A 71,829-nucleotide genomic window follows, 5' to 3' on the forward strand; every position below is an offset into this window, starting at 1 on the left:
GACCCAAAGGAGGAGCTCTAAGGGACTCTCCCTCAAAACAGCAAGCAAGACGGAAAGGAAACGGCACCCTTTCCCGGTGACAGCTACAAGGGAACAACTGTATATCCCACTCGAGTTAGCATAAAACCTCCTACCAAAAGCCTAATGACCAATAGCCTGGGACGTCATGACGTCCACCCAAAAAATCCCAAATGCTAAAAGACAAGAGAGCCATTGTAAGAGAGAGGTCAGGCATTAGGACAAGGAAGGTATACGATGATGGGGTGCTGCAGTTACCAGGCCAGGAGCTGAAAACAACCGTGATTAACATGCTAAGGGCTCCAATAGGAAAAGCTGGCAAAGATAAGAATAGACGGATATATAAACAGAAGGTTGAACCTAAGGAGAGAAGTGCAAAAAGCACGCACCGCGCCGGGTGTAGTGGCGCACTCCTTTAATCCCAGCACTTGGAAGGCGATTGCCGTGAGTTCGAGGCCAGCCTGGTCTCCAAAGTGAGTCCAGGACAGCCAAGGCTAACACAGAGAGACCCTGTCTCAAAAACAAACAAACAAGCAAGCAAGCAAAAAACAACAACAACAAAAAGAAGCAAGCACGTAAGAATATCCACTAGGGCTGGAGAGAAGGCTCAGAGGTTAAGAGCACCAGCTGTTCTCCCAAAGGTCCTGTGTTCAATTCCCAGCAAGTACATGGTGGCTCACAACCATCCATAATGTGATCTGATGCCCTCTTCTGTTGGGTGGGCAGAACATCAAATAAACCTTTTTAAAAGAAAGGTTTGGGGCTGGAGAGATGGTTCAGTGGTTAAGAGCACCACCTGCTCTTCCAAAGGTCCTGAGTTCAGTTCCCAGCAACCACATGGTGGCTCACAACCATCTATAATGTAACCTGGTGCCCTCTTGTGGCCTGCAGGTAAACAAGCAGACAACATTGTATACATAATAATAAAATAAACCTTAAAAAAAAAAAGGTTTATAAAGAAAAGAAAGAAAAAAGAATACCCATTGTTGAGCTGAACCTTAAGTTGGGATGGCCAAGAGAAGAAATGGCCTGAAGTGGTTGATAGTTAAAAAATTCCCAAACTAAAGTGTAAAGTGGAACCGGGATAGCTAAGAACTGTGGAGGAACTCATCAAAGTTCATGTGTAATGACAATACTAAAAGATGAAAAGAAATATTTGAAATAATGCCTAACAATGTTCTAAAGCTAATATATACACCGAATTACAGATTCAGGAAGTTTCTGAAACTGGCTCCCAGAATGCTGGGATTACAGGCATGCACCACTATGTCCAGCCCAGCATGGACTTTTCCACAACAAATTATACTTTAAAAGTGAAGAGAAATACCCAGGCACGGTGGCACAGGGGGATTTAAAGGCAGACCGAAAATTAACGGTGGTTACGGCCTAGTGATGCCTTTTTGAGGCAGGTTTGTGGCCGGTCTTTGCTATTTTGTGGGTTCTTCTTTTTCCTACTCTGTGTGCCCCTGGTTTCACCTCCTAACTAGATTAGAAGAGAAATAAGGATGTGTGTGGGGGGGAACCCCTGAATCTGATTTCTTACCTTTTTGTTTCTTCTTTGACCACAGCTACTTAGAAACCGCAAACAACCTCCCTAAATGACCACCAACCACCAACCCGCCTCTCGGAGGTCCTCCCATTTATATACCCTCTGGAAAGTTCCCAGAATTCCAAATGTCACTCAATCGTGGAAATTATCTGCATCTGACAAGGCCACACTTCTGCTAGAGCATGAGCAAATCACAGTCAGCTGCTGCAGATAATCTGTAGCAGCCCCACATCCGGGATCAAAACGAAAGTACATTCTTAGATATCTGTGGAGTTTTTTTTTTTTTAATTTTATTTTCAAGACAGAGTCTCTCTGTGTAGCCTTGGCTGTCCCGGAGTCGCTTTGTAGACCAGGGCTGGCCTCGAACTCACAGCGATCTGCCTGTCTCTGCCTTCCAAGTGCTGCGATTAAAGGTGTGCGCCACGACGCCCAGCATATCTGTGTTTTTTAAAGAAACCTAAATTCCAGAATTCTTTCAAATGTTACTACACAGGTTCTTTGGGGATGGAGCTAATGGCTGATAAATCCTGGTGAACAAACCGTTATGTCCTTGCAATCGCAAAATTCATTTGTCTCAACAGGCCTGGTTAGCCTAACGGTTATCTAAGGCATTTTGGTGGCAGCATCCCCTTAGCTCAACTCTGCACTGTGTGATTTCACATCTCCCAAGCAGATCTGTCAGTAAGTCCTTTATAGCATCAATAGTATTAGAGTTTCTTCTTCATCACTACCTCATATTTAAAAGGACAAAAAAGGAAAAGGAAATGCCATTAAACCTCTCAAGCATTCAGCTGGAAGCCAGACATGACATGTTCGTGGCAGAGTCTCGCTATGTCAGTCCTTGTGCTGACAAGTAACCGGGGTGGACTGAGTGTCCGCCGTGTCAAAAATAGTTCGCTATCTGTAGCTTACTGCTTCCACACCCACCTCAAGCTTCATGGATCAAAGTGCTGAATTGTTGTTGATGAAAGTCTACTACCCGAACCTTGAACCATGTGTGTGAGGGGGGGGAGGGGGGTGGCCGGCGGGGGTAGGAGGATGGGGGTGGGGGTGGGGTGGGGGTGGGGTTGTGAGATTGAACCTTTAAAACTAATTGGCGACAAAAGCATTTGAGTGAAGGCAAAGATGCATAAAGAATGCAGGGAGGGTTAAAGGCACGGCCTGAAGGTGTAGCAATTACTTAGCGTGTGCGAGGCCCTAACTTCAATCCCCAGCACCACACACAAAAACACTCTTCTTAGCAAAATCTTTTATTTGGTTTGTGTTTAAAATGTAATGTAAAAAAAAAATTTATAAGCTGGAATATTTGGTGATACGGGAGCAAGAAGGAACCGAGTCAAAGAGCAACATCCGTTTTAAATAAATCGAAAAGCCCAATTTTAAACACGCCACCGTCTTGTAAATTAAACACATCCCATCGTATCTCAGTTGCCAAAGATTTGGAAAGCCTCGGGCTGAGGAGGGGTCTACTAAGCTCAGCTGCTTCGGCGAGGGCTCTCACCTGTGAGGGAAGCACAAAATAGTTTTCTGAATTTCTCAATCTACTTTTTCATTTTTTAGTAAACCTTAATTTGCAGAATCACTTTAGAAACACTGAGACGTTGAGCAGATAGTGCCGAGCTCCCTGGCACCCTGTGCCCTGTTTCTCTGCCGGTTAACATCGGGTGTTACTGTGACAACCAACATCAGCGCATCATTAGCAGAGTGGACTTGGTTCGGCGTCCTTACATTTTTACCAAACTGTCTTTTCTGCTCCGGGATCCTGCCCAAGCCTGAACTCCATTGAGTTGTTACATCCTCTTGTTCCTGTCACCTGATAGTGTACCAGACTTCCTTGTTTGTTTACTTGTGTTTTAAGTTACTTTATGTTTATGACTGTTTTGCCTGTGTGCCTGCCTCTCTGTGGGCATGTGTGCCTAGTGCCCATAGATGCCAGAAGAGAGCACTGAGTTCCCGGGGACTGGAGTTACAGACGGTGTGAAGCGTCATGCGGTGCTGGGATTAGAACTTGTGACCTCTCGCTAGCCTTGTGGATTTGTTTTGTTTGGAGACTGGGCGTCATGTAGCTCAGGCTGGCCTCCAGTTCTGTCTGCAACTGAGGCTGGCCTTGGACTGATGCTCCTCCCTCTCCTTTCCCCCTTCCCAGGTGTTGGTATGTGCCTGTTTTATGCAGTCCCAGGAATCGAACTCGGGGCTTTGTGCATCCTTGGCAAGAATGCTACTAACTCGGCTTCACCTTCAATACTGTGTTCAGTTTTATTCCCAGTGACGAACGTAGAATATCCACGTTGACCACCGGATGTCAGAACCATTGAAGAGATTTTTTACTTCAAACCAGCTCCAAGAGTCAGTGAGCTAATTTCTAAGAGATTAAAATCTAAGGTTCAGTTGTCCCGACCTGTTAGCATATATATGTGGTCACATGGTTTGTTCACCTTGTTGAGACTGAAAACTTTATGGGGGAAAAAAAAAAGAGCTGTGTCTGGCTGTGAACAAAACATGTCCTGGAAGGAGTCGGTGTCTGCAGAGAGACTGGTGCACAGATAGGAATTTTAGTTCTGTGGGGAGATTGGAATTTTGTAGGTTCAGAGGTGAATTATTTTATCTTGGGCAAAAGTTAGCTTCTGGAACAACCATTTCGTACCCTATTCTGTGTCTGAACTAATATCTGCGATAATAAATTTAAAAAAAAAAACCTTTAGAAGCTACTGACTTAGCAGAACAGCAGTTTCCACCAATTCAGGAACTAAGAACATCATCAGATAACATGTTGGGCCTTTAAAACATCTCCCCATCCCATTTACCCACATGTCTGGTGAACCCACCAATGCATTTTAAAGTTGCCTATTATGCTTTGTGACTTTCCTTATCCTATAAAACTATAAGACTGCTTCCAGGTTGGAACATGGAATTTGGGGCAACTTAAATCTGTGTTCCTAGGCTGTGGTTACTCATAGTGGCCCCAGAAGAAACTCCCTTATTCCTTTGAGGCTGAGAACCGTGGATTTTTTTTTGTTTGTTTGTTTTGGTTTGTTTTGGTTTTTGGTTTTTTGAGACAGGGTTTCTCTGTGTAATGGCCCTGGCTGTCCTGGACTCACTTTGTAGACCAGGCTGGCCTCAAATTCACAGAGGACCACCAGCTTCTGCCTCTCTGAGTGCTGGGACTAAAGACATCCACCACCATGCCTGGCAAGAGCTGTGGTTTTTATGTGGACAATTTATTTATTTATTTACATATATATATATATTTTTTTTTAAACTTAATTTTATGTTCATTGGTATCTTGCTTGCGTTCATCTGTGTGAGGATCAGTCATCTGTGTCAGAGCCTCTGGAACGTGGGTTACCGACACCTGTGAGCTGCCGTGTGGGTGCTGGGAATTGAACTGGTCCTCTGGAAGAGCGGCCAGTGCTCTTTTTTTTTTTTTTTTTTAAAGACGTATTTATTTATTATGTATACAGTGCTCTGTCTGCATGTACACCCGCTGGGCAGAAGAGGGCACCAGATCTCATTATAGATGGCTGTGAGCCACCATGTGGTTGCTGGGAAATTGAACTCAGGACCTTCGGAAGAGCAGCCAGTGCTCTTAAAGACTGAGCTAGGTTGGCCCCAGCCCAGCAATGTCCCATTTCTTCGCTCCTGGCCTTTATTCTTTGATAAGTCCCCATGCTTATCAAGCATCAGCCCAGTGTCCACCTATGGCAGGCTAAGGACACAAAACCACATTTAAAAAGGCTGTCGTCAGGCAGGCGTGGTGGCACATGCCTGTAATCCCAGCACTCAGGGAGGCAGAGGCAGGTGGACCTCTCAGTTTGAGGCCAGTCCAGGACAGCCAAGGCTACACAGAGAAAACCTGTCTCAAAAACAAAACAAAAATCTCTTGTTTCGTTATTTTCCTACTTACATTGTATGTTCCAGTCAAATTGGCCCTAAGCTCATAAAGATGGAAAAATTTTCATATATATATATATATATATATATATATATATATATATATATATATATATGAAAAAAATCCATGTATATGGAATATATATGTGTGTAATTGCTTGATTAGAAGCTGCCTTTTATTTTTATTCACCCTAATCAATGTCCAGCTTGAGGCTGGCCTGTGAAGTACAGCAATCCACCTAGTCCTGTTCCCTCCATCTGGCTAGCTCTGTTAGGGCAAGCCCAGGAGGGCGGCTATTGAGGTCAGAGTGTTTTTTAGCTCGACCTCATCCTCAGGGTTGCCTTGGGTTGCCCTTTCCCTCTCTGAGAGAGGATTCTGCTGCTCTGTGGGGAGCAGCTCTTCACACTCTTTCCTGAGGGATTCTCAGAACTGATGCTTCTTTCTCCCCTGGGGCTTAGAGGAAATAGCAGCTGAGCTGCTGCTGGCCAGGTAATTATTGTCTTGAGTCACCTGCCTCCATCCACACCTGTCACCAGCCCGCCTCACATCCTGCCACAGTCAATTCTACGCACTTCTAGTGAGCTAATGGCGAATTTCTTTAGAACCCAAACCCACAGCTTCCAAGCAATTGTCACTCACTCCTCTCACAAAGGTGACCTTCCTATGGCATTCGGTGTTAAGGCTTTCATTAAACACCGTGTCCTACTTAGGGGCATCTTTTGAGAATAAAAGCTACAAGGACAGGAAACTAGTTCATTTTTGTCCCCGGCAACACCTGGCTGATGTTTTACACAACACTAAATATTTAGTGTATTATTTGCTAAGCAGATGAACAGTTTTATGCATCTTTCAGGAATTATTTAGGAGATGCTGAAGAGAGAGCTCAGCACCATGTGGTGGGTCATAACCACCTCCAACTCCAGCAGCGAGTGATCCAACTCCTTCTTCTGTCCTCCAAAGGCCCCAGGTACACATGTGGTACACACACACACACACACACACACACACACACACACACACGGCAAGACGTTCACATACATTAAAAAAATATTTTTTTAAAAAATGGGATGGGGTAGGGGCCCGAGAGTTTCTCAGGCTTAAGAGCGCTTGCTCTTCCAGAGAACAGAGCTTTCCCAGAACCCACATCCAACTCCAGGAAACCAGGCGCCCTCTTCTGGCTTTGTAGGGACCTGCATACATGTGCAGCACACACACACACACACACACACACACACACACACACACGTACACTTTAGAAATACTTAGCTATTTCTATTAACCTATGAAGAGTTATTCATTTCAGACGAGTAGGATATTATCTCCTTTTCACACTGGAGGTATCCTATAGATAAATGATAAATCCAGTGTTAATTTCTGCCTACCTGCATCTTCAGTAGCTAAGCCTCAGAAAAATTAGTTGGGAAGAGACTTGGCTGAATTACAGATGAAGAAATGTCATGCGGCATTTCCCAGTATTGTCAGCTTCACTCTCTACCCCTCTCAAAGGACATTTCCTTCAGCAAGACCTTTTGGTTCATATTTGTTCTTGTGTCTTGTTTCAGAGTATTTATATACTTACTCTAAATTGAGATCTTTTAATCCGGCACCCAGTTACTTATTTAAAATGTCCAATTGCCTTTGTGTTTGTTGCAGACGTCTGCATTAGGTACCACCACATATAACTTTTATTGTTAAGTGTAGTAAGGTGCTGAATGAACAGGGCAGGTGGGGCTACATATGGAGAGGAGAAAGTTTCTAGGGGGCTGGAGAGATGGCTCGACAGATAAGAGCACCCAAGTTCAAGAGCACCTGCGGCTGTTAAAAAGGACTCAAGGTTGGTTCCCAGCATGCAGTTTAGGCAGCTTCATGCATATTTATATGCACACACATGCGCATATCATTTAAAATAATTTTTTTAAATTATTGAGACTTTATCAACACTAACCTCATTAGGTGGACGGTTTTAGTAATTTTATCAAGAAACATATTCACAGGTGGCTGATTATGTAAATGTTTGCTGGACAAGGCTGGATTTCCTAAGGAGGCCATATAAATTTCAGGCTAGCACAATGACCGAGGGACATCTGTACTCTGGGGCACATCTGACACTTTACTTGTCAAACCTCATCTTACTTAGTAAATAGATTTTTATACCAAAAAGAAACCAAAATATTACAGGCCATGTCATTTATGCTTTTTTGGTTTTTTTTTTTTTCTTTCTTTTTCTTTTTTCCTTTTTTTTGTTTTTTGGGTTTTGTTGTTTGTTTGTTTTGGGGTTTTTTGTTTTGTTTTTCAAGACATGGTTTCTCTGTGGAGCCTTGGCTGTTGTGGACTCACTTTGTAGGCCAGGCTGGCTTCAAACTCACAGAGGTCTGCCTGCCTCTGCCTCCTAAGTGCTGGGATTCAAGATGTGTGCCACCACGCCCAGCTCATTCTTGCTTTATAACATTGTATTTTTTTAAAGATGTATTTATTATTTAGACAATAATCTGCCCGCATGTGTGACTGCCCCCACAAGAAGGCACCAGATCTCATTACAGATGGTTATGAGCCACCATGTGGTTACTGGGAATTGAACTCAGGACCTTTGGAAGAGCAGGCAGTGCTCTTAAACTCTGAGCCATCTCTCCAGCCCAACACTCTATGTATTCTAAAATTCTCATCTCAAAATGTTTACCTGTAGCCAGGTGTGGTGTAGAGGTAGGCAAACACTCTACCACTGAGCTAAAGCCCCAACTGTGAGCCCTGACTAGCCTAGCAATTACTCTGTTAGAACGGCCGGGTTAGATGGCAACCCTTCCTGTCTCCTGAGTTTGAGGTTACAGGATGTACCACTGTGCCCAACTGCAACTTCCTTGTTTACTGTACCCTGTAGCTGATAAGTGGTTAATTGCTTCCCTGATAGACCAAAACCAAGTACATTGTTATAATGGGACAGCACGGAGACTTAAGGAACTGCAGTGACTGAGTCATCATTCCAAACAAGGAGTAACTTACCTGGCCCCTAATTGTTTCCCAAGCCCCACGCTGACTCACCGTGCAGCTCCTTAGAAAGCGTTCATGGCTCTCCTCTTGTTAATGTCTCTCTTGATTTGGCACAGAGAGCAAACAGGGCAGAAGATGGTGGCCATGTAGTCTTCACAGATAGATCCCTGTGGAAGACACGTAAGACACGTGAATGTGCAGCCTGTTGCTGTGTGGGCTTGTAGGCATTCTAGAGAGAGCCAGAAGGCTCGGTTCAGGTTATTTCTTTTTATGTTGTATTTCGTGTGTGTGTGTGTGTGTGTGTGTGTGTGTGTGTGTGTGTGTGTGTGTGTACGTACGTACGTACGTACGTACATACATACGTACGTACACGCATGCGCGCAGATGTCAGAGGGAAACCTACAGGAGCATTTCTCTCCCTCCACCCTATGGGTCCTGGGAATTGAACTCAGGCTTTCCAGTTTATCAGAAAGTGCTTTTTTTTTTCTTTTTTTGAGACAGGGTTTCTCTGTGTAGCCCTGGCTGTCCTGGAACTCACAGTGATCCACGTGCCTCTGTCTCCTGAGTGCTGGGATTAAATATGTGCGCTACCACCCCCAGCTTTTATCTGCTCAGCCCTGGACTCAGTTTAGCTGGATACCTTCAGGAAAAACGTTAGCTGACGTTTCCCACATGGCCCTTGCCTCTTCCTTCCAGTACTTTGTAATTCTGAGAATGAAAGATTCAATCAAACTACCAAGCCCATGATAACAATAAGGCGACGTCGGAAGTCCGATCTCACAGCCAGGAAGGTACTAGTTCAAAGCAATCACGTCAGAATGAAAAACATGGCACAGGCAGGCGTGGTGGCGGCGCACGCCTTTCATCCCAGCACTCGGGAGGCAGAGGCAGGCGGATCTCTCTGAGTTCGAGGCCAGCCTGGTCTACAAAGCGGAGTCCAGGTCAGCCAAGGTTACACAGACAAACCGTATCTTGAAGAACCAAAAGAAAGAAAAGAAAAAAAAAAGAAAACCAGACGGGCCAGTGACTCACGGGAATGCCATATCGGGTCCGGTAGAGAGTCCTCATTGCTGTACTTGTCCCACACAAACAGCACTCATTCATGTCAGTTGCCACCTGGCATCCGAGACACGGGGTGCAAAAGAACCCACAGAGGCCTGAAAATACGAAAACAGATACGACTTACTCTAGTCTGCCCCCTATCGGCTGCAGCAGGAGCAGTCACGCTATGAGGCCTTTCCCCTCTCTGTGGCCCAGACCCATCTTGATGGTTTGGGTGGACTTCAGTGCAACCGCCCACTTCCATCACATCAAGAGTGACTGCGCGAGGGGAAAGACCTGGCTCTTCTGGCAATAGTGCCACTCATGTACAAATGACTGAAACCTACCTACCCATGTTCCAGGTAAAACCCCTCGGTAGTATCAGGGTCCCCAGCTGAAGTCCAAGAGGGAGGTAATAGGAAAGAATGTCCAGTACCAGCCTAGGATGCCCAGGTCACTTCAGAGTGGCACCTAGAAGGCCCTAAGCAGGAAACTGCTCGAGCTGAATTGTAAAGCATGGTGAAAAAAAATTTTTTAAACGGACAAAAGGGAATAAAGCCTGTCTGTGACAGTTTGTCATATCCATATACTGTGGCCAAGGTCCTGGGGTGGGATGGGATGAAGCTAGGGGTGGCACAGGCGCACGTGTGTGTGTGTGTGTGTGTGTGTGTGTGTGTGTGTGTTGATGACAAACTAGGGGGTGTTTATGTATGCCATCAAGGCTAAGAAGAACCACCAAGTATTTTGTAGGAGGAGATCTGCATTTAAGAAGATCTGCCATAAACCAAGTGGTTGTGGGTCTTTAATCCCAGCACCGGAGAGGCAGAGGCAGATGGATCTCTGAGATCCAGGCCAGCCTGGTCTACAGAGAAAGTTAGTTCCAGACCAGCCTGGTCTACCGAGAAAGTTGGTTCCAGGACAGCCAGGGCTACACAGAGAAACCCTGTCTTGAAACAAACAAACAAAAAAGAAAAAGAAAGAAAACAGAAAAATTGCCATAAAACAATGAAGCCTGCATTTGCACCTAGCCTGCCCCTCCTTCCCCGCCTTTTTTTTTAAAAGATTTATTTTATTTATTATGTACACAGTGCTCTGTCTACATGTACACCTGCATGCCAGAAGAGGACATTAGATCACACAATAGATGGTTGTGAGCCACCATGTGGTTGCTGGGAATTGAACTCAGGACCTCTGGAAGAGCAGTCGGTGCTCTTAACCTCTGAGCCATCTCTCCAGCCCCACTGCCCCTCCCCTTTAAAACTACGTTTTATTCAGTGTGTGCATGTATATGCACGTGAAGGTCAGAGGATAATTTTCAAGAGTTGGTCGTCTTTCCACTGTGTGGGTCCTGGGAAGTCAAACTTGAGGCTACGAGGCTAGGCCACAGGCACTCTTCCCACTGACCCATTTAAAAAAAAAAAAAAAAAATATATATATATATCTCCAAGCATGTACATTCAAATAATTGAGTAGTAACTTGGGGCTGAGTGAGTGAACGTTAATGTTCAGGAAACTTAACTATTATAGTCTTTATTATCACTTTGATTTTCAGATGTCAAAATAATGTCATGCGACACATTCGGCAATCACCCCTGTTGCCTCATAAGTCATAGAAAGCTGATGAACAAACTCGCATGGAATTCTTTTCGTCTATTGCTCTCCATGACGTTATTAGCTTCATTCAGTTCCAAGTTCCATTCTACTGTAAGTCAGAGCTTGTGTATTTCCTTACCACTCCTAGGAACCGGCTTCAAAGCAAACCTTTTGTTCCTGATTTGCTAAGAACAAAGCCCCTGGGCCCCTTTTCTACCCCACCTCGCTTTCTTCCAAGTTCACTTGGAGAGAAATCTTACTGCATGGAGGGGAACTTAACCGTTGAGATTAAAGTAGTTCGCTGAGGGTGTCCTACAACTGAATATGATGTAACTATAAAACAAGATTTAATATGCATGTAACCCCGAGAAGAAATCATGTTGCTGTTGCTTCACAAGGACTTACATGCAGGGAAAACACCAATGTTCATATAATAAATATAAATAAATTTACCAAAAAAAAAAAACAACATATTGCAGTACTGTGGTAGCACACGCCTTTAATATCCAGAGGCAGAGACAGGCGGTTCTCTGTGAGTTCAAGGCTAGCCTGGTCTACAGAAACGAGTTCCAGGATAGCCAGGGCTAACACAGAAGAAACCCTGTCTTGAAAAGCAAAACAAAACAGGTTGAGGTCAAAATGTTTCATTTATCCGTTTATGATTATTAGGCCAGGCTCATTCCGTTTTAGAATCATTTGAGGCTTTCAATGTTACCTTAACTCTAGGATTCACTTTGCAGACCGGGCTGACCTCGAACTCACAGTGATCCACCTGCCTCTGCCTCCCAAGTGCTGGGATTAAAGGCGTGCACCACCATGTCTGGCTTTAGGATTTATTTTAGAGGTAACTTTTTTTTTTCTTTTCTTTTTCCTTCTTTATCTTTTTTTTTTGTGGGGGAAGGCTGGAGAAGAATTGGTAGATTGATGCTGATTGTACCAATCCCAGATTCCTGGGGGCTTGTAATAAGTTAGCAGTTTTCAACACAGTAAGGGAGGAATGGGGACATTGGATCAGTTACAAGGACACCTTCCCCGCACTTACAGACTCCGCAGTCGTTGAAGCAATCACACAGGCTGGTCTGCCAGTTGGAATCTTGGGGAGCACGAACAAATCCAGGTTGAGTCACAATGACTGTTGGTCCCTGAGCCATCTTCAGTGAGAGGTCTTTAAAAGCCCTGGCCTGAAAAAGACAATGTTGGCATTTGCGACCCTAGAACTGCTCTGGGAAGCTGCTGCCTTCTGCTGGAACTAACCGCTGCTTTCCACTGGCCAGGAGCATCTGCCGCCTGGCGGAAACCAGCTTGTTGATCTTTAAGCATTTCAGTCTCCACCTCCAAAGGGACAGAGGCCTCAGGGGAAAGGAATTCACTGAACTGGTAAGGTGAACAGGTATCTCTCATGGGTGGAAGAAAAGAAACAGGGTTGATGGCGTGCTATTTTTAGACAGGTACCTGCCGTCTAGGAGGTGGGAAACAAACAGCGGGCCTGTGACAGGGAACCATAGAAAACAGAACAGCCTAGGCTTAGTGTGCACATACACACACACAACACACACACACACACACACACACACACACACACACACACACACACACACACACAAGCTGCTCCTTCACTTCCCTTTGTCAGTGCTGCTTGTCCCTGACCTGTGACAGGGACTAGCAAGTCCTTCTAATTGCCTCACCGGTTTTCTTTCTTTCTTTCTTTCTTTTCCTTTTTGGTTTTTCAAGACAGGGTTTCTCTGTGTAGCCTTGGCTGTCCTGGACTCACTTTGTAGACCAGGCTGGCCTCAAACTCACAGCGATCCGCCTGCCTCTGCCTCCCGAGTGCTGGGATTAAAGGCGTGCGCCACCACGCCCGGCACCTCAACCAGTTTTCTATTGTGTTTTTATTGTTGGTGTTTATTTATTTTCCCGAGTTGGGAGCTCACCATGTAGCCCAGGCTAGCTTCAAGCTCACCATGTAGCCCAGGCTAGGTTCAAGCTCATGAACCTCCTGCTTCAAGCCTTCTTGGTGCTGGAGATACAGGTTTGTGTCATCGTCCCCAGCTCTCCTGGGGGTTCAGGAATGTGACTTAGATTTGGAATGGCAATATCTTTGCTAAGGCCCTCACCCTAAAGCCACATGGTCACCAATGAGCCACTTAACCGCGTCACTTAATTTTTCATTTATTCAACTGTAAAGTCAAAGTGGTTCCTGGCTTGCCCACCTCACACATACATTGAGAGCACTATGTATAGTTTGCAGACAAGTTTAACGGACAGCTGTTTAAAATTAATACAAACACAAAGGACAGTATTGGGCAAGGACATTCCTTTGCATGGTTTGCACACACACACACACACACACACACTCACACTTGTTGGCAATACTGTCAGCGAGCTCATTAAGGGTTCTGCACTGCATCAGGCATAGCTTAACCTGCATTATCCATTTCCTCAGCTCTGCCACTGGGAATTATGGTTTCTACTGAGTTAAGAAAATAGGGACGGTGAGGGAGGGCCTAAGCAAACTGTGAAATTCAAATCCTTTTCTGGTCTCTCTGCCGAGGAGCCCTGTTCTCACACCCTGCCCTCTTCACACAGGACTGCCACTGCTCTTGGAAAACAGGAAACCCCCTTTCTTTTCTTTTTTCTTTCTTTCTTTTTTTTTTTAAGATTTATTTTATTATTATGTATACAGTGTTGTCTGCTTGTTTACCTGCAGGCCACAAGAGGGCGCCATATCACATTACAGATGGTTATGAGCCACCATGTGGTTGCTGGGACTTGAACTCAGGACCTTTAGACGAGCAGGCGGTGCTCTTAACCACTGAGCCATCTCTCCAGCCCCCCTTTCTTATAAAAAAAAAATAGTGTGTGTGTTTGTTGTACATACAGTGTGTATGCAGACATTTGTGGAGGCCAGCTGCGGGCACCAGGTGTCCTTCTCCAAGCCCCCATTTCCCTTGATACAGCATCTGTCACCTGACCAGCAAGCCCCAGCCATCCACGTGCTCACCCCACCTAGTGCTGGGTTGACAGGTGTGTGCAGCCACACCTGGCTTTCTACTCAGGTGCCGGGGCTCAAACTCCCGGTCCTCCTGCTTGTGCACCAGGCACACTTACCCGTGGAGTCGCCTCCTCAGCCTCCTTCCTTTTTCCCACTTCCTTCAGTATCAAGTTCAGGGTTAGGGTCATGATATGTATTTTAACTCTCTTGCTGAATTAAGCGCTAATGGCACTAGGGCGTTTCTAGCTAGGAATCTGGTACATATTTTATTTTATTTATTTATTTATTTATTTTTTTGGTTTTTCGAGACAGGGTTTCTCTGTGTAGCCTTGGCCATCCTGGACTCACTTTGTAGACCAGGCTGGCCTCGAACTCACAGCGATCCGCCTGCCTCTGCCTCCCGAGTGCTGGGATTAAAGGCGTGCGCCACCACGCCCGGCATCTGGTACATATTTTAAAAACCGCATAAAGGCTGGGTGTGGTGGTGAACACCTTTAGTTTCATCCCTTGGGAGGTAGAGGCAGGTGGATGGATCTCTGTTAAGTTTCAGGCCAGCCTGGTCTGCATAGTGAGCTCCATGACAGTCAGGGCCACACGAAGAAACTATCTCCTAAACAGAAAGAGCACTTTTAAAGACGGGCTCTGTCTTTTCATAAGAGTTAGTAGGTTTTTATTTCTTCAGTTACCTTTGTTTTGTTCTCTCTAGACATCACCACTTGCAGCACCTGCTAGTTTAGTGGTCTCTTTGAATGAAAAAAAAAAAAAGAGAGCAGCAGGTCATCCCAAGAATGACCTTACATGATGGATGTGTTCACATGACCAGGCATGTTCCTGGGTGCTTTAAATATGCCTACATCTGCGCACACTTCAGTAGAGCTAATTATAAATGAACCAGGCCCCTGAATCCCAGTAAACAGCATGCGAACAATGTTTGGTTATTATAGCAGAAGATAAAACTGGTTTAATTTTTAAAAGAGACAGGCTGGGTCCTCCTTTAATTCCTGGTTCCTTCTATCCAATTACCCGGCAAGAAGAGGCAGATCCACCTGTGAGTTCTAGGCTAGCTGGGGCTATACTGAGACCCTATCTATAAGAAGGGGGCGGGGGCTTGGAGCAGAGAAAGGGACAAAGAAAAAGAGGCTTAAAGGGTTCTTTGAAATGTTTGTATCTGTTGACTATCATCAGGATCAGTAAATATCTCTAAGTATTTCTCTTCCCGTTACTTAGTGTAGCATGCAAATATTGAATAGTTTTTTTTAAAAAAATTTATTTATTATTATACAGTGCTCTGCCTGACTGTACACCTGCAGGCGAGAAGAGGGCATCAGATCACATTATAGATGGTTGTGAGCCACCATGTGGTTGCTGGGAATTGAACTCAGGACCGCTGGAAGACAGTCAGTGCTCTTAACCTCTGAGCCATCTCTCCAGCCCCTTGAATAGTTTTTTAAAAATAGTAAAGAAAGTATAGGAGAGAGGGTGCAAAATTAGGCACTGAGAATGTTTTTTTTTTAATCCAAAGCAAGAGAGATTCAAAAGCCCCAAGATTAGAAAAATGATGAAAAGACAGTTTACTTACAAAAGAAATGGAAAAGGAAAAAAAAAAGCTTAAATATATAAAATGATGTTCAAAATCCCCCAAGAGTGAGGAAGACGTGCGCTCTCTCTCTCTCTCTCTCTCTCTCTCTCTCTCTCTCTCTCTCTCTCTCTCTCTCTCTCTAGGCAAAACTGAAAACTGGAGGGCCTGAGTGTTGGTGGGTGAGTGGTGTGGCATTAGTGAGGCTCTGGTGCTGACCCTTAGCACTAAAGCTTGGTCACAGCAGTGAGCATTGAGCAGCCTGCTACAGACCTGCTGGAGGGCAAGCGCCTCCGTGAGAACAGCTGTGGTATTCAGGAAACACTGCTGAGTAATAAGACTGTGACTCGCTTGACTTGGAAAGTGAGGCCCCCAGGAGGCTTATGAACTCACTAGCGGAGGACCCAAGATGAGCAAAACTTCCAAGGAGGCAGCTCAAGGGAGCCAACACAGGATGAGCATTAAGGCCACACTCTTAGCCTAGCCTGAACAACGCAGTAAGATTCTGTCTAAAAATCATCAGGGCAGGGGGGCCAGGACTCAGGAAGCCACGTGGCAAGCAGGTTTACGAGCATACATAGATACATATCGATAGATGTGATATAAAGATACGTTCTGATTAGGTCTAAAGAAAAGGTACACTGAGTACCCAAATCTTGATGACCAAGTGCCATTGTTCAATAAAAAGTGCAGGTTGAACCTGGGACTGTGGTGCCAGGAAGAGAACAAGCTTCAAGTAAAGATCTTATCAAATGGGCCATTTCTGAGGTAGGGGGAATAGGGGAGACTTCTGAGGAAACTTGATGGCCAAATTTAGGACAGTTTGAGCAAAAAGTAATGTTATTATTAGACTATAATTGATAAGGTAAAGTATCTGTAGCTCTCTCTGCTATCTGTAATATAGCTATGTAATACTTTTTGAGGGGGGTTGTTCTTTCAAGACAGGGTTTCTCTGTGTAGCCTTGGCTGTCTTAGACTCATTTCATAGACCAGGCTGGCCTCAAACTTACAGAGATCCACCTGCCTCTGCCTCCCGAGTGCTGGGATTAAAAAAGGTGTGCGCCAACACCTCCCGGCTACATGATACTATTATAGGTAAATTTTTAAAAAACTAAATCGGAGAGAAAGGAATGGTACTTTCATTGTTGGAAAGTTCCAGTTAGTGAGTGTAGAAGGAAGAACAGACATACAAGCCCGCCATTTGGCATACATCATAGTAACAACTGTAGGCAAGACTGGTGGGTGGAGTCTGATATCATTAGAGATGTTTTTCATTTTTACCTATGGTTCCTGGCTTACTATTCTCTCTCCAGAACAAGTCTTAGAGACTGGAATTTCACTTGCCCAAAGTCTAAGGAACTAATCTTTCCCACCTTTCTGTCTTGGAGTTGGCCATTAAGACAGCTTCCTGTCTCTTCTCTCAGACAGCCATCCACATGCGTCTACTGTGGGATCTGGCCCACGAGGAAGGATCCGGCCAGGTAAGCTGATGCTCTCCCACCTAGTCAATGAGGCACTGGCGACATCCCCACAAACGCCACCAGAAAGGCAGAGCTCCAAGAGGGCTGGGAATGGGGCTCCATTGGTAGAGTGCTTGCTCAGCACACAAGGAGCCCTGGGTCCCAGCACTGCAGAATACCAGGCATGGTGGCACATGCCAGCAATCCCAGGATCAGGTGATAGCGGCAGGAGGATCCTGTTCAGAGCCATCAGGTATGTAGTGAGTTCGAGGACAGCCTGGGCCACACGATATCCTATTTCTTTCTTTCTTCCTTCCTTCCTTCCTTTCTTTCTTTCTTTCTTTCTTTTTTTTTTAAAGATTTATTTATTATTATGAATACAGTGCTCTGTCTGCATGTACACCCTCAGGCCAGAAGAGGGCATAAGATCACATTATAGATGGTTTTGAGCCACCATGTGGTTGCTGGGAATTGAACTCAGGACCTCTGGAAAAGCAGTCAGTGTTCTTAACCTCTGAGCCATCTCTCCAGCCCAATATCCTGTTTCTTAACAACAGTAAAAAGTCTACTTGAATCTGGAGTGTGGGGTGTACACACATGATCCAGGGTGAGGCTTCGGAAGAGGAGCCAGGAAACGGAGAGGCTTGACTGCCATTTAGCGGTGACATATATTCATTTGGTATGGATAAAGCTCACTGGGACAGCAGCTTTACTGACTGGGAAAGTTAAATGAGCTTCCTCCTCTTGCTTTCAGTTCATTAAAAAAAAAAAGCCTCACTAATTGTAGAGGGCTCACAGCTGGCCTGTGTATTTGTGACTCTGAACTAGCTTTCTTGCTAACAACAGCTTTTACTGATGCCACGTTGCAGCTTCAAGCCGGTGAGGAGGCTATATATTACGATCTTAACCTAGGATTTTTGCCTTTGGGGTGTCTTCATCCAAAAGCATTCTGTCTCTGTCTCTGTCTCTGTGTCTCTCTCTCTGTGTATGTGGGTGTGTGTGTGTGTGTGTGTGTGTGTGTGTGTGTGTGTGTGTGATGTGAGAGAGAGAGAGACAGACAGGGACAGAGAGACAGAATGTTTAGGGTTAGCCTGGGTAACTGGCCAGTGGCCACATCAGGGAAGAAAAAAGTCTCCTGAACAATGCCTCTCGTCCTGTCCCCTGATAATTAACCACAAAGCTAGCTATTCCGGGAAAGGGACTAACATCACGTCATAAGGCACGCTCATCTAAACTGCTTGGATTTGTGGAACCCAGAAGTCCAGTGGCCCATGAATATCAACATCTGGTTGGCCAGAAAAGCAGTTCATCTGAAATGTGTAACTGTCATGGTATACAGCCCCAGAAAAATCTCTCAGTAAGTCTTGCCCCTGCAGCTCCTAAGCAATAGTTTTCTTTTCTTTCCTTTTTCTTTTTCTTTCCTTTTCTTTTTTTTTCTTTCTTTCTTTCTTTTCTTTTCTTTTTTTTTGAAGTAGAGTCTCCTATAGCTTAAGCTACCATCAAACTGTTTGTAGCCATGGACAATCTTGACCGTTGGGTCCTCTCGCCCTGCGCCCCACGCTGGAGCTTGAATCCAGGGCCCCCTGCAGTGCTGGGAAGTGCTATGTCACCAGAGCTCCGCAGGAGGTCTTATTTACTTACTTATTTAGACCGGACTGTCCATCTTCCAACTCCTTCGTATGTCTTAAAGAATGCATCAGCTGCTCCCTCAATTTATTTAATCAGTTCCAGGAAAAGAAATTAGAGACATCGCAGTAATTCAGTTCTGCTTGCTGACCCTTTTCACAATTAACAGGAGCAGGTGTGTTTGAGCAGTGTTTACTGCAGCAAGACTTGGACACTGGAGCGGGGCACCTGGTACCCGGAAAGGGGGTTCACTAACTCCAGTGAGGAAGTTCTCCCCTCCCCCTCCGCTGGGGGTGCGCTCCCTACCCTTGTAGGGGGGCGCATTTCAGGGCCAGCTGCTGATAGTTTGTTTCACTTTTATCTTTCTAATTCATTATTGTTATGATAGCGGTGAGGAAACTGTTAGTGCCCGGGGGAGACAGATCTGTGCTAGACCGCTTCCTTAGCTCGTGAGAGGCCCTGGGCTGGACCCACCGCGGTAGCAACAGCAGCAAAAAAAAAAAAAAAAAAAAAAAAAAAAAAAAGAACTAACATTTATTTCATTATCATGAAATCTTCAGGTAGCTTTTTTTTCCCCTCGAGAGACAAACAAATCTAAAGGGATTAAGGTGTCCTGAAGAGCTCACGGTTCCCTCCTGGGCTCTATCTAGTCTTAGCTGCTCCTGGGCATTTGATAAATAACAGCAGAGTGAATGAGAGAGCAGCCTTTCCGTCATCTCTCTCAGAGGGGAATTAATAATCCTGTAGCTCATTTCTACATTGTGATTTTTCAGTGGAAGAGTGGGCATCTGACGAGTTCTGAGAGGGAAACCTCGGGCGCGTGGTGACGTAATTACCCTTTTACTGGCGACCGTCGCTCAGCGTATTCCAGATGTATATGCACTTAAACTGGGTTTCCTAGATGTTACAGCCCCGCAAGACCTGTGCACGGGCCGAGTGCTTCCGAAGCCCACGGTAATCTGTGTCTGTGGCAAAGACCTGCACCCAAAACATTCAGCTCCTCAATGCCAGATCATCAGTAAAAAGGTTTTCTTTTCTCTACCAGAGCCCTAAACAGTCAGTCTAAGTGTGTCACTAGACAAGGTGGTGGTGCTGGATCCTAGCACTTGGGAGGTGGAGGCAGGAGAAAAAAATATACTGTAATAATAAGCATAACACAAACGCATATTTTTTTTTCATTTGCTTAACCCAGGGGAAATCTGAATACATATAAAATGTGCCATACACACAAAGAAATCATTTCCAGTCCCTTTGGTATTGTAAGGTTCCCCCCCCACCCTTATTTCTAATATAGACTAAAATCAAATTACAAATAAAATAATGAATTAAAATGCTGCATGTTGGGCATCTTAGTGAGGCTGCAATGGTCGTCGCCACTGTGTGAGCTTTGCCATGCCGTCCGAGGACAAGAAGAAGAAAGATGCCAAAAAGTCGGCCAAAAAAAGAAAAAGGGGGGAAAAAAAAAAGGACAAAGACAAAGGACAAAGTTTGGGACAAGCTCAATAATCTAGTCCTGTTTGACAAAGCCACATAGGACAAACTCTGTAAGGAAGTTCCCTACTATGTAAACTTATTACTCCAGCTGTGGTCTCGGAGAGACTGAAGATTCGCCATTCCTTGGCCAGGGCAGCCCTTCAGGAGCTACTTAGTAAAGGACTCATCAAGCTGGTTTCAAAGCACAAAGCACAAGTAATTTACACAAGAAACATAAAGGTGGAGATGCCCCAGCTGCTGGTGAAGATGCAGGAGCAGGTTAAGTCAGCTGTACATTTGGAAAAATAAAACTTTTTTAAATTAAAAAAAAAAAAAAGCTGCATGGTTCTTTCAGTATGGATTTCTTTTTGTCGCTTCGCATTCTATCTCTGTGGTACTGGAGGTTGAACCTAAAGCATCCTGCGTGTTAGGCAGTGCTCCATCCCGGCTCCAGGCTTACTTACCTAACTTCCTCTTTTCAATGTGGGAAACTATGGGGACCATGGTGTTTCCAAAACCGGAGCCAAGCGGGGCGGATTTGAATACCAATAGAAGCTCTGGGCCATGAAGGTTGTCCACAGCTGTGGGGATGGCTTCTCTGCCCAGCACAGTCTAGAAGCATGGTCTTAGAGGGAAGAAACCAGCTGTCCAGGATCGCCATTTGCCACCTCAGTTTATTCTGAAGAGGCTCTTATACTGTCTAGCCCGCGGCGGTTTTTATAGAAAAAATAGCTCCTCCATTGTTAAAGATCTAAGAAGCCAGGCTGAAAGTGAAAAGTGACGCGCGGCTGAGCGTGCATCGCCCACGGACTTTGCCCTGCCTCTCTAGTGCTCAGTATGCTGCCCACTAAAACCAACCACAAAACACTAAGGGGAGGCTGCAGACACGCTCTACGGTGCTCTCTTGTGCACCCCACGACCCCGTCACTTGGAAGTTAAAACAAAATGTAAAAAGCAATGCAGACTACCCCAAAGACCTGCCCTTCTCCTCCTATCCCGCCTTCCCACCCCCAACAACCCTCCCACCCCCATTCCCAACAACACCCCCACCCCCCAAAAAACCCCCACACATCCCCACCAGCAATAACATCCCCACCTCCACCCTCAACAACTTCCCAGCCCCACCCTCACCTCCAACTACACCCTCACCCTCTACCCCCCCCCCTCCCACCCCCCCCCCCCCCCCCCCCGCCACATCCCCACCTACACACACCCACCCCCATTGATGTCAACCATCAAGATGGTTTAAATTTAGTCATCTCAAACAAAAGATCACCAGGAAGTGAAGGGGGAAAAAAAAAATCTGCCTGTGTGTGTCTGTTCCCTGGTCCTCCGAGTTTATCATACTTGAAGACTGGGGAGTCACAGCCTGTGCCCCCAAAACCATGTTTGTCCACCCATTCTTAACAAGCCAATTAAGACCCAAATTAATGGAAAGCAGAAAACAGGCTAAGAAACTTAGAAACGCCTCATTCTTCACTCTCACTCCTTCAGTCCACAGATATGTCCTCCAGGCTCTGATGTGAAATTAAGGCTTAAGCTCAAGGCTGGGGTGTGCACTAGAGAGGCCTTTTCCTTCTCCCAGAGTGAGGTTCCTAGGAAGGTCCCCATTTCTTTGGGCGGTCTATTGTTTTAGGAGTCTGCTAGTAAGACTGAGAGACACCAACACCTCTCTCTCTTTTCTTTCTTTCTTTCTTTTTCTTTTTCTTTTGGTTTTTCGAGACAGGGTGTCTCTGTGTTAGCCTTGGCTGTCCTGAACTCGCTGTGTAGACCAGGCTGGCCTCGAACTCATAGCGATCCACCTGCCTCTGCCTCTTGAGTTCTGGGATGAAAGGCGTGCGCCACCATGCCCAGCTATCTCTTTAGAATATCTTCATTTCTGCCAGACCTTTCTCAAAAGCCTTGGAAAGCTCGTCCGCAAAGTAGATTTCTGGTTACTCTTCTGGAAAGCTGTAATTAGTCAGGGTCTGGGAGTTTGTAATCGTCAGCTTTTGGGGCTGCAGCCCTTGGGTCTTGACAAAGGCATGTGGCTGCTTTGATGACAATTAGGGAGGAAAAAAAAAAAAGCGTTCCTTTCCCCAGGCAGGTACAGTCCCTGCGGGTGCCTCCCACATGCCTGAAGAGCACATGCAAAGTTGGCTCATCGTACTTAACTGCTGGTGATACTGGCTCCTTGATGGGGGGGGGGGGGGGACGACACTCCCACCCCACCCCAGTGACTTGCAGACCCTGTAACCTCTGCCTCTTGGTTCGTCCATTTCCCATCTGAACTACAAGTCCACTAGAAAACATGTATTGCTCAGCCTGCATGTCAATACAAGTCTTGTGATAGAGGTATTACGGGCCAAGGAGATACCTGTAGCTCCCTGTCCATGGGGGTAGGGGGTTTCTTAGCAGGAAATGGTCTCTGCCAGGAAACCTTGTAGGATTTGGATCACATGTTGAGCATCTTAACTTTATTAGTCTTAGAGTCTTAGACTCTTTTTCTTTTAGACAGGGTTTCTCTGTGTTGCCTACTCACTCCGTAGACCAGGCTGACGCCACGCCCAGCTCAGTCTTAGACTCGGTCTTGTACCTATATTTCTGCCTCAGAGCACTCTTTAGAAGGACAATACACTGGCTTAATGAAATTATATTATATGGCACCGATTATATTAGTAAGTCCTGTTAATATTGCTTAGGCTTTCTTCAATTACATATTGGTATTAAAAGTCCTTTTTTTTTTTTTTTTGACTGTACCACTCACATCACACAACACTCTCTCAACACACGAGCTATCAAATGTGCAGTGCGGAAGGTGGTGTGTCTCCTTATGAACGTGAGCCAGGACCAGAATTAAATTCCCATAGGAGTCAGGTTTTTGCTTTCGTAGTAAGAATTCCTAAAGCTTCTCAGACTTGACAAACTAAATGTACAATAATCCCATCTAGTTTTGTTAGATAGTTTAAACAAATATTTTTCATGCGCACACGCACACGCACACACACAAACCTAGGCCAGCTCCAGTAAATAAGGAGAGGGGGAAAGGACCAAGTTAGAAAAAGTACATGAAATGTACACCCCACTCAAAGCAGTGTTTCCAGAGGGTTCCAGCTGAGATGTTTCAAAGCATGGCTCTTAGCAAGAGGCTCGCCGCATAATTGCTGGGTTTCACTAAAAAAAGCAATTAGGGAAGAAAACACGGATTTCCCAGCAGAATCTCAAACTATGTTAGTAATAAAACAACACAATGAGATTACTTTTTAAAAGGAAACATCCACCTCCCCATGTTAGAAGGAGTTCTTAACAAGGTACTTACCGTTTGAAAGGGTTGGAGCAGGAAGTGTCTTGTGGTTGAGGTGGACTCCTACTACGAGAGGAGGCTCTGAGGAGGGGGAAGAGGTGATCAGCTTTCAGGAGAAGCCCGTGGTCCGAAGGGCAGAGTCCTCCACTCTGATTGGCTGTGGTAATCTAGGCTGAAGTGCTTGAAAGCTATCTCTTACCAAATAGGGACCGTTCTTTTTCTCACAAAGGGCTAACCACAGCTACCTCCCCTGTGGGGAGGAGAGGTGTGATTCACGCTATAGGTGACTCGTGTGTTACCTGCCGGGCAAACAAAGTTCACTGAATCTTACACCTTATTTTCCTCTTTTAATTTAATAGACAAGGAAGCGCATGGCGACCTGCAATTAAGGGCCTGATCAGACTGTTTTTCGCTTGTTTGTTTCTTGAGACAGGGGTCTCTCTATGTAGTTCTGGCTGTCCTGGAGTTCACTTTGTAGGAAGGTCTCAAACTTGTCTGCCTCTGCCTCCTGAGTGCTGGTATTAAAGCCGTACCACCACGCCAGGGTTTTGACCAGACATTTCTCTTCCTCTTCCTCTTCCCTCTCTTTTTCTCCCCGAGGCACTAGTGACATCCTTAACACTTGCTGTATATTATACATGGTTTTTTTTTGTTTGTTTGTTTTTGTTTTTTTGAGACAGGGTTTCTCTGTGTAGCCCTGGCTGTCCTGGACTCTCTTTGTAGACCAAGCTGTCCTAGAACTCACAGAGATCCACCTGCCTCTGCCTTCCGAGTGCTGGAATTATAGGCGTGAGCCACCACATGCCAGCCTGGACATGGCTCTTATTATTTTACTTGATCGTCATCATCTCCCGCTCTCTCCTCTCTGTAGTGTGTGCCTGTGTGTACATGTACGCAGGCACCTAAGTGCCACAGCAGGCATGTGGAAGTCAGAGGACAGCGTTTAGAAGGCTGTTTTCTCCTTCCATCTGTCGAAACAGCCTCGGCTCTTGTTCCTGCTGTGCCGCATGGCTGTGAGCCTCCAAGCAATTCTCCTGTCTCCACCTCCCTTCGCGGAGGAGTTCTGGGATGACAGTTATCAGCCACCATACCAGGCTGGCCCGCTGTTGCTGTTTTGTAGATTCCAGGGGTTAAACTGAGATTGTCAGGACTTCCCCCACTCTTTATTTATTTATTTATTTTAATGTCCATGTGTGCCGGATGCCCACAAAGTCCTGAAGAGGATAATTGGATCCCTTGGAACCGAAATTCCAGATGCCTATGAATCACCATGTGCTGGGGCGTCAAGCCTGGGCCCTCTGGGCCAACTCTCTAGCTCAATTGTCAGGTTTTACCTGTGAGTGCCTTTAACCCCTGGGCTATTGCACTGGACCCATGAGTGTGGCTCTTAATGCTTTTGGGGGCATATCTACTTTAAAATTTCTCCTTATGATCCTGAAGGGTGGTATCAGTATTGCTTCCACCACTTGACTGATAAAGAAACTGAGGCACAGGCATATATATATATATATATATATATGCTAGTAGATGGCAGCTAGATAATACCACAGCCTTATCCTGGCAAGGATTCCTGTTTCAGACAGCCTCAGAGTGAGTGACAGGTAGGTTGGGCACTTTCCATTTCTGAGAGGTTTTATTACGCAGCAACATTTATAGGAGGCCATTTTCTGTAGACTAGCCCCCGGCTCAAGGAGACTCCCAGGAAAACCAGGCCGGACCAGACCAGAGCGCTGGCATTCATGGTGAGTGCCACATAATTAAAGTGAACTTCGAAGGAGTCCAGTTTTCCCAACAGGGGAATCTGGTTAGCCTGAGGCAACAGCATAAGGGAAATCCTTCCTGTAGTTTAGCTACATAGTGCTATGCGCACCCATCCACCCACCCCCACCACCATCCCAGTGCTCGTGGGTTGAAGGCTTGGTCTCCGTGCAACGGTCAGAAGTTGGGCTCTTGGTGACTGATTGGTCCCTGAGATTGTGACTTAACCAACGAGCTCATTCAATGACGGATTCACAATTTGGTTATCGAGAGGTAGTGGAAACTGGGAGGCAGGACATACTTGAGGAAAGTATGTCACCGGACACTCTCCTCGGATGCTTAGTCATCCGTGCGTCAGCATGTTCTTCTTGCCTCTGAGTTCCCAGGAGGTCATCAGCTCCATCCACAGACTTCCACTGCCAAAACGTCCTGCGTCCTCATAGACCAATACCACAGAGCCAGCCAACCGTGGACTCAGACTTCTGAAACAAATGAGAAAGTAAATCCTGCCTCCTTCAAGTTGCTTTCCTTAGGTAGTTGTTACCGTAAGTGAGGGCCCAGGAAATAAAGCGGTGAAATGGCTGTTCCGTCAGCAGGAAGAGGGTTCTTATTGTAGGTAAGATAGTACAGGCCTGGAGAAATGGCTCAGCGCTTAAGAGCACTGGCTGTTCTTCCAGGGGACCCAGGTTCAATTCCCAGCATCCACATGGCAGCTTACGCCTGCTGCCTCTAACTCCAGTTCCAAGGACAGCTACAAACTGACGTACAAACAGGCAAGATGCCAGGCATTTAAAATGGGAGGTGGGGTAGGGTGGGGTGGGGTGGGGTGGGGTACATCCAGAGGCATCTGGAAGAGTCCGGAACAGAGAGAGAGAGAAAGACGCAGACTGGCCATGACCAGGGGTAGAGAAGGAAAAATCATGTGACTTAGCAGAAGCACAAGCAGCTGAGGGGAGAAAGCTTGTAAGTTGAAGCTGTCAGATGTTCAGAGAAGAGGGGGAGGAGGAGGTGTGAAGGGCCCGGAAGCTAGTGTGGCCTTTGAAATGCTTACCAGGTACTTGCGAATAAGGGCCAAGGAGCCTGGGGACCAGCATGGGCTTTGGGACCTCAGGTATATAAGGGAAGTGGTTCTTTCTGGCAGGCAACCTCTCCTCTCATTTTACAAGTTTCTGAGGGGAGCTTTGACAGGGAGGCAGCATGATGGGAAACTGACTAATATACACTTTTTTTTTTCTGAGGCAGGGTTACTCTGTGTAGCCTTGGCTGTCCTAGACTCACTTTGTAGGCCAGGCTGGCCTCGAGCTCACAAGTGATCCACCTGTCTCTGTCTCCTGAGTGCTGGGATTAAAGGCGTGTGTGCCACCACGCCCAGCTTGACTAATATACACTTCTATTCAACTCTACTAATTTTGAAATACATTTTTTCAAATAAAGGATTTTGAAATAACTGATCTACTCAAATGTTGATTACTTTATTATCTATTTATTCCTTTATTTGTTTGCTTGTTTATTGTGCTTGAGCCGTGTGTGTCTGTGTGCCCTGGCCTGCAGGGTTCGACTAAAACTCAGGAGGAAGTTCACCTGTTGAAAATGCAAGATACAAAGAAGGAGAGCAAGTCTGATTGATCAAGCTCTCCAACTTTATTAGCCAGGCAGCAGCTTTTATAAGTCAGAAGGCAGGGAAGCATATTGCTCTAGCAACCCAGCTGCAGGCTTTTCTCAAAACACAGGGAATTCCAGGCAGGGTCATAATGTCCTGCCACACAGGGTATCTGGCTCCCTCTTTGTCTAGTCTAACTGCTAAACCATAACAGGGTTGCTCCATCTCTATCTGTCTTTAGTCTAACTGCTGACCCACAACAGGGTCAGCTAGTTTCTGGTGAAAGGCAAGCTCTAGGAAATACAGAGACTTAAAGGTGCAAGCTCTGACAAGATGGCTGAACATTGGCCATATGGCCCACTGTCCCCAACATCTGTGTACAAGTGAGTCATGGAGCTAAAGTGGGGGTCAGAGGACAACTTGCCGGAGTACATTTTCTACTTTAGCCAGGTCCAGAGCTCCACCCACTTGGACAAGCAATCTCATAGAAACATGTAGTACTTTGGGTGACAAAAAAGGGATCCAAGGGGGTTGGAGTGAATATGTCACATACCCAGGAAGTTCAGAGACTTGAAAAGAGTTGGAGCCTGAGGATCTCTTGACTCTTGCACACCTTCAGCATTGCTTCACCTTTACCTAGTTTACACCCACTGCTGTTTCCCTTTTTTTTGTTTTTTTTCTTTCTTTCTTTGTTTGTTTTCGAGACAGGGTTGCTCTGTGTAGCCTTGGCTGTCCTGCACTCACTTTGTAGACCACGCTGGCCTCGAACTCACAGCGATCCACCAGCCTCTACTTCCCGAGTGCTGGGATTAAAGGTGTGTGCCCCCGCCTCCACCACCATGCCCAGCCCCGGTTCGCTTTTCTTTCCTGTTTTGTTTTTTTGAGGCAGGCTCTCTCTGTTTATCTGTGAGGACTCTGGGATGGAAACACAGAGAAGTGTAGAGGCCGCCATTTTCCACAGCTTGCCACAGTCAGGACAGCATTAGCACCGCCATTACCAGCTAGCTCCCACTGGCAGCTACTGGTCTTGCTGTCACGAGGGAAGCACCCTTGACTCGTTACTTTGACTTCATTTTGGTCCTGAATGAGTAACCCCTACTCTGTGGAGAGAACATCATGAATTTGAGACCAGCAGGGACTAGACTGTGAGACTATGTATTGAAAAGCAAAGAAGAGAAAGAAGAAGAAAGAAAAGAGGATTTGTGTGTGTGTGAGTGTGTGTGTGTGTGTGTGTTGAATTTTCATTTTACAGCGTAAGCCCCAAGTTAAATACTGCTGTTAGACTCAGATCGTCAGAGTCTATTCCTGGAAGCCCAACTGAGACTCAGAGTCCAGAGTCGATGCAAAAGCAAAGGAATTTTATTGAGCCGACACGCCGGGGTCCACCAAGCTCCCGAGGAGATATAAGACCCCGTTCTGCAAGAGTCGGGGATTAATACACCATATACAGAGGCGGAACTAGTGACAATGGTTAGTTAACGCATGATAGGCTAACAGTAGGTGGCCTTTTAGGTGAATGGGGGTCTGAGGTAGTAAATTCTAAGTAGGGTGAGATGGGGGCAGTAAATTCTGGGGGGCAGGGTTGGGATGGAGGCTAGTGGAGGATTTTTAACCTGTTCTTCTTAGTTCGCTGTTACTTCCTTTGCCCTTCTTACCGGCCTGCAAGCCTTAACTTGCTTTGCTCAGCTAACAACGCTGTTGTTATGGTGGCTAAGTCCAAGCCACCTGGAATCTTTCATTTCCTTAGCTAATAATGTTACTGCTGAGTTCAGGCCACCTAGACTCTTACACTGCCAATCAACAGCCTAAATTCACCACCTATCGCCTATTTCAGAGGGTGGGATTCCTCCCCCTTCCCCCAATTGCTACATTCTTGCACTCAATAATGGCTAGTTGCTTATTCTTCCCTTCTGGTTGACATAAATGCTTCCTGTCGTTTTTTGCCAACCTACATCCAAACCCTTCATCTAGGACCTTCTCCCTTGGGTGAGATCACCCTTTGTCTCTCCCTTCCCCTCTGTCATGTAATCAAATCTTAGCACTAGGTTGACCGTGTCTGCTCAGGCTATGCCCTCGATCTCTGACCGGCACTGACGAGCTGCTGGAACAGATTGCACCAATCTCCTCTAGTCAAACCTTGCCCTTGGGATGCTTTGGACAAGTCACTGACTTCTACTCCCCCCATGGGAACAGTCCATTTGCTGTCCCTCCTAGAGAATTTCAAATCCTTACACCTGCATTAAGGGCTGCTAAGCTTACATGCCTCTGCATACAAACTTGGACAGATCCAAAAACTATACCTTTTTCTTTCCTTCCTTCCTTCCTTCCTTCCTTCTTTCTTTCTTTCTTAAAGATTTATTTATTTATTTATTTATTTATTTATTATTTTTACAGTAGTCTGTATTCTGCCTGCATGTATGCCTACAAGCCAGAAGAGGGCATCAGATTTCATTATAGATGGTAATGAGCCACCACGTGTTTGCTGGGAATTGAACTCAGGACTTAGAAGAAGAGCTATGCTCTTATCCTCTGAGCCATTTCTCTCCAGCCTCCAAAATGATACCTTTTTTTTTTTTTTTTTGGTGGGGGGGAGGTTTCTAGATACGGTTTCTCTATGTAGCCTTGGCTGTCTTGGACTTGCTCTGTAGGCCAGGCTGGCCTCAAACTCACAGGGATCCACCTGCCTCTGCCTCCCGAGTGCTGGGATTAAAGGTGTGCTCCACCATGCCTGGCTGATACCTTTTTAATTACTGCCAGCAATCAGGTAAGCTGAAGGAGGCCTCCCATGCTCAAACTCTTTCTCTTCTTGGATCCAAAACGTCCATCTCCTCTTTGCTCTCCCAAAAGCTTCAAAGGTACACCTAAAGGGAATTCTCTCCCTAACCTATTTAACTTTGTCTTCTGCCCATACATATGTTCCAGCATCCTGCCAGATTTCCTACACCCAAGACAGCGCCAAAGCAGCCACCTACAGGTGCCCTAGTCCAACCTCACAGATTGTGCCAGCTGGACCTGCCTTGTCCCTCCTAGCCACAGATGTTCTCAGACCCAGGACAGCAGCAAATACTACAGCCTGCTCTTCTTGAACTTGGCCAACATTTCAGCCTTTTGACCCCTGTATCGCCACCCTAAGGTCAGCAGGAAATAAATAGCCAAAGAGGATTGATTTCTTCACCCCTTATCCATTTGTTATCAACAAAAGGCTGGAATGATGTGTTCTAGACCTGGGACAAACAGCTCCAGGTTCTCCCAGCACTCCTCCGTCCCTATCTGCTGCAGGGCATGGCTGGCATACCCTGTCCTCTACCCTAAAATTCCAGGGCAGAGCTTTTCCTTCTTCTTCAGCATATCACCCGGACATTTTGTGCATTGTCTCTGTCTCTGTCTGTCTCTGTCTCTGTCTCTGTCTCTGTCTCCCCCGACTCTGTCTTTCCCCATTGTATGGCAGCCATGAGCTGCTTCCAATGAACCTACATTTGTATATTTTAACTTACCCTACATGAAAAGCAGTCCAACGTCCTCATTTATTTATTTTTAATTATGGGAAAAGAGAGGAATGTTGACATCTGGCAGTCCTGCTAATCTGTTTCTAGGTTGCTTAGCAACCTCTGACATCATCACTTTGTGGCTGGCCTCCAGGTGTGTGCCACATGTGCTTCAGCTGTGTACTAGATTTAAAAAGGACCAACCCACCCACATTATCTCTCTTATTCTCTCTCTCTCTCTCTCTCTCTCTCTCTCTCTCTCTCTCTCTCTCTCTCTCTCTCTCTCTCTCTCTTCTCTCTCTCTCTCTCTCTCTCTCTCTCTCTCTCTCTCTCTCTCACACACACACACACACACACATGTGTACACATGCAAGTAAATACTTAATTTTGACAACACTTTACAGAATTTATAGACTGATTTGTGACAGCATTATGAGCTGGTACTGTCTGTTAAGAAGACAGTGTTGGATATCTCGTACATAGAAGAATTTAAAAAAAAATACTTATTTTTTGGCCCTGTGATTTCATGGTTAACACAGTACATGCTGTGCCTGTGCATACCTTCTTTGTTTCTATTTTATTCTGGCCTTGAATGCCTGAATACATGAGGAAAGAAGCCAGACTGTGCCACATTCTAGCTCATATATAGCATCATGCTACCCAGAGGGAGGCACAAAAGTGCTTACCTACCTAGTCCACCCTCTCAAGGAATACGGGGGCACTGAAGACCAGCACAAGATCATGTGTAGACAGATGTGCAGTGCAATGGGGAATAATCATTTTTGGTAATGCTCTGAAAGATTGGGGAGAAAGGTGAATGCTTCTGCCTGAGGTATCCCTTGGAAACTAGGATTTGACAGAAGAGGATGTTTATCTGGGAGTAGAAACAGCTGAGAAAAAGAAATAAAGATCAGAAGAGGGCATGAGGACCACAGCGTTAACCCTCAAAACCTCTACTTATGGTGGAGCGTGAGATATTTGAGACCTTTCTACTTTACATATATTTCAATATGCAAATGTATCAGCTCACAGAGGTGCCTATGCTCCTGTTTTAACCTTTGATTTGCTTCTTCTGTCATGGATACCTCCTCACTTTCTGCATGTCAGCAAGTAACCCCACAATCTACTCATGGCTTCAGACAACAGCCTAGGTCCTCCCTGCACGGCCGGTCATTCCATTGCGAGGGTTGCTGGCTTTATCTCAGGAGGGTCTGCTTTCCTCCACCTCCGCTGCCACACTGTTATTCTGGGGACAGCTACAAACACCCCTTTATTTGCCTTCATGTTTTTAAGTCATCCCTTCTTCACAGCAGCCAGAACCATCTTTTTAAAATGCAAATAAAATTCTATTATTTTCCGGCCAAACCTCTGTAGCAGCTTTCCACGGCACTTGGAATACGATTCAAATCCTATCACGCCGCTGCTCACTTATGTGGGATTTCTGTTGCTGAGACAAGCTCACCGGTCCTCAGTGCTTTGCACTGACAATCCTCAGTGTTCTGACCTCAACTAGGGTTCACATTTCAGCTCACAGGCCAACTAGAAGTCGCTCTCTGCTGAGCCACGATCACATTATTCTGGTGGGTTTGGGAAAGGACTTAAGCTCAAAGTAATGTTTTTTTTTTTTATTTGTTCGTAGTCTGTTTAGTAGGTGTCTTCACAAAATTAGAAGGGAAGACTTCCCATCTCTCTTTCCTCATGGGTCCTACAATTGTGTGTGTTCCAATATATTACTTGCTTTCTTGTGTTCCCACATTTTTACTCATTCATTTGTTCCGTGTGTGTGTGTGTGTGTGTGTGTGTGTGTGTGTGTGTGTGTGTGTGATGCACACCTATAAGCACTTGCAATGACACATGTGGAGGTCAGAGGACAACTCGTGGAAGTCGGGGCTCTCCTTGCACCCTGCAGCTGCCTTTACCAGCTGAGTCATCTCACTGCCCCCCCCTTCTCTTCTACACATTTCGGCCTCTTTTCAGTTTCTTTAAAAACTCTTGATTTTGGGCCGGGAGAGATGTCTCAGAGGTTAAGAGCACTGACTGTTCTTCCAGAGGTCCTGAGTTCAATTCCCAGCCACCACATGGTGGCTCAAAACCATCTATAATGGGATCGGATGTCCTCTTCTGGCCTTCAAGTATACATGCAGGCAGAGCACTGTATACAAAATAATAAATAAATAAATATTTAAAAGAGAAAAAGAGTAAAAAACAAAACAAAAAACCTCTTGGTTTCGCCAGGCCTTTAATCCCAGCAGAGGCCAGCCTGATCTACAAAGCGAGCCCAGAACAGCCAAGGCCACACAGAGAAACCCTGTCTCAAAAAACCAAAAACAAACAAACAAAAAAACAAAACAAAAAACCTCTTGGTTTCTGTTATTTGAAGCATCATTTAGAGATCACTGTTGGGTACCAGGGCTACTCATTAATTGCTATAAGGCCTTTTGAGGAGTTGGAGTAAGTAAACACATAAATATCTATTTTAAAGATAAAATTCGGCTGGGTCTGTTGATGCACAACTATTAGGTGAGTATTCAGGAGGCTGAGGAAAGAGGAAGGCCAGCATGAGGAGTGTAGTAGAGATGATGTCTTAAAATATATTTCAAAGTCAACACCTCGACCAACTGTTTAAAACTCATATAATTAGCACAGCGCATGCACACCACCTGAGGCAGCCACCTTGAGAGAAAAGGCAGTGTGGCTGTACATGCCAGCACTCTGAAGGCAGGAATAAAAGAACCAGGAGTCTAAGGTCATCCTTAGCTACAGGGAGCTTGAGGCCAGTCTGGGCTACACGAGACTTGTCTAAACAGAATGAAACAACACATAAATAAAATAAACAAGTGAGAAAAGCTTATGGGCTCAGTATCAGCCCTCGAATGGTGGATCATTAGGCTCTGGAGCCCACAGTGAGGGAACTCCCCATCATAGCTCAGCGCAGAGCTCAGAGAAAGAAGAGACGAGCCTCCCTCAGGCCAGTGCACACTCTCCACAGAAGACGTCCCACTAGCCTCCATGTTTAAAGAGTTTGCCATCCCCAAATGGTACTGAGCTAGGGACCAAGGTGACCTCAGATGGGCCTTTGGAGTCATTACATAAGATCAAACAAGGCATGTACCTTTAGAATTTGAGTTCTTTGTAGCAATTTAATTAGTATTTCCTCTTATTCATCAAAGAAATCTGAATCACAGGAAATGTCTGTTGCTTCCAATTGTCCAGACTCCATCTGTGCCATCTTCGTGCTCTCATGGTTCTTGCTTGTTTTTATTTAAATTCTATTTGGAATTTATTCTTTTGTGCAGTGTAAAGAAGAGACACTTGTACCTTCATCTCAAGGCTGTCCAGTTACACCATTACCACTTACCAAAAAGTCCATTTTTCCCCTGATTGCTTCATGACATCTCGCTTGTTACATAATCCCTTATTACACCCAGGTGACGTGGCCACAATCACCTGTGAGGCTAACGTCGGGGGAAACTTGTTGAAGGACACCTAAGAACTCTATCCCCACCTTTGCAACTTTTCTGTTAAGTCTACAGCTGTTTCAAGCTTTTAAAAAATATTTAAGGGAGTGAGGCGGGGGGCTGTCTAGAAAGGTGGCTCAGTAGTTAAGAGCTCTTGTTCAGCTTTGCAAAAACCTGGAGCTCAATTCCCAGCATTGACATGGCGGTTCCGGCCATCCATAACTATGTTTCCAGGTGGTTTGATGGGCTCCAAGTACATACACGGTACACAGACATACGTGTGAGCAAAATATTCATACACATAAAAAATTGTAAAATCTAAAACAAACAAACCAAGAAAGAAAAGAAATAAAGGAAGAAAGGACTATTTAAGGGGCCAGAAGCATAGTTTGGGGATAGAGCTCTTGCTAGTGCTAACAAGGCTTTCAAGTTAGAGCCTTGGGCAGGAACGCACCTGCCCAATTGAAACATCTGAACTCCCTGATATGGTCTCGGGTCACAATGTCTTCATATGCAGGATGTGGAAAGCACTGACTTTCAAGTGTTTACTTCAAAGTCAGACAAAAAAAAAATCTTTCTTCTCTGGTACAGTAGTTTTCTGCTGCCAGCACAATATACTCTTTGGTGCGCTGCTGCCAAGTGACAGGAATTTCATTCAATTTAAGCTTCTCTAAACAAAGGAACAAAGGGTTTTCTGGTGAGTAACTGTTGGCTCAAGCAGCTGTGTGGGAGCTCAGTCTGCAGGAACTCAGTTCACAGGGGAGTTATCTGAGGAGAGCCAGGGTCTTGGGTTAAGGAGTGGAGTCTGTTCCCAGCAGCCCCTGCTCTTCTCTCACTGGTTGCCTGTCTGCTGTAGACACTCCACAGGTCAAGAGGCTTGGGGAGAGACCACTGTTAGGATTCTGCCCCGGTTGGCTACCTGTGATGCTATTGCCTACCTGGCGCTGGGCGTGGCCCTGCCCAGGATATAAAAGGACAGACCCACCTCGCCCTTCTCTCTTACCTCTCTCTTGCTCTCTCTTGTTCTCCCTCCTGTCTCTTTCTCTCCTTTTCTCTGTCTCTTTCTCTCTGGGGAACCCGTTTCCTTCCCTCCCCATGCTCATATAATAAACCTCTCCGTATCCTATCTGTTGTGTGGAACACACTTCATATATCACACCTCATATCTCATTGGTATTTCAGACACCCCAGCCATAGCAGGCTCTTATTCCAGGTTAAAAAAAAAAAAGTACCACAGAAAAGGGCTTTTCCTTTCCACCTCCTTAATTTTCAGAAATCATTTGTATCGGCTTGATTTCAGTCACATGCTCAAAAAGGTCTCAGTCAGGCTCAGAGGGATAGGCCTCTGGTGAAGTCTCAGTCACACAAAGTTGATGGCACTGAAATGCCTCTCCTCAAGAACTGAGTAGCCAGGCCATCTGTGAGGCCTGTGGTTAACGGCTAATTTTTGTTGTTGTTGTTTTAAATTTCATTCTTATTTTATGTGTATGTGTGTTTTGCCTGCATGTATGGCTTTGCCTAGTTCCCACGTAGAACAAACACTGGATCCCTTGGACCCTAGAGTTAGAGACAGTTGTGACATCGTAGACAGCACCCATGGTGGCACATGCCAGGAATCTCAACCAGTGTTCTGAACCACCGAGCTGTCTCTCTAGCTCGGTGCCTAAGGCTTTAGCTGCCGGTGTTCTCACATTTTCTCTTTTCTCTTTACAGATGTCCCAAACGTTCACAAGCCCAACTTGATCTCACTGTGTCTTTTTCTGAAAGCAAACATGGGACTCCAGCTTTCTCAGATACCAAGCCTCAGTAGCCCACCATACGTCCATCGGACACAGTGATGGACAGACGTCCCAAAGAAGAGGTGGTTTGTGTTCCTCAGAGCAGCTCGAAGAATTATCTATTAGCAGTCACTCTCATGACAACTCAACTCAGAATAATGTCCTAATATTTAAGTGTTTATAGCCCAGGAAACAAGGATGAAAAAAGAGCGCAATTTATGCCCCCCCTTTTTTCTTTTGTTATTCCCTCAGGCAATTATATTGAGTTTCAATAAAAGAATCTCTGAAATCGACCTTGGTCAATTATGTAAACTAGATGACAAACTTTAGTTGACTCTTAAGCGTTTGTCTTTTTCTGTGTTTGAGGAGCTGACCCTGGGTTGTTTTGGGGGCACCACAAGTATCCCATATTCACCTTGTGTTTAGTGTTCTGATTCCAGAATGACCTCTCTGGGATGCCATACTTTCTCGAAAGAAGGATATTTGAAAGTCAAGGTAAGGGTGCTAGGGGCACTTGATGCTGTTGGGTTAGCATTCGTTTAGGCTCCTTTAGTGTAGCTAGGAAACATAGTTACACGTATGTGAACACATATGCATATCTGTACAGACATAAGCATGGATACCCACCCTTCTGCTTATGTCATGGTGTCATGCCAACACCTCCAATGTCAATGCAAGCCATTGGACTAAATAGAAAGGAAAAGGTCAGCTGCACATAAGTACCCATCATGCCTCGGCCCCAGTGTGGATTCAGAAGTTACTTTGTTGGACATGTAGAAGATAATACAGATGTACTTCCTTTTTATTACTTACCAGATTCGGTGATTTTGACACTATTTATTGAATGTCTATGCACACACCTAGAAGAGTAGAAGAGAAATAAGTTCTTTTTTTTTTTCAAGACAAGGTTTCTCTACATAGCCTTGGCTGTTCTAGACTCTCTTTGTAGACCAGGCTATCCTCAAACTCACAGCAATCTGTCTGCCTTTGCCTCCTGAGTGCTGAGATTAAAGGTGTGTGCCAGCCTGAGAAATACATTCTTTTTATTTTTTATTTTTTCTGGTTTTTCGAGACAGGGTTTCTCTATGTGACAGCTCTGGCTGTCTTGGAACTCGCTCTGTAGTCCAGGCAGGCCTTCAACTCACAGAGATCCATCTGCCTCTGCCTCCCAAATGCTGGGATTAAAGGCGTGCTCCACCACCGCCCGGCTGAGAAATAAGTTCTGATGACAATTTCTAGTACCAATGTTTTGGTTTTGAGCCCAATGTTTAAAACTAAGACTTAGCTTCTCTTTCATTTTTCATTTTCTCCTCATCGTATCTACACAGAAACCACGTGGAAAGTAAAATCAAATCAAAGCAAACTAAGCCACAGTCTCCTCGGAACGCTGCACAAGCTACGGATTTGTGAGCAAAGTAAGTGGCTGCTCGGTGCAACCACTAAGCTTCGGAGTGTTTTGTTCTCAGAAATAGATAACTGGTAAGAACTGAGGGCAAACAATATAAAGTGGATTTTTTTTTCAAACTTTCATTATAGGAGAGGAACTTGACGTTTGAATGCTTTCTTCCTGTTGACTCTAGCTTCTTAAGAATAACCATCTTCTATTTTTTTTTTTTTTGAGTCAGAGTCAGGTCAGCTTTGGTTTGCCTGGAACTCTGTATGTATGTAGACCTTGCCAGCCTCAAACTCACCTAGAACCAACTGCCCCCTGGGCGCTCAGTGTGTGCCAGTGCCCTGGGCTCTTAAGAAATGACAGGAAAACTGAGAAGGGAAAGTCACTTTGCACAATAGCCCATTCATTTCTGAAGAAGCAGTGATATATTTTTTTCCATCATCCCAACTCTATAATCTATATTTTCAGAGAATATTTTTGTATTGTCATGAATAGAATACACACACACACACACACACACACACACACACACACACACACACGCCTCTTTCTTCCTTTCATTCGCATTTGTTTTTTGCCTGCGTGTATGTCTGTGCACCGTGAGCAATCCTGGTGTCTGTGGAGGCCAGATGCTCTAGCACTGAAGTTACAGATGGCTGCGAGCCACCATGTGGGTGCTGGGAATCAAATCCTAGTCTTCTGGAAGAGGAGCCAGTAGTTTAGCCTTGGTACCATCTTCCCAGCCCTTAACCCTTTCTTACTTTGCGTTTGGCATCCATTTAGCCGGTGGGTCCTGTCTTTATAGACTCTCCTTGTTATGCTTCATTCCTTGTCTCTTCCAGTGTGTCTTTGTGTATGTTCCTTGCATATACAGAGGTGAATAACCGTGCACAAGAAACACTAGCATGCTTGCCATATTTACTCGAAGTGTTTTCATGTTTCAGTTTCTTTTTTACTGTCTCCACTTAGACATTTAAGAGTCAAATGTTTAGTTTTGCGGTACTTACGGTCAGGACAAAGTTCACACACAGAAAAAGCTGTAGATTGAAGCTGAATCAGGCTTGCACAGGACTGGAGAGAGGATGGGACGGGACGTGCCTGGTAACAACAGGGGGTTCTTTAAAAGCAAACGTGTGGCATCAGGTGTCTGGCGATGACAGCATGAGCTTGTGAACACCGCTAAGCCCACCAAATTATGCCTTAGATGGATGGATTTTATAATATTTTCAGTATATCTTAATGCTTTAAAAAGCAGTAAGTTAGAAGTCCTTTTCATCGGTTAAAAAAAAAAAATTAACAGCTGGCGTTGAGCTCTACCCAGCTAATATATTTTCTAGTCAGCAAAGAGAATAAAGAGTGCTCCTCTGTCTCTGAACCAAGGGACAGTTCTTATGAAGTTATCGTCAGTAGTCTTTCAGTCAGAAAATCGACAAATATGTATGTTCAGCATTTCCTGATGCAAGTGAGGAGAGGACCAGTCACACTCTTGACAGAAAGTATTTATTTATTTATTATGTATACAGTGCTCTGCCTGCATGTACACCTGCAGGGCAGACGAGGCATCAGATCACATTGTAGATGGTTGTGAGCCACCATGTAGTTGCTGGGAATTGAACTCAGGACCTCTGGAAGAGGTGCCCTTAACCTCTGAGCCATCTCTCCAGCCCCTCTTGACAGACTTTTTAACACATCATAAGTAAGCTAACTTAATTTCTTTTGCTTGTAATCTCAGTTTGGAAACATGGTGAGAAACCAGAGCCTTTCTCTCCAGATGGTGTCAAACAACACAATGCCAACGGTAGCTTTGGTTGTTCTTTGCTTCTTGCTTGATTGGCCGACAAAGCCAATATGGATCATTAAACTTAATGGGAACAGAAGAAAAACGGAGCTGGCCTCCTTCAGGGGAACAGAACAGGCTGCTTTGAGGAGGGTAACTCAATCCAACTGGCTCCCAAACCATGCTGTCTCTCAAGGAAAAGGACGCAAACAATAGTGGGTGCCAATCTCCGATTAGATCTTCTGTTCCTTAAAGATTAGGCCAGCAACAGCGGTTGTGTTCGGCGGAAAGAAATTTGCAGGCTATAACAAAGGAGAAGGCCACAAAAGGGGTTTTATGATGCGTTTCCCTGGGTCATATTTTTATTGTGGAGTCTCTTACAATGTTCTTAACCTTTAGCAGCTGGGTAGGAGACCCCGTTTCTTGGGCGTGCATCGTCTCTATTCCCAGGAGCTATGGGGTCATGGGTGGGTAGAACTTTCCTTGTGAATCTGAACTCTTCATTTTAGGGAGGCCAACGAACAGAAATCCACACACTCACCCTGGGCTCCTCTCAGAAAACGAAATGGGCAGATGGGGAAAAAAGTCCCTGAGGGCAGGGATCCAAGAGTCCCTTAGAAGCCACTGTGACTGGGAACTGGAGCAGTTAGGGCTTTGTGTTTCTCCGTTCTGTTCTTTTTTTTATTGCAAGCAGGCCTCTTGTGACATTAAGGGGAGCCATAAAACTCTGGGTGGACTCAGGCAGAGGCGCTCATCTTTACAGACTGGAGCAAAAGCTGCAAAGCCGACCGGCTTGGGGAGAATGAGGAAGATGTGCGCTTCATCCCTTTGCTCATTGGCTCAGAAGGAGCCTGGATGCTTCCACTTCCCTGACATCACGCCGCCCATTTTGTTGGCTTCACCTCTGGCATTGGGCCTGTGTGTCTCCCAAAAGTGTTGAATGTCCTCCTTAATATAAAAGAAGCCTCTTATCTTCCACTCTTTCCCAACGAGGGAACAAAACCAAGGCGTGTAGTAGACACTCAGTGAGGAAGGGAATTTACCTTGGCTTTGGGAAACTTTGTCATGCAAAACTCCTCCTCCTCCTCCTCCTCCTCCTCCTCCTCCTCCTCCTCCTCCTCCTCCTCCTCAACCTCCTCCTCCTCAACCTCCTTCTTCCCCAAATCTTCCTCCACATTCATGCACACACTAAATACCTTTTTAAAGGGAGGGGAGTTCTAATGCAGCTTTTAAGGTTTTCTGGCAGATTTTTTTTTTCTTTCCGTTTTTCCTTTTCTTTTCTTTTTCTTTCGTGCGCTGCCACCACCATCCAGCTTTCTCTCTGTTTTTCAAGACAGGGATTTTCTTTGTAGCTCCGGCTGTCCTGGAACTAGCTGAGTAGACCAGGCTGGCCTTGAACTCTCACAGATCTGCTTGCCTGTGCCTCCCAAGTGCTAGGATTAAAGGCCACCATAACTACCAATCTTTTTTTGTTTGTTTGGTTTGGTTTTGGCTTGGGTTTTTTGACACAGAGTTTCTCTGTGTAGCCTTGGCTGTCTTGGACTCAATTTGTAGACTTAGGCTGGTCTTGAACTCACAGAGATCTGCCTGCCCCTGCCTCTGAGAGGCTGGGATTAAAGGCGTGTGCCATCACATCCAGCAATCTTCCAATTTTTGACATGAATTAAAAATAAATCAAGGTTTGTGGACCTAGAAAACTAAGTGCTTTGGCATACCTAAAACTTTAAAATATTTGGAGCCGGGCATGGCAATGCATACCTTTATTCCAGCATCTGGGAGGCAGAGAGTTCGAGGTCAGTCTGGTCTACACAGTAAGTTCCTGGTCAGCCACAGCTATACAGAGAAACCTTGTCTGCAGGAGGTGTGGATGGGGGGGGGGCACTTTAAAATATTTGTTAAACATTGCAAACTTGTATCATGACATTTGATCTTTGTAGAGGAATTTGAAGATAAGCAAACGGTTAATAACAGAAAATTAAACTAACCACTTAAAACATGGTAGTTGCAAGATTTCCCTCATAAAAGTTGTAAACTTATAATAGTTAAGTGCTTTTATTCTCTTTAAAGTAATACATGGAAATGATTGAAAGTCTCAAAAGCTACAGAGGGTTTTCTACAGAGAGCATCAGTCTTCTGTTGCGTTTTCTCAGTTTCACTTCTGCTTCAGAGAAAGCGTCATGTCAACCCGTTTAATGGTTTGTGTTCCTGTTTAAAGTCTTTCTGGGGGATTTGCCTTCATATCTACCCAGGACTAATGTGTTTACTGTTGGTGATGGATCAATAACTGACTAATAATTTTAGGCACAGCTTTCTATGTGATCGAGGAGGATTTACCTCATCTAGACGTAGCTTTCCTTTCAGCGTAGCCAGCCGTAGTTTCTCCTTGATAGCTTTGTCATAGTTAATGACCTTACAGGAAATACTAAACTTAGATCTCTACTTCAGGTCTGTCTGCTTTAGACACCGCCCCCTTGATTAAAGCCAGAACCAAGGTCTGAACAGTTTAGAAAGAACATTCTGTTCCTTCTCATTTATGCTCTTTCCTGTCTTAAAAAAAAAAAATTGTAATTTGTTTTATTTACTGTTCTATTGCTGTGGCAAAACACCACGACCGAGGCAACTTATAAAAGAAAACGTTTTTGTTTGTTTGTTTAGTTTTTTGAGACAGGATTTCTCTGTGTAGCCTTGGCTGTCCTGCACTCAGTTTGTATGCCAGGCTGCCCTCGATCCGCCCGCCTCTGCCTCCCCAGTGCTGGGATTAAAGTCGTACACCACCATGCCCGGCTAAGGAAGCGTTTAATTGGGAGCTTGCTTACAGTTTCAGAGGGCAAGTCTAAGACCATCATGTCAGGGAACATGGGGCCAGGCAACCAGATATGGTGCTGCAGCAGTAGCTAAGAGCTTATACCCTGACCAGCAAGGCAGTAAGCTGAGAGACATTGAGACTGGGCCTGGCATGGGCCCACCCCCAGTGACACACCTCCTCCAACAAGGCCACACCTCCTAATCCTTACTAAACAGTCCACCAACTGGGCCAGACATTCAAATTTATGAGCCTATGGGGGCTATTCTCATTCATACCACATTATTATTATGATGATGATGATGATGATGAAGAAAAAGAAGAAGAAGAAGAAGAAGAAGAAGAAGAAGAAGAAGAAGAAGAAAACTATTATTGTATGGGTGTTTTGCCTGTGTGTAGGTCTGTGTCTATGGAGTTACAGATGGTTGTGAGCTGACACGTGGGTGCTGGGAATCAAACTTAGGTCCTCTACAAGAGCGGCCAGTGAGTGAGCTTCACTGTTGAGCCATCTCTCCAGTCCTCTCTGTCCTTTGTGTAAGATGAGGATAGCATCTCTCCCATATGCTTTTCATTCCTGCGCCCCAATGTCTATATTTATAACATCTTACATTTGTACAGTTTTTGTATGTTTTCTAAGTTAATAAAAACCTTTATCTTTAGCCACGGCTACACAGTCTGCGATTCAAATTAGGGTTAGGATCTGAGAAGTAAAGAAGTGACCTGTTCCCCCACCCCCCCCCCCCCACCCCCCCCCCCCGGGCACTGTGGCTATCACCAGGGGCTCAGCTGAGTTTCATTTTCTTTTATCTGTCTATTTTGCTCCTTCCCAATCACTCTACAATTATTAACCAACTTAATCCTCACGATAGGCCTTATGAGGTCGATAGTTAATAATAAATCTAACTGGTGAGGTCAGGCCTTTTTCCCTTGAGAGTTTCTGAGCATGCCACTTTTTCTTCTTGTTGAGCAGACTTTCATCGGCTGCCCGATGTTGCCTTCAAATCTTTGGAATTCTGTCCCTCCCCCCCTCCCCCCCCTACTCCTGCCTCAAATCTCCACCTCTGACTTCTGTTTGGGTAGATTATTCACTGTGCCCTCTCCCACATCTCCCACACACACCTGAAATACCAGAGGCGGAGCCCTGCACTTTATGCTCTGCCTCAGAGTTGAACCTGAGGCCAGGTGATTGCTGTCCACTGGCTTTCTTTCTTTCTTTCTTTCTTTTCTTTTCTTTCTCTCTGTAGTTCATCCCTTTCGATGATTCATCCTCTCATTTCAGTGGCTCACATTCGGATGAGATCCCTAAGACTGGAGCAGGTATTTTTGAGTCCTTTTATGTGTGAAAAGGCTCTTGTTCTTCCCTCACACTTTTATTAGACATTCCATGTTTCAACAGATTTCCATACAGTAGTAGTAACATGGAAGGAGGCCCTTTAGTGCTAAAGCAAGCAGGCAAGCAGAAAAAGAAGAAGAAGAAGAAGAAGAAGAAGAAGAAGAAGAAGAAGAAGAAGAAGAAGAAGAACAGTAGGAAAAGAAAAAAAGTAGAAGGCATGAAAGCCGATTCCCTCATCAGGCATCACATTAAATAACCCAGGTAAAGTGTAAATCGTCAGACCAGATTTAAAAATAAATCCAGTTACGTGTTAGTATCATGGTCTGTCAGCTTAGTGCCCAGACTCTGTGTACAGCAAAGGAGAGAGCGAGATTTACTAGGGACTGGTCAGGGGGAAGCCGGTGCGGCTGCATTACTATAAAGTAAATAAGAGCGTAGCATAGGGCCTGTGTGGAATCTCTACAGCAACATGGTCACACTAAAAAATACACGACTGAGTACCAGGGGAAGTCACAGAGGGGCAGGGGTGGGGAGGACATGTCAAATGGTGTCACTTGTCAAAAAATTCAGATAACAGACACATTTTATGTGGTAATATGTATTTTTCAAGCCAGGATTATATCAATCAGCAATACATAAACAGGGGATGTTGCTGATAGGAAATTACTGTGCAAAATTCAGATTGCTACAGCCTGGGAAAAAAAGGGGAGAATTCAGGACAGGGCCCTTAAGTGTCACAAGTGTGTGAGATATTAAAGACCTCTAGTAGGACAGTGACCTCATGAATCTTCCTTTTATAATTGTTGTAAACCCATGTTTATATGTTATGTGTACTTTTGAAAACTAGAATACTGTGATTTTTTTTATCCTTTAGCATACTTCCGTTTTATTAAAGGCAAAGTCCTCGGACCTTGACCCATTTTCATCTCAACTAATCTGGAAACTCGTTCGTAAGTCTCCTTGTCAGACGCAACCACACGAAGCCAGTCTCGGGGGATATTCTTCTTAAGGCATTTCTGTAAATGTAAATCCCACCCTCCACCTCCCACCCCAGCTCCCAAAATAATGACTCTGAGGCTTCAATACACTCACAAAAGCTTAGGCCCATATAGCTGGGCATGGTCCCGACCTGCTCATAACTGATACCCTGTTTATTCTAAGTTCTGCCGCGTGGCTGGTTACCTCTGCTCTGTTTTATGCATCCATCTCCCTCAGGGTCACAGGGTGAACCTCCCCACCTCTGATGGTCTCCCAGAGTCCCTCTCTCCCTCTCCAAAGCTCTCACCACCCTATTTCCCACCTCAGCTAAGAGGCCATCTGCCTTTCACTGAGAGGTGACACACACACACACACACACACACACACACACACAGGAGACCCCTTCTACACAGTTCTTGGTAGGGAATTTCAAATACATTTTAGTGAACTGTTTCTCTGAAATAACTGTGATTTTACTCTTCAAGTGTTCACCGTGAACAGCATTTCTAAGATCTCCAGTTTTTCCATTGACTTCAATCTTCTTCCATAGAAACTGTTAAAAATTTCCAGAATCAAAAATTCTGTCTTTTGCTGGATGAATAAGGTCCAAATGAAAGCTTCAAGTCGACTTCCTTTTTTTTTTCTCCCCCAGACAGGGTTTCTATGGTAGCCTTGCTGTCCTAGACTCACTTTGTAGACCTCGAACTCACAAAGATCTTCCTGAGAGTGCCACCATCGCCAGGCTCGGGTCGACTTTTTTTTTCTTTAAAAAAAAAAATATTTTATTAATTTATTCATATTACATCTAAATTGTTATCCCATCCCTTGTATCCTCCCATTCTTCCCTCCCTCCCATTTTCCCCTTACTCCCCTCCCCTATGACTGTGACTGAGGGGGACCTCCTCCCCCTGTATATGCTCATAGGGTATCAAGTCTCTTCTTGGTAGCCTGCTATCCTTCCTCTGAGTGCCGCCAGGCCAGCGGCAACTGAGGCAAGAGAACCAGCCTCCCTGTTGCGAGTACTTTTGTCAGCGAGTTTCCTCTAGTGTTTTGAGAGTATCATTCTATTTTTAAGCTTTGATGTGGCTGGTGAAAATTCTATTCATTTTTTTTTTCTCCTCTAGTGCTAGGACCAGACACACACCCTGGGTGTCTGTTTCTGAGAGATCTAGTCGTGAACTCCACCACCGCCGTTTTCATTGTGCTGGGCCCCCTTATGGGTCTTCGCTTCCTTCAACCTGAGGGAAAATCTGTTTCTTTCAGTTATCGTCTCTCGTTCTAGCTGTGCTGCATAGTTTTATATCAACTTGACACAAGCTGAAGAGGCGGGACCCTCGATTGAGACAACGCCTCCATAAGATCTGACTGAAATCAGTGATTGATGGGGGAGGGCCTAGCCCATTGTGAGTAGTGCTAGTCCAGGGCTGGCGGTCCTGGGCGCTTATAAGAAAGCAGGCTGAGGGCTGGAGAGATGGCTCAGCAGTTAAGAACACTGACTGCTTTTTCCAGAGGTCATGAGTTCAATTCCCAGCAACCACATGATGGCTCACAACCATCTATAACGTTATCTGATACCTTCCTCTGGCATGCAGGTGTACATGGAGGCAGAGCTCTGTATGCATCTTAATAAATAAATCTTAAAAAAAAAAAAAAAAGAAAGAAAGCAGGCTGAGCAAGCCATGGGGAGCAAGTCAGCAAGCAGCACACCTCCATGGCCTCTGCATCTGCTCCTGCCTCCAGGATCCTGTCATGTCTGAATTCCTGTCCTCATTTCCTTCAGTGATGGACTACGATGTGGAAGTGAAAGGCAAATAAACCCTCTCCTCCCCAAGCTGCTTCTGGTCGGGTATTCTGTCACACTAAGACACTAGTGAATGTATTAATTCCATCTTCTATTATTTGTCACTGTTCTTTTTGTTTGTTTGTTTGTTTCAAGACAGGGTTTCTCTCTGTGTAGCCTTGGCTGTCCTGGACTCTCTTTGTAGACCAGGCTGGCCTTGAACTCACAAGGATCCACCTGCCTCTGCCTCCCAAGTGCTGGGATGAAAGGCACGTGCCACCACGCCTGGCTTGTCAGTGTTCTTTAAAGAAGCATCTCTAGTGTTTTGAAGGAGAGAAAAGACTAGATGGTGTATGCCTTTAATCTCCCAGGACTCAGGAGGCAGAGACAGACAGAACTTAGGTTTGAGGCCAGCCTGGTCTACAGAATGACTTCCAGGTCAGCCAGGGACAAACAAAGAAAATGTCTAAAAAAAAAAAAAGAAAGAAAGAAAGAAAGAAAAGAAAAGAAAAGAAAACAAAGAGAGAGAGAGAGAGAGAGAGAGAGAGAGAGAGAGAGAGAGAGAGAGAGAGAGAGAGAATGTGAATGTGCTTCATGTTTTATTCTAGATTTCTTGGTTGCCCTGCCCTTTGGCTGCCATTCTTTCACTGACCTCATGTCCTCCAGATGATACAAGCCTTTCTTTTTGGCGGCAACCTTCCTCTCCCTTGAACTAGATGCCTCTGTGGTGGTGTAAATAAAAATGGCCCCCATAGGCTCATGTATTTGAATGGGACACTATTTGAGAAGGATTAGAAGGTGTGGCCTTGTTGGAGGAAATGTGTCACTGGCGTGAGTGCTGAGGTTTCAAAAGCTCACACCAGGCCAGGGTCTCTCTCCTTGCCTGAGAACCCTTGAAGCCACCGTTCCAGCGCCATGTCTGTCAGATTCCTGCCATTATAATAGACTAATTCTCTAAAACTATAAACAAGCCCCTCCCCCCCCCAGTTAAATGCTTTCTTTTATAAAAGTTGCTTGGTTATGGTGTCTCTTCACAGCAATAGAACAGTGACTAAGACAGCCTCTGAAAATGTATCCAAAATGTAAATATCCGCTGGGCACAGTGGCCCACGCCTTTAATCCCAGCACTCACGAGGCAGAGACAGACAAGTTCTCTGTAAGTTTGAGGCCAGCACGGTCTACACAGCAAGTCCAGGACAGCCAAGGCTACACAGAGAAACCCTGTCTTGAAAAAAAAAAAATCCATACCTTCAACCTGCTGCCTCTTCAGCTCGAAGCTTCTCCGTTTGTTTTCCGGAGACAAGAAGAAGGAAGACGGAAGACCACTGGGAAGGAAGCAGGCCCAGGTCCTCAGGGCTCTCCAAGGCCTGCTACGAGCCAGGTCTGCGCGTCCGAGAGCATGACATTCCAAAACATTTCCAGCTCTATGTAATTTCAGTCACAGTATTGGTCCGTGGGTCGATGCTTTCATCCGGGTTTCAAATCCCTATACAATGCAGGTGATAACGCTGGCTAGCCAGGAAGCGTGGGTAAAGAAAACCCAGGACTCCTTGAAGTTTCCATCTCAAGCCTGGTCCCTGACAAGAGTGACACCCATCAAATGTCCAGGCCCTGACAAGAGTGACACCCATCTAATGCCCGGTCCCTGACAAGAGTGACACCCGTTCATCTCAGAGAATGGGCACTGCACCGCTGTCCACCGGAGGTATTTGACAGAGAAAGGATAATACAGTTCTGGAACTCACCCACTACTGTTTCAAACTTCTTGATTCTGTATATCTTTGACCTAGGTTCTTTCCCATGTGTTAATACAAGGAGAGCTCAGTAGAAAAGACAACACTGAGGTCATGTGTTGGGGGGGGGGGGAAGGCAAAGCAGGAATGTTTGTTTCTCGGGGTGGAGCTGGAGCACAAGGAATTTAGAGGGTGAGGTATTTCATTCCCTCCAGGGGGATAAACTTCTCCACTTCCTGTCTGTGCCTTGGCTGGGCATGCTGATGTGCAAACCGTCTGTGCCGTGGAAGTGTCGGAGAACCTGGCATTGGCCACCCTGTTTCCTGGGAGACGAACGTCAGAGCCTAGGCTTCATCTCCACAGACCATGCTTACACTCCCATCTGATGCCTGTACCGCCCTCCCTGCCTTTCCCGGCTGCTTTATTTCTAGTTGCCCTCTGGTTTCAGGAGAAACATCAATTTCCCCAGAAGACGTGTCCCAGCTTTGTCATGTCAGTCCTGTTCCTGTAGCTGTCACGTGGGGCATGGCTCACTCACCGCCCTTCTGTTACCACAGCATCTTCTGCCGCCAGGTCCCTTTCCTCAGCACTGAGTCAGGCTCAGTGTGGTCCCTTCTCCTCTTTTTAGTTCTTTCCCATTTTTTTTTCTCTCTCTCCTGTTACTTCACCCTTTCTTTTCTGAAAGTTGTTAGAACTGAAATGAAGTCATTCCTGTTAAACCCTAGTCAAATAAATAATAAACAAATATGAGGTGATGAGGAAGAGACTGGCGTGCGCGTGTATCTGATAACAACTATGACAAGAAACTTCCGGAACTACAAGCTTACACAAGTGTTTTCTTCTTTGGGAAAAAAAAAAGGTTTATTTATTTTACTTTGTGTGTATGAATGTTTTGGCATCATGCATGTATGTGCAGGATGTGCTTGTATCTGTTGGGTCCCTTGGCACTGGGCCTGGAGATGGTCGTGAGCCATCATGTAGGCGCTGGGAATCAAACCTGGGCCCTCTGCAAGAGCAGCAAGTGCTCTTAACCACTGAGCCATCTCTCCAGTCCTCACACAAAATATCTTCTGTGAGAACATCGGTCCAGTAACTCCTTCCCCAAACTTGGACCCCACCCTGGCTACTGCTCCTGGTAGTCGAGGATCTCCAAATGAGTTCTGAAACCCTCCTCATCTTACCTTTGAGTCCCCTTGTCGCTCAGGCCGGTGAGATGGGCCAGTGGGCAAGAGCTCCTGCAGTCACATCTAATTGATCTCACCCATGTGGTGGGAGGAGAAAACCAACTCCCACAAGTTGTCCTACGACTTCCACACACACCACGGCGTGTGTGTCCCACCTGTATACACGTGTAAACCTGAAAACAAGAACAAAACCTGCCTCCTGTTGCCTCTTTGGATGAGGACACACCCAGTTACTATCATATGCATGTTCCCATGGCAACGCTCCTTCCCCAGGGTGTGCATGCTCTTCAGAGTCTCTTTCTCTGGTTATTTTAGGGTGACACTTCCTTTCTAAGAATTTAAATTTCCCTGCTATTTTAACTTTCTTAGTTCCTACTCCACGACTTTAATATACCAGATAATATGTACTTTTTAATTTAAGGTGGTGGGAAGTAGAAACATCAGTCTGAAGGAAAATAATCCAAACTTTAAAGTGTAACATGGAGATCACCCAGATCGCAAGACCCCCCAAAATGACCGCCAGGACTCGATACCGATATAACACACACAGGGCCCTGTATTATGGTCTCGAGCATCAGGTCACAATCCTTCCTGACGCAGCAGGATAGGACAGTGACCCAGAGCTTCAAGGGCAATGGGTTTATAAGGAAGAAAAACTGTAATTGGGGGTTGGGGTCACAGGGGAGTAAGAAAAGAACCATAAATGGCAATTGTGGGCCACAGGAATGTCAACCTTCAGGCAGATTGCGTGGAGGCTGGATCTCAAGGGAAAGTTGTGGGCCACAGGAATGTCAACCTTCAGGCAGGTTGCATGGAGGCTGGATCCCAAGGGAAAGTTGTGGGCCACAGGAATGTCAACCTTCAGGCAGGTTGGGTCCAGGGGCTGAATCTCTAGGGAAGTTGTTTTATCTCAGAGCATCATTGGGAGTTCATTGTATCTAATCGCTCCGGTGGAGTTTCTTGAGACTGCTGGTTGGTCTACTTTATGGCAGTGCGTGGTCATTCCCGGAGTACAGGAAGAAGTGAACTCAGCGTTCTGGAGACTGCTGCTGGCAGGTCTAGTTTATGGCAGTGCATGATCATTCCTGGAGTACAGGAAGAAGTGAACTCAGCGTTCTGGAGACTGCTGACAGGTCTAGTTTACGGCAGTGCGTGGTCATTCCTGGAGTACAGGAAGAAGTGAAGTCATCTGGAGGACAAGTTCTCATGGACCATTCACTGACCACAGCCTTTGTTGCAGAATATACATTATATATAGAATATGGCATTGATTTTGCCCTTACAGAAGGTGTCATTACAGCTCTGAAATGCACACTAGAAAGTAACTCAGCTGTCAGAGTCAGATGCTGTCCTTTGAACACACAATATTTACCTAAGACATGGAAAATGACCCCGCAGTGTTTCATCGTGTGGGCATTGTTCTCTCTCATCATCTCTACGTTCTGTGGGAAGAACCTTCCTTTGTTTAGAGAGAATTTTGTTACTCTTTGCTCTTCACACCTTTCTTCTCAAGACCTCCTTTTTTTTTTCCTTGAAAATTTATGTTTTCTAACTTCTTATCATCATCATCATCATCATCATCATCATCATCATCATCATCATCATCATCCAGGGCATCTCTGTAGCCTTGGCTGTCCTGCACTCACTTTGTAGACTAGGTTGGCCTTGAACTCACAGAGATCCACCTGCCTCTGCCTCCCGAGTGCTGGCACTACAGGCGTGCGCTACCATGCCCAGCTCTGACATTTAAAAAAACAAGGGGGGGGGGCGGGGAAGGAACTTGTCTCAATGCAAACCACAAAAGTGGAGTCCCCTAGTGCTAGTCCTTCCAAATGGTTCTTAAGCCTGTTACAAGCTACTAACTGTGCTCTAACCTTGCCTCCTACTTGTATTGTTTATGGGAGCCGTAACAGACAGACACAGACATATTTCAAACATTTTCAAGCAAGCCACAACTACTTACTATATTCAGATAATGTATTATATATAGTTATATAAGTATATTAGATATATGTATATATATATATATATATATATATATATATATATATATATATATATAAACATATAATATAAAGTACACAATTATGTGCCAGAGAGTTTCCCAGCTGGGAAGAAACTATGCTGACAATCAACCAGGTCCATCAATACAGGATGCAGGGTGCCATGTGATGCAGATCTTCACAGATGAAGAGTTACTTATGACAGTGGGAAGTGATAAGGGACAAGAAGGATGGATAGAAACACTTTTTCTCTTTGCATTCCACTGTAAAAACCCATTTGTACTTTTCACCATACAACGGATTCTGAGCATGCACGCCATTAGTAGTTTAGCATGTGCTAATGGACTGTCTGTTCTGAGTTAGTCTGGGTGGGCCTGGGGAGTATGAGGTTGGATCGAGGAGACATTAGGGTCAACATTTCAAGATGTGCCTGAGCCTAGACATCCAGGGGACGAGGAAAGAGCATAAGAGATGACAAGGAGAGAGCCATAGGCATCACCAGTCTCACGTGAGCAGAGGGGCAGACCCAAGCTCCAGAAGGATTGATTATTTCACTGCCCTCTCTGCGAAGCCTGCTGTGTGAAGAGGAGAAGGAGGCAGGCTTGTTTGGAATAAAAGCCCAGACAGACTAAGCTACTCAAAACAGTGATTCCCAGAGTGATTTGACTCTTGAGGATATAAAGAGCTATCAAACACCATTTTAGGGGTCTGAAGGAAGAAAAACACACTCGTCAGGGTGGTTAGGCCATTTATACAGCAAGACTACACATTTCCAGAGGCAATAAATCAACAGTGTGGTGTCTTTGGCTTTACAAATGGACAGTACTCTTTACTGATGTTTCAAGCACACTTACGGTAGAAAAGTAAAGAGACTTCCCACACTCTCATTCCACTTTGACAACGTTTTGCTGGGCTTGTTTTCTTTTCTTTTTTAAAAAAATCATTTACTACCAGGCGTGGTGGCGCACGCCTTTAGTCCCAGCACTCGGGAGGCAGAGGCAGGCGGATTTCTGTGAGTTCGAGGCCAGCCTGGTCTACAAAGCGAGTACAGGACACCCAGGGCTAACACAGAGACCCTGTCTCGAAAAGAAAAAAAAAATCATTTATTTATTGTCTGTGTATATATGCATAATTTGCATGCCTGCTTGCCCCAGGGTGCATTTAGAGATCATGTGTGCACACCTGCCATAGTGGAGATCATGTGTGCACACACTTATTATAGTATGCATGTAGAGATAAAGTGTGCCTGCCACAGTATGTGTGTGGAGATCAGAAGACAATTCATAGAGTTGGTCTGAGATATTTATTTTGTTTATTCTTTTTTTTTTTTTTTGACACAGGGTTTTTCTGTGTAGTTCTGGCTGTCCTGGACTCACTCTGTAGATCAGGCTGTCCTCAAACTCAAGAGATCTACCTGCCTCTGTGTCCTGAGTGCTGGGATTAATGGTATGCCTCACCACTCCCTGCCATTTTACAACTTTCGTGAAATGATATTTAAAAACATAAAAGTAAGGAAGATACATTTTCAAAATACTATTTTTATTACTTTTTTTGAAATTTTCATTCAATAAAATTTGATTATAGTCACTTCTTTTCTTCTCACTAAGTGTTTCAAGATTTACCCCTATGCCCCAACTTTGTGCTCTTTTTCGTTTGTGTCAATAATCCACAGAGCCTAATTTATGCTCCCTGTATACTCCTGGTGTGTGGGGCCATCAGCTGGAGCCTGGTCAACCAGGAGCACAACCTTAACAAAACTGACTGTCCCTTCCCCAGAAGGTACCGGGTGTCCATAGCTCCTCAGTTAGGGGTGGGGCTCATGAGCTTGTCAGCCTTCATGATGGATTGTTGATTGGCTTGATCCTGTGAGGAACAGCTGCTGTGAGCTCATGAGTACCGTGGTTCTGTGATGTCCAGACCAGTTTCACTGCAGCCCGCCCTGCCCTATGGCTCTTACAATCCTTCTGCCCTCTTCTCTTCCACAATGGTCTCTGAACCTTAGGGAGAGCATGTGATACAGATGTCCCATTTGTGGCTGAGCAACCACAGACACTTTTTCTTTACAGTTCAACCAGTTATAGATTTCTTTGTTTTTAACCACCATCCACTGGACAAAGAGGCTTTTCTGATGGGACTCGAGAGCTGCACTGATCTCTTGATAAGAGAGACACAAAAGTAGAGGGCAGTTTGATACTATGTCCATTTAGCAAACTTGCTTTTTGGCCAGATTTGCAGTACCAGACACGTTGCCTCCTGTGGAACAGGCCTTAGGGCCAATCGGAAAGCAATTGGTTACTCCTACAACAGCTGTACCATGGTTGCACCAGCAAGTGTTTCTTGCCACGTCAGTCATTACTGTACACAGTGTTCCCAGCTAGGTAAAACTGTTGATGACTTTTTTTTTTCCTTCCGGTAGCCTGTATGGCACCTTCTAGTGCCACTGTTAGATTAGGATTAATTGAGGCAACAAGAAAAGAAAAGAAAAAGGAGACTGATTTCAACAGAAGAGGCTTGTCCCCTGCTAGGACAGTGAAAGGCAGTAGTTTCTCTAGAGGAGTAAAGACTGCGTACTGGGGCACAGGGGACCTGAAGGTTTTATAAGGGAACTTTTGGAGTGGAAACTTTTATCTGTAGATTTGTTCTTTGTAGTCTCAGAGTTGAGACATGCCAGATTTTTAAAACATTATATTATATGTCAACCTTGTTGTCAGGAGTTTTCCAGCTTCTGACTGACTGCACATTTCCGTATTATGTTGGCGTTCATGTCAGCTGGTAGTAGTGTCGCTGTGCTGAGTCAGAGGTTTTTCGGCTTCTTTGAGGACCTCTGTTTTAGGCCGTTAACTCTTCAGCCATGAAATCTGGCTAGCAGGGAATGATCTGCCTGGTCAGTACTAACTTGACTTCTGGGTGTCCAATGCCAGTGTGTGTGGTAACTTCAGCCGTGGCAACATCCATCAAATTCTGGAAGGAAACCCAGAACAGCAGTAGCTTGTATTGTTTTAATAATCTCCAGGATACCTCAGACTAACAAACTGAAGGGCAAAATCTCACGCTCAGCTCGGGGTTTTCATTTAGCCTATGGGATGAGTATAATCCTTTGTGCAGGATGATGCCAATTAAACTTGCTTGTATGAATATATGTGTGTATATATAACACATAATATGTCTGTGTGGATGATATAGATGATTACCTTTCTCCCCTGGTAGCTTGTAGTATGAACACTACTAGTCAGTAGGAGTAGATCTAGTTGGGCACCAGTTTGACTTTTCCATGTTCGATGACATAATAAGAGGGCCTAATCATCCGGTTGTGGAGAGCAACCATAGCCTGAGATGGTTGGAGGTTTCCGTGGGGCCCCTTTGACCAATAACTCAGCAACATGTGACCCATTCCTGGCCTTCGAGGTTTTACTTGGTGGCATATAATGTCTAGTGGGAGCATTTTATTTGGTGATTCCACTTAAACTCCTTTTATGCATGTCTCTGTTTTATGAAGCTTCTATAATAGGAGACGTCCATATGGTTTTTCAAATGGCCTTCAACATGAGTTGTCGGCGAGGGCAGTCTTAATTATGGTCCTTTGACTACACGCAAGAGAAACTGATTCTATTCTACCTTAAATAATGGACTCATTAGAGTGAATACATCAGGCAGATATTAAACAATTGGCAGGTGTCAGGCAGGCCTAGGTCAGACCCAGAAGCTGCAGCCTGTGGGAGCCCTCTGTGGGATGCTCACACTCACATAGCTCAGGCTCAGCAACGCCTCACTGGTGGGGAAGTGGGAGTGGCTGTGTGGACCATGGGGATGCCTCCAGTTTTATTGGCTCTAAGCAGGAAGTGCTGGGTGAAACTATTAGCAACTACGCAGAAGTCTGCGTTTTTTGTGTAGCCTTGTTGGGACTTCGAAGTCGGCCCCCCGCCCCCTGCCCACCTTTGATACGTCTTTAGGTCTGTTGGAGGGCCTGCCACTGTGCCAAATCCTCCAGAAGCTTGGCCAGTCAGTCACTAATCACTACCAGGTTTCCCCGTTGCCAGGTCCAGAAGAAACTCAGGACAAAAGGCTGCCCTTGGTGCCCACTAGCATACCGAAGTGCATGCTGGCCTCCAGGCTTTCTCAGTGTGTCAAGTCCCCTTGGTGGCTCTTCTTGGCTCTTCTCACCGCACCTCCTGCTCTAGATTTCCATCGCCTCTCTTCTCAGTCCTATATAGCCCTGTCATTTTGGCTGTGGATTCTCTTGATGCTCTCTTTTGCCATCTTTTCCTCTCTGCCCTTCTTCCTCCCACCCCTTCCTCCCTCTCTCATGACCTGGTCCATGCTGCTGGCCATGTTTCTGTTCTTGCTCTGGACTCTTCCAGATGCCCCCTGGCTGTATTGTTCCTCACATCTACAATAAAATCCTTTCCCTCAACCTCTATACCTTGGAGTGGTCATGACGTCACTTTATATCCCTTTGAAACTAGCAAGGACACCATTACCCTCCCAAATAATCAGAGAGGAGAAAGTCCTCTGGATTACAGTTGAATATTTATCTCCTGGGCAGTTTCGAGAATTATTCTCCATGTGACTTTGCTATTAGATAACCTTTTCCGTCTGGGTTTTCCTCTTTGTGTCATAAAGCAAGTTCTTGATAGTGAATATTGGAGATATTTTCTGAAGGCAGTTCAAAGCTCCTTGTCTTCCAATTTCTCACACAACTTCCACTTCTTAGATGGAAAGAAAGAAAAAAGAAAGAAAGAAAAAAAGAAAGAGAGAAGGACATGACTGTACCCAGGTATGATTGAGGAGGAGGTTTGTTGTAGCTCAAACGGAGAGAGTGTGGTCAGAGGCAGGGACATCTGGGAGAGTCCAGAGTGAACATGACCCTGAGCCAGGTTATATGAGGAGATAGAAGAGCAGAGAGGTGAGAGGAGCCAGAGAGGAGCCGCTCACCCAGAAGGTTGGCCTGGGCCAAGAGACTGGCCAAGAAGCCAGAAAGGAAAAGGGCAGACAAGACACTGGGTAACCAAATGTCTGGGCAATATAGAGAAGGGCAGCCCAGCCCCTGTGCTGGAGAAGTTTAGGGTAAGGCCAGGGTACACCAGTCATACCATGGAACAGGTAGGGAGTTAAGGATGCTGGGAGCAACTGGCAGCCAGCCTCTGCTGTGATATGTTAAATAGACACCTGGGCCACTTGTCTCGGGTTTGAGACCCAACATGACAGGGTATTACAGGCTGTTGGTGAGAGTCAGATGGCAACAGCACAGATCTCAGCAAAGACAAGTTTAATCTGGAAGAACCGGGCAAGGTGAGACTGCAGAGGTCTGCTGGGGATGAACTGAGTGAGTGGTGAGGGACAAAGAAGTCATCTCCAGCCACTGGCTGCATCCGTGCACCTACCTGCCCAGAGTCTGCCCCAAGCCAACGAATCAGAATGATTAGGCAAGCACTGCAATCAGATGCGGCAAGCACACTGGCCGGGTCTTGACTAGGGACCCTCCCTGGCAGCACGGAGGGAGATGGCAGTCAGTGAAGCAGAAGGATGGGATGCTTCTTGACCCTGGTCAGGGGAGTGTTACAAATAGGAAGCCAAAGAGCCGGCTCAGCGCCTACCTGCTGCCCATGGTGGGTTCATGTCCCCAGCACCTGTGCAGAAGGCAGGTACAGTAGTGCGCGCAGTGTGTGTCTATAATCACAATGTCAGGGGACAGGAAAAAGGCAGATCCTGGAGCTCACTGGCCAGCAAGTCTACCAAACTGATAAGCTCCAAGGCTAGTGAGAGACCCTGTCTCAAAAAAAGGCGGAGAGCGGTTGAGACAGGCACTCAGTGCTAACCCCTGACTTTTACACGCTCGCACATCGATGCGCGCACACGCCCACATACACATACCCACAAAATGAAAAGCAGATAATAAAAAGAGAGAAGGAAGCAAGGTTACCAGCCCAACAACAGAGCACAACATTGTGGTTACAGTTTCAAGCAGTAAAGAAAAGCGTTCAACGTTAATCCGGAACCAAGCACAGCTGAGTGAAAAGCTTGTAAGACCTGATTGGTAAAACGGGAATAGCTCTGGTGTCGCTCACTTGGATACACGCTGCTTCCCATTGTTTGCCAGAACTTGGCTTCCTAGGAGGCTTTGAAGCTTCCATTTCTTTTCAGATTCTGTTCTGACGTTTTTAACAAGAGAAAGCTAATCATTCTGTTGAGAAATCCAGTTCCTCTGTTAACATGTCAGTGGTCTAGATGTCGCTAATTACACAGTGACTGCTGACAACTAGCTTGAAGCCCTTGTGATGTTAACAACACAGGGGGGAAGAAAGGTCACCATTACTACTCTTGGGGTTTCCTTCTGTTAAAGGCGTACACTTCTCTGGATAGTCACTGAGAGGCAGGAGTGGGGTTTGCTGTGTGTGTGTGTGTAGGACCTAGCCTCAGACCCCAACTCATATGCTGAGAGTCATCTTCTGAACCGCTGTCCTCACACTATGAGAACTTTCTCACACCAAAAGAAAGACTCTTACGGTCACTTTGCTAGCTGGGAAACAAGAGTCCTCCCCTGGGTGGTCCTCCCTATCTCAGAGCAACCCGGAGAAACAGTTGCAAGCGTGTGTGGAATTGCTTAGGAAAGCATACTATGATTCTCAGTCAGTGTAAATGACTCAAAGGCAAAAATAACTTTTTTTTTTTTTTTTTTGGATAGGAGGTTTGTTTGGTTTTGAGTACGGGTGTAAGCTATTGTTCACGCCTTTGTGTGTTATCTTGTTGTTGTTGTTGGTGGTGTTGGCAGTGGTGGGAGTGTTTTATAGACAGAGTCTTTTTGTTTTTTGTTTGTTTGTTTGTTTTTGTTTTTTGTTTTGATTTTCGAGACAGGGTTTCTCTGTAGCCTTCACTGTCCTGGACTCACTTTGTAGACCAGGCTGGCCTCGAACTCACAGCGATCTGCCTACCTCTGCTTCCCAACAGCTAGGATTAAAGGCTGCGCCACCACTGCCCAGCTAGACAGAGTCTTTTTATGAAATGCAGGACTGACCTCCAATCCATGGCCCTCCCACTTCAGCCCTATAGGGCAGAAATTACTGACAGACGTCATCACACTGGCGATGAGAACGGTTCTTGAGGGGACTTATCAATATCTTATTTTCCATCAAACCTAACATCCATGAAGATTCTTTTATGACTCAACTAATAATATGACATTAGTAGTGGATTTTGCATTTTGATTAGGGAGCATCGCCACAGTACAGCACAATAGGGGGGTGGACACGCGCTAGAGAGGAAAACAAAGCAGGGAAGAGGAGTGGAGTTGTCACAGAGGCCTTGGGAAGAAAGGAAGAGCAAGGAGAACCAGCGGGTGTCTTGTCTTGGGGGGTGAGGCGGCTAGCAGAACAAAGGGCTAGAGCTAAGGTTTTGTAGAACATTCTAGAAGTGACATAAAGTGACATCTCGGCCACTCTTTAGCTTTTACTCTGAGTGATCTAGAAAAACCAAGAAATGGCATGCTGGCTTCTCCTGCCTGAAACCCAAGCCTCTGCCCAACTGTTTCCACATGACAAATGGTGAGCTGTTAACCCTTTTATGCTTCAAGTCCCTGCCTGGTGGAGTGGGAATAATGGTGCCTCCTGTGTGGTGTTGAGGTAAGCGTCGCACGCATGGTGTTGAGATTAGCACCACACACACACACATTGTGTTGAGATTAGCACCACACACACACATTGTGTTGAGGTAAGCACCATGCGCATGGGGTTGAGGTAGACATCACATGCATGGTGTTGAGGTAAGCATCACAATGAGATATCATATGGAAGGTACTTAGCATAGGGCCTGGCAAATAATAAATGGCTGTCACTATTTTTTTTTTTTAAGCTCCAGAATACAACCCTGTTTTCCCAGGTAGCTTTACATCTAGAACGTCTAAGGCCATTCATTCTATGTGCTTGTTCATTCAACTGACCTCACAGGGATTCTTTTGTTTGTTTGTTTTTCGAGACAGGGTTTCTCTGTGTAGCATTAGCTGTCCTGGATTTGCTTTGTAGGCCAGGCTGGCCTTAAACTCACATCGATCCACCTGCCTCTGCCTCCTGAGTGCTGGGATTAAAGGCATGCGCCACCATGCCCAGCATCTCACAGGGATTCTTAACTCTGGACCACCAACCTCCAGAAACTGTAAAAACGCCATGTGTATGTAGGGATATACACACACACGGAGAGATTCCTGGATCCCACAGAAGTACAGAAGAGCAGTAACTATCTTGATCCTATAGATGAAATTTGGGGAACCACCTCACTAGCTTGCTAAGTTTGTAATCCTGAGAAGTACTTGGTATTTGGTTAAAGTCTTCACATGTTCCATCAGGAAGTCATGCCAAATTATATTTATGGTCACTTCTTTTCTTTTCTTTTTGAGGCAGAGGTTTGCTTTGTGGCCTAGGCTCACCTTGAGCTTGCAACCTTCCTACTTCAGCCTCTCTAATACTGTATTTCCATGCATTCGCCCTCACTCCTGGCCTAAGGCCACTTCTGGGTCTGAGATTGCATAATGTAGTAATTGTCCTCGAAGATATTACATGAGCGTATTGATCAGCATCATATCGCTCTAGCTCCTCCTCAGAACAAATCCGTGTTCTGGGCTGGCTTGTGTCACTGGGCTCAGCACACCTGAGTTTCAGGAAGCCTAGTTTATACAGTTCCAGGACAGCCAGGGCTACCCAGAGTGACATTGTTTCAAAAATATAAAATAATATATACCAGGGGTCATCGCTTCTCGGTCTTTTGGCTAAGAGCAAGAATAAAAAAACATAGCCAAGTGTGGTGGTGCACGCCTGTAATCCCAGCACTTGGGAGGCAAAGGCAGGCAGATCTCTGTGAGTTGAAGGCTAGCCTGGTCTACAAAGTGAGTCCAGGACAGAAAGAGAGAGAGAGAGAGAGAGAGAGAGAGAGAGAGAGAGAGAGAGAGAGAGAGAGAATAAAAATATACTTATGCCCAGGTTCAATTCCCAGCACCCAGCAGCTCACAACTGTCTGACACCCTCACACCAAGGGACATAAATTTAAATTTAAAAAATATACTTAGAGAAATCAGTATATATGCACACACATTTGTCCCTGTATCAGGTACACCTATACTCTGCCATCACTGCTTATATGTGTCTCTGTCATTAAAGATAGAAGAACGTACCAAGGTCATGCTTTAACAGAAATCACTTCTTTAATTAAAAACAAACAATGCTCTTGGGGAAAAAAATTCATAGGATAAAATCATTTTTTGCTACTAAAGCAACACGGAAAATATTTTAAAACTATCTCAGGGCCTAAACTGTATCTCATTTGCGTGTGTACGTATGTGTGCCATGGGTGTGCCTGGTGTCTGCACAGGTCAGAAGAAGGCATTGATTAGTGGGAACTGGAGTCACTGATGACTGTGAGCAGTGCGTGGGTGCTGGAAATCAAACCTGGGTCCTCTGTAAGATCACTGAGTGCTGTAACCATGGCGCCACCTCACACGGACCCTAGACTATGTCTTAAACAGTCTGCATCTAATATCCAGCCATATATATATATATATATATATATATATATATATATATATATATATATTTGCATAGCAACAGACACATTTGCTTGTTGTATTGATTACTTCAGAATAGGAATAACACTGTCTGTGTTTGGTGTAGAAAGAAAGTACCAGTGAGTAAAATTTTAAGATGCTTCATGCTGGACATGGTGGTGTAAGATTTCAGTTGGCCTGTGCTCAGCCACCTTAACAATAGCATCATCGTAGGCTGATAGCAAGGACAAACAGAGCAAGTTAACGTTGTTAGGCGAGCAAGAGCCCCCCACCTCACCCTGCCGGCTCAGAGTTTACTGCCTCTACCTCACCCTGCTCTGAATTTACTGGCCTCCGAGAAGAGGCCACATCCATCTATCTTACCTCAAACATCTTCCAGAATCAACTGCCCCCAACCTCTAACAAAGGTCACCTTTGTTAGCCGATCAGTTAATTAACTAACCATTGTTGCTGAGTTCTGCTTCTGTAAAGGGTATTGAAACCCTCAGCTTTTGCAGGACAGGGTCCTCAACTCTTCTGAGCTTGATGGACCCCCAACGCGTCGGCTCAATAAAATTCCTTTGCTTTTGCATCCACTCTGGACTCTGACTCTCAATTGGACTTCCAGGAATAGACTCTGGCGATCTGAGTCGAACAGTGCCACATGCCTTTAATCCCAGCACTCAGGAGGCAGAGGCAGACTGATGAGCTTGTGAGTTTGAGCATGGTCTACAAAGCGAGTCCAAGACAGCCAAGGCTACACAGAGAAATCCTGCCTTGAAAAACAAAAACAAAAACAAAAGCCTTTCATTATTACATTTATTTATTGTTTACTTGTTTGTTTTTTATTTGTGTGTGTTGTGGGGTGGGTGTGTCACACACTCATGTACAGAGAGGAGGACAACTTTGTACAACAATCAGTCCTCTCGCCATGTGGTCCCAGGGCTCTCACTCAGGCTGTCAGGCTTGGCAGGAAGTACCGGCCGCTTTCCCCCACATGAGTAACTTTTGAGCACAGAACATTCTGATATCACTCCTTGATTGGGCATATGTTCCTTGATGAGAAGACCTGAGTAAGCCTTTAGCCTCACTGCTCCAGGTATTGCCACGAGCAAGAGTTTCAGAGACTGCATATCTCAGCAGCATATGGAAGCCCTGCAAAAGTCCAGGTCACCATGGTAACACATGCTTAAGTGGGTCATTTGGAACCCGGAGGCCAACATGCAAATCCTGGAACACAGGACTAAACCTTAGGCGATGCTGATCTTCCTGTAGATTTGTTCACATCCTGTGTGGACTTCCTGTCTGGAATTTTTTTTTTTTTGAGACAGGGTTTCTCTGTGTAATAGCCCTGGCTGTCCTGGAAATCTCTTTGTAAGACCAGGATGGCCTTGAACTCACAGAGATCCTCCTGCCTCTGCCTCCTGAGTGTTAGGACTCCAGGAGCATGCCACCATGCCCAGAGTCTCTGTCTGGAGTTTTTACGCTACCCCACCCTGCCTGCCTGCTTTCTCTTTTCTCTCTGCTCATTCTTCGTTCCTCCTTCCGGTCAGAGGCTCACTGCTGCCAGCTTTCTTCCATTTCCATTTACACTTTTAATCGAAGCACAGGGTACAAACATAAAGTGAAGAAATTGTATGGTGGCAGGATTTTTACAAAAGTGGCACTCCTTGTAACAGTGACTTGATGCAGGAGCTGAGGTATTGCTGGCTGCCCATAAGCTCCCCCAACTCCTATAACCTCCCCTTCATTGCCTGCCTCAGCCGGGGGTGGTTGGTGGGAGAGAAATGCTATCCGCACCTAGTGAGTAAAGACCGGGGGGCGGGGGGGGGGGGGCGGAGGGCGGGGGGGGGTGCTGCAGAACAGTCCACAATGCAAAGGATAGCTCCTTGCCTCACTCCCAGCAAGGAAACATTTGCCCCAGTCTTGTCAAGGCTGAGAAACTCTGATTCGTACCATGTTTTAATAAGGGTTAAATCGCTGTGATGAAACATAATGACCAAAGCCAAGTTGGGGAGGAAAGGGTTCATTCAACTTAGACCTTCCACATCACTGTTCACCATTAAAGGAAGTCAGAACAGGAGCTCAAGTTGGGCAGGAACCAGGAGGCAAGAGCTGATGAAGAGGCCATGGAGGGGAGCTGCTTACTAGCTTGGTTAGCCTGGTTTCTCATAGAATCCTGGCCCACCAAGCCAGGGATGCACCACCCACAGTGGGCTGGGCCCTCCCTCCCTCCCTCCCTCCCTCATCAATGGTTAATTAAGAAACTGCCCTACAGGCTTGCCTTCATCCCAGTCTTATGGAGGCATTTTCTTATTTGGGGTTCCTTCCTCTGTGATGACCCTAACTTGTGTCATGTTGACCTAAGACTAGCCAGCGCATACCTGTATTGGGTTCTTAAAAAAGAATTGAGGAACAGGGCGTGGTGACCTATGCCTTTAATCCCAGTCCTTGGGAAGCAGAGGCAGGTGGATCTCTGAGTTCGAGGCCACCCTGGTCTACAAAGGAAAATCCAGGACAGCCGAGGCTACACTTTATCCAAGGTTAACAAATATAAAAAGATTGGGTTATGTATTTGATACCTGATGATTCTGTATATATGTATATTTGTACATATAGTTCTTAATTATCTTTTTTTTTTTTAAGAAAAGGGGGATGTGTGGAAGAACTGCAGGATTTGACCCAGGTGAAAGCAGTCATGGCAGGCTTTGCCCCAGGCTTTGCCCCTTGGAAACACCACGGATACCCCACTGAGTTGGACATTGTTATAGACTGGGAGGAACCATCTTGGGTCCAGAATTTAGGAAATGACTCGGGATTCAGGCATGAGAGAAAGAGAGAGAGAGAGAGAGAGAGAGAGAGAGAGAGAGAGAGAGAGAGAGAGAGAGAAGAGAGACACACAGGTGGAGAGGAGAGGGGAAGGCTGCAGGTTTGGATGATGAGCACGCGTGGATCGGGGAGAGGACCAGTGTGCAGGCCAGATCCGTGTGGAGGCAGACACCTAGGGATCCGTTCATGGAACAGACACCGCAAGGTTTCTTCTTGTTTCCCTTTAACCCTTTTCCCCTCTTGTGTAGGACAGTTGGGTCGTATAATAAAGTCTAATTGTTAAGAAACAGAACCCACAGTAGGATTACTTTTTTTTTTTTCCTTTTGGTTTTTCGAGACAGGGTTTCTCTGTGTGGCCTTGGCTGTCCTGGACTCGCTTTGTAGACCAGGCTGTCTGTCCATGCACTCACAGAGATCCGCCTGCCTCTGCCTCCTGAGTGCTAGGATTCCAGGCGTGCGCCACCACAGCGATCACATTTTAACGAGGAGTCTCCTAGTTGTGGAGTGAGCTAATTTCCTCACGCTGCGATGAGATGCTCCTTCTGTTTTCATGCCTGGCGAGAGAACACTGCATTGGCCACTAGGCTCTGCCTCGAAATTAGTGTTTAGTTGTCACGGCGTCCTTCCCAGAGAGATTCAGTCTGGGTGTTTTTTTTTGCTTTTTGCCCTTATCAGTGAGCAGTCAATGTTGTTAGACAACCAACAATATTACTGGGTTGTGGGAGATGGAAGAAGTGTGAGGAGGGCCTTCCCTCCTTGGCAAGTCTGTTCTCTGAGACTTGCTTCAGGGAACAGAGAGCAAGAGGCGTGAGGGTAGGAGACATCTGAGAGATGCCCTTCTGAGGCCTTCTGCACTCCTGACCCCTCGCTTCAAAATGCCCAGGACACTGACGGGCTACACCTGTGAATTACAGGTTGTGAGGCCCCAAACCAGCTTCCTGGGTCTTATGTTCGTGGCTTCAAGAGTATAGCTCGACAAGGGGAGAGATTGAGAGATTGTGGGTTGAGCAAGACCATGGCCAATGCTGTTTTGTCACACTGGACTGGTCCTGAAGCTAAGACTGACATCAGAGGGCCACTGTCCCTGAGGACCTGAGCAGGTATGGAAGGTAAGAGGACAAATTGAATAGAAAGTCACTGTAGGTGAAATAGGCGGCTCTTAGGAAATGGGTGGAGGGATAAAGAAGAAATGACACACCTAATGAATCATTAGGTGGGTAAATAGACACATTATTCTGCACATAAATGTAATTATTCCAGGATCACTGACTAAGATCTGTTGATTTAGAAGAGGTCAAAGTCCCTTAACCCTTTCGGTCTGGCTCTAAGAAATCATTTTATTATGCTTGAATATAAAATTTGAATGACTCACATTGTGAAACATCCTTGTTATGCTCTCCCCAGTCGGAAATTATCAGCGAGAGGCTTGTTCCCGGATGTGACAGAGAAAAGAGAAGGGTCCCTTAGTGCTGTCTTACTTCAGAGAGGAATTTGTCTCTGTATTCACTTCTCACACATTACACCGAATAGAAAATTCCACATCAGCGTGGGTCTGGGCCTCACCCTGAGTTCTCTAAGCCACCCCTGAGTAAGAAGCAGGGACCTTGGGATCTTTGACCTCAAAGCCTGGCTGTTCTTGTCCAGAAGCAAGCAGCGCCTGGACCGACCTACCGGATGTGGAGCCCAGGCCACCCGCCGGATGCTGAGTGTCATGTGGCATCAGATATTACCTTCGGGTCAGCAGTGTCAGGATCAGACTGGATTAGAGGTTATCCAACTGGTGATTGCTGCAAACACTCACTGATTGCTTGGTGTGGGGGAGGAAGAACCCATCTCCCCCACACCTGGCATCAGAGCATTGTGGTGGACTAGTGATGAGACAATATAGGGGGAAAAAAAACCCCAAACCATGCTCCCATGTCCTCTTATGGCCTACGTGCCCCACTGTTGGTAAGCAGGGAGTAAAATTCAAACGGAGGCCTGTCTGACACTTCCGCACTGCTGTCAACCACACATGGGACCTCAGCTCACAGCAGTACGACGTGGCTGGAACAATGTGGGAGACACGGTGGCTGCCTTGGAGTTGTGCGGCCTGGTCCTGTTTTCTTTGCAAACAGGCTCAGCAAGATGTGAGGCAGGAAAGGGGGATTAAGCAGTTGATGACTGATTTCCTGGGGATATCATGGAGACCAATGTGTGTGACCACAGAGCAGTCTAGTTCAGGTCTAGTTTTTTTTTTTTTTTTAAAGGAGGATTAAGTACATTTGAAAGTCAGTACCAACTCTAACGAGTTCTGTAGGTATTGCTATTAGATTTGGTTATGCTACAAACATTTGTCTAGAGTTCGGCCATATTTAGAGTTGCTCCAAGGTAGGGGGCAGGACGGGGCTCGGATGGTAACATCGCCATCCGCTCAGTGTGCATCTTAGACTAGTCACTGGCTGTGTGCACTAGAGAGCTATTCATAAAACAGTTCACATGCCTAACGAAGCACCTGTCTCTGAGCACTTAAAAATGTATCCAGAAAACATTTACTCTCCAACCCAACCTTGTTTTTAGTAGAGGAGTAGGAGAAAAATAGTCAGAGGGAAGAGCCATGGAAGAAGTAGAAAGTACAGACTTAGAACACAGGATGTGGGCAGGTCCCAGTGTTCTAGCCTGGGATACTGGGTGACTGGTATCAGAACCTTTTTTTTTTTTTTTTTTTTAAATGCAAGTCACATAACATTAGGGAACTGAAAAGTTCCAGGCACAACTAGTTTTAGGGCTTGTTTCAGGCCTTACTCCTGTCAGGGCCTTGGGCTCTGCCCTCTCTGCCTCTTATCATCTTCACGTGACCCTTGCACCTCCTCAACTCCATGTGTCCAGGGGAGAGCTAACAGCTCCATGCTCATCCTCTGGATTCTGTGAACAGAAAATTTGCACAAGGCACTGTTCTAGTGTTTTATGTACTTTTTAAAAATTTAATTTTAATTTATATGTGTCGGTGTGAGGGTGTCAGATCTTGGAGTTACAGACAGTTGTGAGCTGCCATGTGGGTGCTGGGAATTGAACCGGGGTCCTTTGGAAGAGCAGGCAGTGCTCTTAACCACTGAGCCATCTCTCCAGCCCCGTTTTATGTACTTTGCTGTGTAGTTTGCACACAGGTCTTCTGTGTTAGACAGTGTCTTGCGGACAGTAAAGCAGAGCCCCACTAACCCATCCCATGGTTTCAAGCCAGCATCAGCGGGAATCTCCATCTGAGCAGTCTGTTCTTTGACACCTCTGTGCTGTACAGTGCCCCTTCTGAAAGGGAGTAGTACACTGCAGGCTTTGTGTTCCGGTCCTGTCAGGCTGTATTTGCTAGAGTTTTCTAGGGGAACAGAGCTCATGCAGTGAATATATAGGATTTATTAGAACGGCTTACAAGCTGTGGTCCAGCTTTTCCAGTGGCTCTCTGCCAATGGGCAGGCCAAGGAAACAGTAGTTGTTCAGTCAATGATATTGATGTCTCAGTCGGGCTTGAACATATGCCAGAATGCCAAAGAAGTGGGCTCTGATGTCAGTGAAGGAACGGGTTTGCTGCCAAGAGGGAGAGCAAGCAGGCAGCCAGTGAATGCTTCCTTCTTCTGTGTTTTTTATATAGGCTGCCATCAGATGCGGCCCCGATGAAAGCTGTATCTTCCCACTTCAAGAGATCTGGATTGAAAGTGGGTCTTCCTACTTCAAATGTTTTAATTAAGGGGGAAAAAAAACCCCAACCACCTCACATGGACATGGTGGGCGCACGCCTGTAATCCAAGCACTTGAAGAGGCAGAGGCAGGCAGATCTCTGAGTTCGAGGCCAGCCTGGTCTACAGAGTGAGTTCAGGACAGCCAAGGCCACACAGAGAAACCCTGTCTCAAAAAAAAACCAAAAGGAAAAAAGAAAGAAGGAAATACCTCATAGGCGTACCCAGCTGTTCAGCTGTTTGGGTTTTAGATAATTCCAGATGTAGTCAAGTAGACAACCAAGAAGAGCCATCACACAGGCTTAAGGAAGCTGCCATCTAACTCGCCAGCCAGAGTCGCTGGGCTACTTCTGTACTGACATGAGGAAACGGCATCACCGTGTGAAGTCCTGGGCTGAGAGTAGGAAGGGATGGCACTCTGCTCAGAGCCAGGGTGGTTACAGACTTCACAGCAAGGTCACTGTCAGCGCAGCTGGGATGAAACAAAACATCTAGAAAGTGAATCATGGACTCAGTGTTCAAATGAGTAAGCTTCAAGGGCTGGAAGATGTTAACACAGAGATCTGCTTTCCTGGAAACATTGGTTCATACTTGAAACAAAATAATATTAATTAAAAGCTGAAAATGAAACAACAGGCAAACCATATTGCATGAGTGACAAACTAGGGGTGGCAACATTTGTGAGATCAGGCACGAACATAGCGTATGGGAAGTCCTCAGTGCAATGGGAAAGGGACAGAAGTAGCATAGCAGACTATGCATCAAAGAATGTTGCGGTGTGGGAGTGGCCAGTGAGAGGCCTCGCTGGTCATGAGCAGTGGCTGCTCTTCTAGAGGACCTGAGTGTGGTTCAGAGCACTCACAACCACTTGAAATGCCAGCTCCAAGGGATTTGATGCCCTCTTCTGGCCTCTGCAGGCAGGCGTGTGCTCACACACACACACACATACACACACACACACACACACACACACACACACACACACACACACTATTGGCTATTGTCAAGAAGGAATTTATATACACAAAATTATCCTGAAAGATTACAAAAAATATATTTTCTTTCTTTTTGGTTTTTTGAGACAGGGTTTCTCTGTGTAGCCTCGGCTGTCCTGGACTTGCTTTGTAGACCAGGCTGACCTCGAACTCACAAAGATCCACCTGCCTCTATCTCCCGAGTGCTGGGATCAAAGGCGTGCACCACCACTGCCTAGCTTAAATATCTTTTCAATGATTGATTAGCCAGAATTAAAAGTTTAAAAAAACCCTCAGACCAACAAATTAATGTATTTTGCTTGTCAAAAAAATTCTTCTCATAAACAGAATGCTATAACTAAGTGACTTAATATAGTACATATAAAGACTTCTTATGTTACACACACACACACACACACACACACACACACTCACACACATATGCACACACACATGTACACACAACACCCAACATTGGCTCAGGTAACCATGAAAAATGGTGAGAGATTTTCTCTACCACACAGTCAAAACCAAAGGTTATAGCTATCAAATCAATGCAGTGTGGACACAGAGTCAGAAGGTAGCAAGACTGCCGAAATGTCTTTAATTCCGAGGGAAGGGGTTGGCCCAAGATGCGCTTTTGTGAGCAGATCGCGTACAGAATGCTGCCTGGAAGGTATAAAAGATGACAAGGAACATCACACACCAAAACCTTATCTGCCAATTAGTAAAATGGCCAATGAAATAAGCAAACATTTCTAAATAAATAAATGAATAGATAAATAAATGTACAGACAGATGACTGTGAACTATTTTTAAAGGTGTCCAGCATCTTTGGCCGTTGGTAAAATACAAATTCAAACTACTTTGAGATTCCGTCTCACTCCAGTCAGGATGGCTGTCGTCAAGGCAAGTGGCAAGAAACACTGGCAAGGATACAGAACAGAGTGGCATAGCCACTGTGGACATCTGGAAATAAAGACTTCTCAAAAACTAAAAATAGCGCTGGAGGGATGGCTCACTGGGTACAGCACTTGCTACACAAGCCTGATGCCCTGAATTTGATCCCTGCAACCCATGTTGTGTTGGGAGAAATGGACTCCGCTATGTTAAAGTGAAATAACGATGATGATGATGATGGTGGTGGTGGTGGTGGGGATGATGATGACGATGACGTTATATTGTCACTTGCTAAGCTATACCTATTAATGGAAACATGAAGTGTTTCAGTCTTTTGGGAGAAGGATGTAGCATTAACCACTGAGTTAAAGTTCATGAAATGCTTTAAAAGGTCATGAAATAAATGTCACAGATTTTTACTAGATACATGCAATTTCTCTGGAAAAGAAAAAGTGTCTACCTATCAAATCAGAGATCATCTCTGTGGGATCACCACTGTTCTAAAGACTGGAGACAGATCAGGGGCCCAGAGCTGCTTGAACGCATGCCTTCTGGGAGCTTACACACCCATCTCCCTGTCTTTCTTGGCAGAAAACACAGGACATGTGTTTTATCTAGTGCCTACGCACTAGCTCCTCACAGGTAAGGTAACAATAAACACATATTATGATGGAATACTTTCCGCTTGGTATCCTGGTGGATGGATGTTTGTTGACACGTCTGGCATTTCTTTCCTTCAGAAGGAATCAAATATCTTAGATACAAACACTTGCAGCCTGAGACTGGAAACAGAGATGAGACTGGACACTCAAGCGTATAGCTTTTTGTGAAGAGACTCACAGCGGACTTGGTGTCTCCTCAAAAGCCAGGGTGAAACGAGCAGAGGATGGATTCAGGGCCGTGTTGCCAGCTAGCTGGCAGGACGATATTGTAAGGCTAACCAGACAACATTTACAAGTGAACTGGTTTGGGCAGAAGGCTAAGAATGTTTGACATTTTATTTCCATGACGCTACAGGATGCTCAGGTGGAAGCTTCCGGCTGATAACAGGAAAAGGCTAGAGAGAGAGTCCAGGGGAGGTGGGTGTTGGGGCTTTCAGCTGAGGAGAGGTAAAGGTTATAAAAGTTAGTCACTGAAGAGGTGAGAGAAAGCCGCCTAGGCCTTGGGACAGAGATTAAGCAGCAGCATTCCATACAAACCATGTGACTTCCTGTAAGACTTTCTGTAATCTCTCTGAAACCGTGTGTTCTCAGCGTCTCAGGGCTGTCACTCCTACTGCTGCCACATGCGGTGCCTGCCCGAGGACACAAGAGGAAGTGTGAAGCTGCCTGGTGCTATGCAATACAGGGCTTTCATTGAAGGAAGGAGCCGCCTGGGAATTGAGTATTGCGTTGTGAGCCTGGCTTCTTTGGTTCTCATGTCGCACCCTTCCCTGAACCCCCTGCCACCTGGACCTACTTATATAATACTTGCCGTTACAAGCCCAGTCGTGTTATGGTGGGAGTTCACACACACACACACACACACACACACACACACACACACACACCCGTGTCTACTTGTGAGTGAATGGAAAAAAGAAAGAAAGAAAGAAAGAAACAGAAAAGAAAAGGATGCAACTGCTCCTAGGTATGGTGGAAGAGAAATTTTATTGTGGATAAAAAGGAGAACACAGTCAGAGGCAGGGATATCTGAGGGAGTCCAGAGGGAACCTTACCAGTCTGAGCCAGGCCATGTGAGGAGAGGCCAGGAAGGTAAAGCATAGACAGGAGGCCAGCTAACCAAAATGGCTGGCTTATATAGGGAAGAGTAGGCAGGCCAGCCCCTGGACTGGAGAAGTTCAGGGTAGAGGGGGCAGAGGAGCACCATGTAGCAGGTAGAGACTGAGGAATGCCAGAGGAAGCTGGCTGCCAGTGTTCTCTTTGGCATGTCAAATAGGCACCTCTGTACTTGGACGTGGGTTTGGACCTAAGAGTTGTGATATTTGAAGTCTCCTATTCGCCTGTTGACTCTCCTTTCTTCCTCAAATAAACTGACTTTGGATAGCAGTTCCAGGTGGCCACACCTTGAACTTTTAATTGTTCATTTCCCTTTAACATTAATGCCGTTGACTGTTTAAGTGAATTTGGTAGATGTGTCCTAAGTGTCTACTTTACGCACCCTAAGGAAGCTCCCCGTTGAAGGTTGGTAGCTGGCAAGCTGCACAGGCAAGTGGGACCAGGTGTCTGGAGGGGTACTGTTAAAGAGGAAGAAAACAAAAACCGAAAAGCCACATTTGGAGACAGAATTATAGAGAACTTTCACAGAAGGCTAACAATGCCAAATGCTTTAAGAAGTGGAAGGAAATATCACTGTAGAAAACACCCCAGATTAATGGGGTGTAACCTCTCACTGCCTAAAACTACGGGTTGAATATAAGTGGCTTACGCCCTTAGAGAAAGATATTCTCTGGAGATATAAGGAAGGTAAATAAAGGTAAACATTTAAAACACATTCTTTCAAAAACCCATCATCCTATGTCCACTACTGGATGAACCCTAAAAAAGCCTGCTCATGAATAAAAAAAAAAGGCTGGGCATCCTTCTGGGAGAGTAACCTGAATCTTGCCTGCCCTGAACCCCAAAAGCAGCCAAAACCCACAGGGTGTAGCTGGTGCTGGCGAGGTACCTTTGTGCACAGGTAGCACACGCGCATGGATCACAGTGGGCAGCATTCAGCAGTCACCTTGGTGGTTTGCCCTTGGAGAAAGCAAGTCAAAGTGAACTGCGTGTTTAACAACTTCCATGTTCAGTGGTGTGGGTGCCCATTTCTAAGCCCAGTCTTTAACTTTGCTATGAGTAAGTTTTAAAGACTCTGTTTCTGTTTACTTTTTTTTTTTCCAAGACAGGGTTTCTCTGTGTAGTTCTGGCTGTCCTGGAACTCACTCTGTAGACCAGGCTAGCCTCAAACTCAGAGATCTGCCTTCCTCTGCCTCCTGAGGGCTTGGACTTAAGGGGTGTACCAACAGCCCACTCTGTTTCCATTTAACCATATAGGTTTGCTCTTATGTCTCTCAGAGTTCCCAAAGTGACACAGACAACCCCACCCCCACCCCCGCCAGTCTGTCAAGGAATTAAAAGACACTTTATCACATGATCGATTTGCCTTCTTTTTTTAGTGTATGGTAGAGACTTCAGTAAAATTTCCCGTCTTGAACATTTTCCTGTCGATAACTCAATAGTGCCCGTTATGTTCATATTGGACCAGCTGCCATGTTAGGTCTCAAACCAGAGACAAACTGGCTGAGGTGCCTATTACATGTCAAAGTGGACCCTGTCTGCCAAGCCAGGTTCTCTTAGC

The 71,829-nt window shown here is 45.5% G+C and overlaps 1 protein-coding gene and 1 pseudogene across 2 annotated transcripts; one reads left to right on the forward strand and one right to left on the reverse strand.

The window, feature by feature from the left end:
* Nucleotides 1-2,801: 2,801 nt before the first annotated feature.
* On the reverse strand, nt 2,802-23,633 carry PLAC8 (placenta associated 8). Its single transcript, XM_084759983.1, has 5 exons — nt 23,500-23,633; nt 12,121-12,254; nt 9,477-9,601; nt 8,496-8,611; nt 2,802-3,068 (listed from the first exon to the last, which is right to left on the reverse strand). Exons 2-4 carry the CDS (start codon nt 12,227-12,229, stop codon nt 8,507-8,509), a joined length of 339 nt encoding a protein of 112 aa, XP_084616109.1. The 5' UTR covers nt 12,230-12,254; nt 23,500-23,633; the 3' UTR covers nt 2,802-3,068; nt 8,496-8,506.
* Nucleotides 19,314-20,704, forward strand: LOC311584869 (small ribosomal subunit protein eS25-like; annotated as a pseudogene). Its single transcript has one exon. The product of its transcript is annotated as a small ribosomal subunit protein eS25-like (transcript).
* Nucleotides 23,634-71,829: the final 48,196 nt, after the last annotated feature.

This window comes from Acomys minous (genome assembly GCF_964271855.1).
Source record: "Acomys minous genome assembly, chromosome: 15".
NCBI classification, from domain to species: Eukaryota; Metazoa; Chordata; class Mammalia; order Rodentia; family Muridae; genus Acomys; species Acomys minous.

Excerpts from the sequence above, each read along its gene's own strand:
- PLAC8 (XM_084759983.1), bottom strand. The coding sequence starts at position 12,229 with ATGGCTCAGGGACCAACAGTCATTGTGACTCAACCTGGATTTGTTCGT. Across the intron at positions 9,602-12,120 it reads CTTCAACGACTGCGGAGTCT|GCCTCTGTGGGTTCTTTTGC; the intron begins GTAAGTGCGGGG and ends TCGTATTTTCAG. Across the intron at positions 8,612-9,476 it reads GGACCCGATATGGCATTCCC|GGATCTATCTGTGAAGACTA; the intron begins GTGAGTCACTGG and ends TGTCTTCCACAG.